Source organism: Saccopteryx bilineata, chromosome 9 (genome assembly GCF_036850765.1).
Source record: "Saccopteryx bilineata isolate mSacBil1 chromosome 9, mSacBil1_pri_phased_curated, whole genome shotgun sequence".
Taxonomy (NCBI): Eukaryota; Metazoa; Chordata; class Mammalia; order Chiroptera; family Emballonuridae; genus Saccopteryx; species Saccopteryx bilineata.
Genome location: NC_089498.1, coordinates 47,018,069 through 47,090,157, shown reverse-complemented (window position 1 = coordinate 47,090,157; position 72,089 = coordinate 47,018,069). Strand labels below are relative to the sequence as shown.

General features: G+C 40.1%; 1 protein-coding gene and 1 pseudogene across 1 annotated transcript; both read right to left on the bottom strand.

The window, feature by feature from the left end:
- Positions 1-20,360: 20,360 nt before the first annotated feature.
- On the bottom strand, positions 20,361-37,918 carry LOC136313622 (ADP-ribosylation factor-like protein 6 pseudogene; annotated as a pseudogene).
- A 5,108-nt stretch (positions 37,919-43,026) lies between these two features.
- LOC136312664 (cytochrome P450 2A13) lies at positions 43,027-49,473 on the bottom strand. The gene is made up of 9 exons (XM_066242370.1): positions 49,260-49,473; positions 48,835-48,997; positions 47,883-48,032; positions 47,545-47,705; positions 46,793-46,969; positions 45,647-45,788; positions 45,001-45,188; positions 44,042-44,183; positions 43,027-43,489 (listed from the first exon to the last, which is right to left on the bottom strand). Exons 1-9 carry the CDS (start codon positions 49,434-49,436, stop codon positions 43,308-43,310), a joined length of 1,482 nt encoding a protein of 493 aa, XP_066098467.1. The 5' UTR covers positions 49,437-49,473; the 3' UTR covers positions 43,027-43,307.
- Positions 49,474-72,089: the final 22,616 nt, after the last annotated feature.

Genomic DNA, 72,089 nt, shown 5'->3' with positions numbered 1-72,089 from the left:
TTTTATCACTCCTTTTGCTGCATCCCATAGATTCTGATATGTCCTATTGTCATTTTCATTAGTCTGTATATATCTTTTGATCTCTGCACTTATTTCTTCTTTGACCCATTCATTTTTTAAAAGTATGTTGTTTAGTTTCCACATTTTTGTGGAATTTTTTTCCTCTTTTTTGCAGTTGAATTCTAGTTTCAAGGCTTTATGATCAGAAAATATGCTTGGTACAACTTCAATTTTTCTGAATTTGCTGATGTTGTTTTTGTGGCCCAACATATGGTCAATTCTTGAGAATGATCCATGTACACTGGAGAAAAATGTATACTCAGTCACTTTGGGATGAAATGTCCTGTAGATGTCTATCATATCCAGGTGCTCTAGTGTTTTGTTTAAGGCCACTATGTCTTTGTTGATTCTCTGTTTGGATGACCGATCTAGAGCCGTCAGCAGTGTATTGAGGTCTCCAAGTATGATTGTATTTTTGTCAGTTTTTGTTTTAAGGTCAATAAGTAGCTGTCTTATATATTTTGGTGCTCCTTGGTTTGGTGCATATATATTAAGAATTGTTATGTCTTCTTGATTCAGTGTCCCCTTAGCCATTATGGAATGGCCATTTTTGTCTCTGAGTACTTTTCCTGTCTTGTAGTCAGCATTATCCGATATGAGTATTGCTACACCTGCTTTTTTTTGGATGTTATTTGCTTGGAGTATTGTTTTCCAGCCTTTCACTTTGAATTTGTTTTTATCCTTGTTACTTAGATGAGTTTCCTGTAGGCAGCGTACAGTTGGATTTTCTTTCTTAATCCATTCTGCTACTCTGTGTCTTTTTATTGGTGAGTTTAATCCGTTTACATTTAGTGTAATTATTGACACTTGTGAGTTCCCTATTGCCATTTTATAGATTGCTTTCTGTTAGTTTTGTGTCTTGTTTGATCCTTCTCTTTCGTTTTTCTATCTTTTGTTTTTATTTGGTTGTATTCCATACATCTTTCCTCTGTTGCTATCTTTTTTATCTCATGTGCTTCTGTGGTGGTTTTTTCAATTCTGGTCACCTTTAAGTAATGAAAAGGGTTCCTACCCTGTTCATTGTAGCGAACTATTTTGTGAGTACTTTTGCACTCCATTGTCCTTTGCTACTGTTAATCTCCATCCTCTCCCCCCTTTCTTTTTGTTGTTGTCACAGTTTAAATTTGGTTTTATTGTGTTCTTCTTGGAGCTTTTACTTGTGGCTTTGTTTTTGTTTTTTTTGTTCTTTGTATCTGATTGGAGAACCCCCTTTAGTAATTCCTGGAGTGGGGGTTTTCTGATGATAAATTCCCTCATCTTTTCTGTATCTGTGAATGTTTTTATTTCTCCTTCATATTTGAAGGATAGCTTTGATGGGTATAGTATTTGTGGCTGACAGTTCCTCTCTTTCAGGAGTTTAAATATTGGGGTCCACTCTCTTCTAGCTTGTAGAGTTTTTGCTGAGAAATCTGATGATAATCTAATGGACCTTCCTTTATATGTGTATTCTTCTTTTCCCTGGCTACCTTGAGAATTATTTCTTTGCCATTGGTTTGTGCCAATTTTATTATGATGTGCCTTGGAGTAGCTTTGTTGGGGTTAAGAAAACTCAGAGTTCTGTTTGCTTCATGAATTTGAGGTTTTAGTTCTTTCCACAGGCTTGGGAAGTTCTCATCTAATATTTGTTTGAGTATGTTCTCCATTCCATTTTCTCTCTCTTCTCCCTCTGATATACCTATTATTCTTATGTTATTCTTTCTGATGGAGTCAGATAATTCTTGTAGGGCTATCTCATTTTTTTTTAATTTTTGAGTCTCTTTCTTCTTCTCTCTGTTTTGCCTCAAATTGCTTGTCTTCTATTTCACTAATCCTCTCTTCTATCTGGCCTGTTCTATTAGCTAAGCTGGTTACCTTGTTTTTCAGCTCGTGAATTGAGTTTTTCATCTTGGTTTGATTTGTTTTTAAAGTTTCAATTTCCTTGGACATATATTCTTTGTGTTCATTGAGTTGTTTTCTGAGCTCCCTAAATTGCCTTTCTGTGTTTTCTTGTATATCTTGGAGTATTTTTAGGATTTCTATCTTGAATTCTCTGTCATTTAGCTCCAAGGTTTCCAATATATTAAATTTTTTCTCCATAGATTTTTCCTCATCTAGCTGTGTTACCTCTCTGTCTTTTGTATCCATGATATTCAATTTTCTCTTCCTTAATGGCATCTGAGGGTGGTTTTGTTGATAGTATTAATGAGATTTAATAAAGAATAAAAAGATCAAAAAATAAAAAATCGAAAAAAGTTTTGTTTTTTTAATTAATAATGAAATAAAGAAAAATAAAATAAAATAAAAATTAAAAAAAAAGAAATTATTCCCCCCCTCCTTTTTTCCTCTCCTCTCCTTTCTTCTTTCTTGAGAAAATCTTGTGGTGAACTGTGAATTATATTGTATTTAATAGAACAAACAATGCCTGTAATGGAGGGCCTGAATTGGGGAAAAGTAATAAAAGGGCAAAAATAAATAAATAAATAAAAATAAATAAAAACAAAAAGGGGGGTATAGACCCACAAAAAGCAAATAATAAAAAAATTTGGATCAAGAATAAAATGATTTGTGTTTAGGTGTTGGTTGACTAAGAGTTATGATGAGAGGAATAAGAGGGAAACAGGAAAATGGGGGGACAAATTAAAAAATTACTATTGTATTTAGTGGAACAAGAGCTTGATAAAATGGAGAGCCAGGGATAGGAGCACTGCTAGTGAGTGAAAAAGGTGAAGTAAAAAACCCCCAAATGCCACAAACATAAGTTTGAGTGCCAGATAAAATAATTTGTTCATTATTGAGGTTTGAATGAGAGGAGACGTAAAGGAGAAAGGAAGAAACTAATATAGAGGGAGAAAAGAAAGAGAGAGAGAGAAAAAAAGAGGGAACCACTAAAAGAAGAAAAAAGAGGGGGGAGAGAGAGAGAGAGTTAAGGGTTTTTGGAGTGCAACCCTCATAGAGAGAAAGGAAGAGGAAAGAAAAGATAATGGGAGATGTAACACTTATGGGTAGTGTAGTTCAAGGAGAGGAGAGAGTAAGACCGGTAGAGAGTTAAATGACCAAATTGGAGGAGGAAAAAAAAAATCAAGGATGAAGATAAGAGAAACAAATGAACAAATATAATAAAATGGGATAGGTTATAAAGTCTGCGGATTATTCTTGATTTTGAGAGGTTATCTTCTTACTTTTTCTTTTCTCTCCCTCTTCCTGGTCGGTGACTCTGTACCCTGGGTTCTGCCCCTTTGGCACGCTCAGGTAGAGGTTTGCAGTTGATAAGTCTCTATGGTGATGTCATGTATTGTGCTTTAGTCACGTTGGCAGTTGAGGCTCATTAGCATTTATAGGCTCCGACAGTGAGAGAGTCTGTGTTCTTGGAGCCTCTCTTCTAGTCTTTCTTTCCTCAGTTAGTAGCCTGATAATCCAGTTATGGGCTTGCTGCTGCCTCTGCCTGGATAGTAAGAGGCTCAAAGAGCTGGCCACTCCCCACTCTATTCCCACTCAGCACAGGGCTCTGGGTAAGGCTCAGTCAGTCAGAGCTGCTAGCATAATCAGCTGGGGCTTCCACCCACTCAAAGACCTCTGGCTCTGCCACTCTGTCTGGTAACACAGGCGGGCACACACTCCCGGGGCGCTTGGAGGTAACTCTCGCTCACTATCTGTGTGCGCAGACCAGGATGTCAGGCCAGAAGTCTCGTCCTCTGAGTGAAACCCCCCACCCGCACTGAAAAGTTCCAGCATTGGAATTGGCTCTTGCTCCATCCCCGTGTGCGGCTTTTTCAAGGTGCTGGGGCAGCCTGAGATTCTGCTTTCAGCCCACACAAAGGCCCTGACTCTGCTCCTCTGTGGGATAACGCGGGCTCCCACTCCTGAGGTGCTGGGAGGAGTCTCTTGCCCACTTTCCGTGCACGCAGACCAGGATGTCAGGCTGGAAGTCTCACCCTCTGAGTGAAACCGCTCCCGCACGGACAAGTTCCAGTGTTAGAATTAGTTCTCACTCCCTTCCCGTGTGCGGCTCCCTCAGGGTGCTGGGGCGGCCCAAGATTCCGCTTTTTGGCCCACACAAAGGCCCCTGACTCTGCCCCTCTGTGGGATAACACGGGCAGGCACTGCCGAGGCACTCAGAGGAATCTCTCGCTCACTATCTGCATGTGCAGACCAGGATATCAGAGCAGCGGCCTCACCCTCTGAGTGAAACCCCCTCCCACACGGAAAAGTTCTAGCGTTGGAATTAGTTCTCGCTCCCTCCCCGTGTGCGGCTCTCCCAGGGCACTGGGGTGGCCCAGAGATTCCACTTTCAGCCCACACAAATGCCTCTGACTCTGCCTCTCTGTGGGACAACACGGGCGCACACTCCCGGGGCTTTGGAAGGAATCTCTTGCCCACTATCTGCGTGCACCAACCAGGTATCGGGTAAAATGGCTGCCCCGCTTGTCTTTCTTTGTCTGGGTTTGGCGCGAGTGTTAGCTGTATTGCCCGGGTTGCCACAGGAACAGTTTTTCCTTGGCTTGGATCTCCGTGCCACAGCCTGGTTCGGCTGTTTGTGCCGTGGCCTGAATCTATTCACCCACTTTGACCGCCTTAGTTTCTATATTCTCAGTTTGCAGTGAAAGCCGCCCTGTTTAGGTTAGTGAGGAAGGCGGAGCATTTCTTACTCCCTATTTCTTTCAGGGTTTGGTTATATACTTAGCAAATTTTTCGCTAGATCATACCTTCGGGTGTATTGCGAAACATTTGGAGGCTTCAAGGATAGGTTTTTCTGTTTCTGGTTGAAGATCTTGTTGAGTTTTGGGGGAGATTTATCGGTATCGCTTCCTACCCTGCCATTACTCTGACATCATCCAGAATATTAATTTATAACATGTAATAGGTATTTAACAGACAGCATTAATAGCAATACAGTTTACTAAAGAAACAAATATTACTGATTAATTTTCTATAAACTGTACAAACCTTTTGTAATTTATATAAAACTAATTGGCTTTTATAACAACTTACTTTTAGTCATAACTCTTAATTTTAAAACCTTTAAACTTTAGTGACAATTAAGCTGGCTTTCATTTTACTATAGTTTCCCTTTTTCCCCAAGTCTGATTGAAAAGGGAGTCCTTAGTAAGTTCCTTCATATATTAGTCATACGTAGACCAACCAGCTTCTGGTTTGTAGTCGGAGTAGGGCATGCTATTCTTCTACCTTAACAACAGTGGGAATAATCAGGATTGGTGTGTGGACACGTCTATGTGAGAGTCAGTTCTTGGGTGATGTACTGGATCTCCTGGTAATGCTGGAAGCACCTCTCAGACAGTCCTTTGAACAGTTTACTGAGTAACTTGCAAATCCTGCAAGTACTTGAGGAAGGGGTGGTTACATTTCCTTTGTGATTGGATTCATGCATTTTATCTGCCCTGAACCTTTTGGTGCCTGTAGGCAAAATGTAACTTCAAATTAGCTTCTAATTAATATCGGGTTCCTTTCCTACCACCTTTAAGACTGTGGATATAAATGCAGGCCCAACACTAGAATGGGCAAGCTAAACCTGGAAAGAATTCTATATAGTAACTTCCTAACAACTGTCACTGTGACCTATTTTAAAAGAAAAAGCTTTTATTTCTTTGTCAATGATTTTATTAAACACTATTTCTAAATGTTTACATGGGAAAGTTTATTTTTTCCCTGGTTCCTTTTACAATTTTCTTATTTTTCTTAGTATTCACTTGGACACAAACTAAACAATCAGATATTATGCCTTTTATAATAGATTCTAAGTCTGGCTTCTTTAATTATTTTTTTCTTGTTGGCAAAATTTTTTGCTAATCGGTTTTGAATAAACCTTTGGTAATACCTCACTGGTTTTGAGTGGTATCTTCCTACTAATTTGAATTCCTAATTCCTATGTTTTGATTTTAGGCAGACTGGAAAAAACATAAATAAACAATCAGATTCAAACAGCTAATATTAACAAATACTCTAACAATTGTCCTAATACAACAAAGTGACTAAAGCCTACTGGATTATTAAACAAAAACAAAGTTCTAACCAATATAACAAAATTTAAAATAAAATTCTTATAATCTCAAATATTCTTAACATGTTAACATAATTTCACTAAGTCTATATTGATGCCATCACTGCTTTATATTATTTGCAAATGTAACCCAATTCCCACTTCAGTCTGAGAATTGTCCCAAAGAAGAGGAGTCACACATATTCAGGAAAAGTCCACAAGGCACTGGAGTTGTGGCCACATTCTACACTCTACAGTTAGAGTCTAAGTCCTAATGACCACTGCTTCTAGTTGGAATTAGAAGCAGGTCCCAGCCTAAAGTAGGCATGCAGGCATTGAGACAAGAGAAATAAAGGAGACACTATACATTAAACAAAGCAACAGAAATAATACTGTTAATACCCACAGTTGATATCTTCAAGGGATAAATAAAACTCAAATATTAGGGAAGGCATAGTAAATAACCTTTGTATTTACAAGAAATGGATTAGTCTGTGGGCTGCGTGTTTGAGACCCCTGCTCTAGGCTGTCCACAATGACATGAGATTAGGTCAATAGCCCTGGGCACCTTTAGCCTTCAGTGACAAGTCCTAGCAGGCTGGGCAAGGTCAGGTCACAGGTAGCTGGAGTAGGGCTGGAAGAGTCTGAACCCTCCCTCCAAAGAGCAAGGGGGCAGCTTACCTCTCATGTCCCTTTTTCCCACAGCAAAGGCATGTCTGCTGGTGGGGCTGAGAAGCCTGGTAGGCTTTAGCTCAATGACCTTTCTTTCCACTCTTGAAGCAGGGCCCTGATAAGATCCTATGAAGCCCCTTCGGGGTTCTGGAGCCTTTAAGGGCATATGCCAAAAGCTGGTATTCTGCTAATCTCTTTGGGGCTTTATTTGCCTTTTCTGTTCCTTTCTTGGTCATTATAGCCCTTAAAAGCCATGCTCAGAAGATCTTGCTGAGGAGCTTTAGGGCCGTTATCTATCTATATAAACTCTTGGAAAAAGACAAAAGCAGCGTTATAAGCTGGATCAAATAAAAGGGGATAGAGGTTTGCAAAAGAAACAGGTTTGGTGTCTCCTTTAGGATTCCAGAGTCTCTCTGCTGCTGAACAACTAAGTACATTAGCATTCAAAAGAAATTTTAAACAAAGAGCATGACAAAAATATATTTGCAGGAGTTCAAGGATATGACTCTTTTTCTTATATTACCTAGCATGGAACAATATTGTTAAAAAATGATAATAAACTAAACATCACATAAAAAGACATTATTAACATTTCCTAATATTTAAACCAAGATTTCAATATCACAGGGCTATAGAACAGTAAATAAAAAGAATTAACAAAAGGCCTTTGAAATAACATATACATTTTAACATGGAAAATACTTTTTTCACAATAAGGGATTCTTGGTACAAAGTACTCAGCTGGCAAAGCGATATTAACTCTCTTTTGACCCACAGTAATTTACACTATTAAGTCAACATGAGGGGCGGAATGCCTAAGGGGAAGCAGACTCCAAGGACTGGGAGTGGAGTCTGCTGCTTTTACCTTTTTTTTTTCTTCAGCCATTTGTCTTCTATAATCTAACCCACTACCTGTAACTACCTGCCTTGCTTTGAGCAGTAAAATACAATTTTCACAAAATTACTTTCCCAATAGTGAGTTGCTTTAGCTTATATGAGGTTTCCAATTTTTCCTGCAATTCCTTGAATATTCTTTTTACAATTTTTATTATTATGTCTAATGCAGCGGGTCTTCCCCTATTTCTGCTGTTACTATAGGCTTCCAGGAGTTCAATGAAAAAGAACCTTAGCCCTTTCAGTTCTCGAGATTTAGAACTTTAAAACTTTCCTTGGCCACTTTTAATGTGGGACATCTACTTTTCCCAATGCCCTTCCTCCTTACAAAAAGCATACTGATTCTTTCCTAGCCGAGTCCTATTCTTCTTTGAATTTCTTCTTTCCCCTTCATCTTCATTTTTCTCTCTTGGGGGCCCATTGTCCTTAAAAGAGTTTGTTTCTTGGAGTGCTGCTACCTCTACTTTATTCTTTTATCCTGTTTTACTTCAATTGTCTCCCTATTATGAAAAATTTTCTGAGCTATTAAAATTAACTGGGACTTACTCATACCCTCAAACCCTTCTAGCTTTTGAAATTTCTTTTTAATATCTGGGGCTGACTGAGTCACAAAAGCCAAATTAATAGCCATGCTGTTTACGGTAGCATTCAGGTATATGGGGGTATATACCTGGTATGCTTCACAAAGGCATTCAAAAAATGCAGCAGGGGAATCATGCAGATCCTGAATAATTCCAGAAACCTTCAAGAGGTTGGTGGGCTTTCAGGCTGCAGCCTTTAGGCCTGCTAAGAGATACCGGTAAAAGACATCCAATGAGGCTTTTCCCTCCTGGGAGTTGTGACCACATTTAGGTCTAGTGGAGGGGAAAGCTGCTTCGATGTAGTCCCTATTTTCCTCTATTGATCTTCTTTCTGGCCCTAGGACTGCCTTTTTACCTTCCTGTCTAATTCTATCCCTCTCTTCCGAAAGTGAAGAGGGTATTTAAAAGTTGCTGGCAGTCTTCCCAGGTAGGTTTATGAGTTTCTAGGACAGATTCTATAACCCTTATCAGAGCTTGAGGCCTCTCTGAGAATAGGGAATTTTGGCTTTTCAAATTATATAGATCACTGGTGGAGAATGAGACATACACACGAAAGGTCCGTTACTCATGGTCAGGATCAGTTCCCAAAGGGGGGACTTTCCTGAGTGGCAAGTGGCTTCCCTTCTCTGACCATACTCAGATCCACTCTGAGTGTGGGAAGGGGATGTGACAGTGGAAGTTATAACCTCCTCTTCTAGCTGCTGTGTAGACTAAGGGGCTCTAGCTTTTGACCTAATGGAGGGTGACAGCTCATTTTCCTCAGGAGGCTCTGAAGGACAGAAAGTCCTGGGGCACTTCTTATATTCCCTTATTTAAACTCTAATCTGCCCTGACTAGGAAGACATGGCACCCTCTCTGTATTGAGCATGGTTTTTAGCCATTGTGGTGGATTTCTTGTTAAAATTAGCCATTGATCAATGTATGGAAACTGATCAGGGTGTCCTGGCCACTCCTCCCATATTTAATAGTTAAGGCTACCAATTACAAAATTAAAACTACTTCAGAAATTCAGAAATTAGTGCACTAATAAAAACAAGAAAGATAAGACAGATAATTAACTAGCACTGGGAATAAAAAGGTGTTTGACTATAGAGGTATTAATTATTACACAAGACAGGGGAAGAAACCAACAGAAGAGAATAATTTCTTCAAGAGAAAAATCAGACTGAGCAACCTGAAGCTAGACTTCAAGAACAAAGAGAATAATGACTCACCACTTAAGATTGTTTTTTAACAAGACTAAGAGACATAGACAAGAGTATGGTGGTTGGGGGGGGGAGGGAATGAGAGAGAGGGGAAGGGGAGGGGGAGGGGCACAAAGAAAACTAGATAGAAGGTGACGGAGGACAATCTGACTTTGGGTGATGGGTATGCAACATAATTGAATGACAAGATAATCTGGACATGTTTCCTTTGAATATATGTACCCTGACTTATTAATGTCACCCCATTAAAATTTTAAAAAATTATTTTTTAAAAAAAAACACAAAAAAAGATTGTTTTTAGTCATAAACTTCGAATTTTGACACAAAAACCCAAGCCAGGCCTTACAATCAGACACATCTAGACATTAAACAAGACTTCACATAAACAAACAAATAATGAGAGTGCTTTATTTCCATTAAAATAATACCAGATATTTTGACAAAGACAAAGCTTCATAGACGAGGGAAGGGTTCCCCCTTGTGGCCTCTCAGGTGCACGCAGTTCGCAGCACCAGAGAATCCTTTAAACCAGGGGTTTCTAGACAGACACATTAAAAACAAAGACTGAAATCTCGACAAACACAGAGAAGTCTCTGGAAGTTCGAAGTGAGATTAATCAATCCAGGCTAGCTCAGTCTTCACTGATTCAGTACGATGCAAGACTGACTAACCCTGAACAAACTCAATCCCCACAAATGCCTTCCTAGATTAGAAAACAACTGTCCCCACTGATGTCTTTTATTAAGAGCACAACTAGACACCTATGGAAGTTCTGGAAAGGATGAAGTCCCACCTAAGGTCTCTCTAGAGAAACTGACATCTCTGAAGGCCCAAGGCAGAACTGGTGGACCTAGTACACTCAGTTCCCACAAATGTCCCTCTAAAGTATGAGCAGATATCCCCAGGAGTCTGAGGCAGGACCCAATCCCCACTAATCATCTATTCAGAGTATAACCAGATGTCTCTCAGCAAAGTCCGAGGCAGGACCTAGAAACTCTCCACTGATGTCTCGGACTTGGAGAGCGTATTATGTGAGTGAGACCATGTCTGATCGCCACATAATACCCCACAACAGAACAGAAAAGCAAGAATTCAGAGTAAAGCCAGCATTCAATAAAGCCAAAGAATTGCTTTACCTACCTCCCTGATTTCTCTGCTGAATTGTCCAAATTGTCAAATTTGAGAACCGGAAGGCATCTACCGGAGAACCGTCCGGACCCAAAAGAAAACCGAGAGCCCTAGAACATATCAGGTGGCGCCTCTCCTCAAGATTCAAGGGGATTGGGCAGCTCCCCAGAGAGTCCATCTGATTAAGGATGTCTTTACCTGGTGATACAAAATACTGCAGCCCCACATTGGGTGCCAAATGTTGTAAAGTACCCATACCTCAATTCTGTGGGTTTGCATAGAGACACCAAGTCCAGATGAATTTTGAAGAGTTTTATTAAAGGAGGAGATTTATTAAATATGCCAGACATATATAGCTGACATGGGGCAGAAGACCCAAATCATGTGCAAGACTCAAAAATATTTCAGGGGCTGTTTATATACCCTTGATCACACACGGGCAGGAAACAGCATGGCACAAGCTGACAGCATTTGTTTAGGGAATACACAGAAACATTAAGACTTTCAAGGTAACACAATCAAAGATGTTTACAAATCTTTTAGGGTTCATTTTCCTTCACTAGCCTAGAGGTATTTTACTCTCAAGATTCCAGGAAGTAGGAGGAACTTCAATCAATGTAAGGTGGTAGGTAAATTCTGTCTCCCATTGAAAAAGAAAAAGTTTCTTGGTTAACCTTTATTTTAGATTTAAAACTAAATGACCCATTGTTCTTGCAAGCCAGAAACTTCTATATTCTTCTCCCTCCCCTCCCCAAAGGAAAGATGGGACAGGAAAGCCTGACCTTTCTTCCTAGAATATCAATATTAATTTTGCAGCTTCTTGATACCTTACAACAACAGAATAAATTTTCTTAAAACCAATGATTGCCCACATATCTTCCAAGAGGGTAAAATGTATTTTAAAATAAATCAAATACTGCACCAATTGGGAAAATAATAATTTTAAAGAAAGTTCCATAAAAAGAAAATAATCTTTAGACTTAAGATTTGTTGCAGGACATTCCAATACAACTTTGGGCCTTTCTCAGTACAGACATTGGCAAAGTTCACCAATATCCTTTAAGATTTGATACATTAGTAGTTAAAATTAAGACCATTATACTGGATTACTTAAAAGGCATCTTGCCCTGGCTGGTTGGCTCAGTGGTAAAGCATCAGCCTGGCGTGCAGAAGTCCCGGGTTTGATTCCCGGCCAGGGCACACAGGAGAAGCACCCATCTGCTTCTCCACCCCTCCCCCTCTCCTTCCTCTCTGTCTCTCCTTCCCCTCCTGTAGCCGAGGCTCCATTGGAGCAAAAGATGGCCTGGGCGCTGGGGATGGCTCCATGGCCTCTGCCCCAGGTGCTAGAGTGGCTCTGGTCACAACAGAGCGACGCCCCAGATGGGCAGAGCATCGCCCCCTGGTGGGCGTGCCAGGTGGATCGCGGTCAGGCGCATGCGGGTGCCTGTCTGACTGCCTCTCCCGTTTCCAGCTTCAGAAAAATAGAAAAAAAAATTAAAAAGGCATCTATAATTCTATGTACAAACCCTTGTAATTTTAGCTTTTCAGTGAAATAGATTTATACAAAATCTCAAAGCTGTAAATAAGATTATTTCCAGACCTTCTGTGGTTTTAAATCTACATCATCTATTGCCAGCTATTCCTGTGAATTGACTATTCTTCAATAAGAATAGTCATGTAATGCCTGTTTGAGCATGTTTGTAAAATAAAAGGACAGGGATAGCTCTTTGCTTTTACTTTAAAAGGTTACAAGTTTAGTGATACAGTAATGCCACAGGGATAGCTGGAAAGTCCCACCTATTGTCTTAGATACTAAAAGCTGATTTGAATAGTGCTGAATTTTTTAAAAATATTACTCTAATCCAATTCATACATAAGACTTGATTGTTTAGAACAAGCTCTGATTCTCTACCTTTAGTGAAATACCTGCGATATCTCACATCTAAAATTTGGCTACTAATTAACCCTGAAAACTCAGAGGAATCTCATCTTTCAAAAACAAAGCACCTTAAAGGATTTGGGGGTTTGATTGGCTATTGTCTTAATTAGGTTCCAAGTTTTTATTACTAAAATCACGTTTACATAAAGAACATAGAGATAATCATAGAGCTATAAAATGTTATAGTCAGCAATTTGATTTCAGTAGGAAAAGGGCTCCCACCCTGTATGAGGTCTATCTCTACTACAGCCATGTAATGTAAACAAGCAGAAGAAATATTTATGGCTTCTTCTTTATTGTATAGAGTCTCATTCAGCCATGATCCATGTTACATCTGCTACCTGGAAAGCAGCACGTCATGCTATTTCTCACCACTTAAGAGTCCATTTTCATTCCTAGATGCCCTAAAGTAATTAAAACAGATCATTTCCCTTACTATATTTCTGAGACATTTCAAATAGCTTTACAAAACTGAAATATTCAATGATATAAGTATCTCTTAAAATCCAACAGCACATGCCTATATTGAATGCGTTCACCTCACCTTAAAAACCTATCTTAACAAACAAAAAAGGGGGAGTCAAGAGGAGAGACTCACCCCACAAGAACAATTGTATAAGGATTATTTTACTCTTAATATTTTTAATGTTTTCTCCTCTAGACTTACTGCAGCCGAGAGGCATGTTATATCAGCCAAGCAACGGCCTACACCTCTCATGTTGTACTGGAATATTAAATGGCCCTGAGCGGCAGGATCCAATCAAATCACTAACTTTAGGGTGAAGGTATGTTCCAATTTTGTCATCAACAGGTCCTCTTTGAATGCCAACGAGAAAGGAGAAACATGAAGCCCCATCATAAATTGACATTAGCCTTTAGAAAACAACCTGGTTCCAGAGATCCAGAAGCTGATAATAAATCCATCTTTGGAAATGAATCCTTAAAAGAAAGACACTTAACTCACTCCAAAGAACCCAGGGAGCACCTAACATCACCTGGGACACTTTGAAACATCTACCCAGGTGTGCTAAAGAACTTTTACAAAATACAGAAATGTCTGTAAACCCCTAAAACCTGTTTCTCTCTTTGCTTGCTCTTTATCTTCCACTGCAACCACCTAACCATCTTCCTCTCTGTTAAACTTCACTAAAACAAAAAGGGAGAGATGTAGGAAATCACCCACCTAACCTTGAACCCTCTATGAATGAATTGGAGAACTTTAGTTAAAAGCTCAAAGTGAATGTCTCTTGGATGTAAACTCCAAGAAGCTGTGTGAATGAGTGATCTTAGTGCAGAAACAAAGAAATGCATGTGACCAAGTTATAGAAAATTAGCCTAGAGTTTCTAGATGACCTCTTCCTTTGGGCTTGTTAAATAGCAAAAAAAAAAAAAATTTGCTGACCCAAATTAGCCCTTTCTCCATGTCAGCAAAACAGTCATTAGTTATTTTTTCCCCTTATCACTTGCTTTCCTTCCTTTGTAATCCTTTTACCTCTGTTCTGCTTCCGATCAATAAAAGCTAAGGGAGAAGGAAATTCAGGAGGTCTTCTTTGTCTCACTTGGTAGGACTCTCCCTCTCTTCCTCCTGACATAAGTTTGTGTCTTGAGAATGTTTCTTCCATGCCACACTGGTAGTTCCCAGTAGGCTGGAGTACTACATGCGTCTACATCAGCAAAAGCAATGTGGTAGGTGCAACTCTGACAGGAATGGTAAACAGTGGAGGGTGTGGCTCAATCATCTCACACTGCACCTGGTCTCATAGGGGCCTGTTGACATGGGTTACCATGATGTGGTATTGTGAGTGACTATGAACAGTGGTGTGGACATGCTGAAATTATGTACAGGACCACTTGTGCATAGTGGCAGGTTCTACATGGGACATGTGGACAGATTAGGTTAGGAGAACTGGTAAATATGTATAGATGTTTATAGCCAAGGTGTGGAGTATGGCACATAAAGTCATGTGTCCATTACGTATGTAAATGTTTACATGGCTAACTGTGTCTGTGTGTGCACAAAAGTTACCTCTATGAGTGTGTACTTGTGCGAAACTGATTTTGTGAATAGCTGTGATGCACCCATAAAAAAGCTATTGCACATAAATATGTGCTGTGGGTCTCTTTGTAAAGGGGGGACACATTAACTCTCTCCCCTATGCTTTCCACAGTGGTTCTCTGAAGTGAAATTGTGGGAAATTGCCACACAGGGCCAAACCTTATATCCAGGAGTAGAGAACAGTGAGATTTACAACTACGTGCACCAGGGAAACTGCCTGAAGCAGCCTATAGACTGGATGGACTGTGAGCACCCTTAGGACTCCCCCTCCCCAGATTTTGCACTAAAACCCTAAGCACCACACATGACCCCAATATATCCTGAACCTTCAAAACCTATATAGAATCCCTCAGACTGTCTTCAAAAGGTGTAACAGGGTGTGAATTAGCAAAAGGTGCCCTTTTCTGCTTTGCTTTGTGAGTTGAGTGCCAGTTAAATCAACTCCCTCAGCCAGTAATGTGCAGTGAATAACTGTACAACCTTACCTGGAGGCCCTGCCTCTGAGACCCACCCCATCCCTACTCTCAAAGAATTCTAGTACGTCCCAGACTCCTGAGCACCCATGCTTTCCCCAGATGCTTTTCAACACCCAAGACCCTCTGCGAAACCCTTCAGGTTGTTATATTGAGCATTGCCAAACTCTCAAGTCCCCTCTCAGATGTTCTCAGGCTCTTTTAGGACAGTGCTTATCAAACTTTGTTGTCTCTTGACACCCAGAAGAATAGAACATTTATCCAGCACTAAGGGGGTAAAGAGATGATATTGCTGTTCCAGAAGGGGATAGTCTGGGGCTGCAGACTCTCCAGGTCCTCCATGGGTGTCCCAGAGCAGAGGGGAGTGGTAATAATAGCTAACATTTCTATAGAACTTGCTAGAAGGCACTGTTTTAGGTACTTTGCTTATATTAACTCATTTGGTCCTTCCAGTGGCCTATGAAGTAGGTTGGTAGCATTATTATTACTATTTGCAGCTGAAGAAACTGAGGTCCACAGAGTAAGGTAAATCACTTGCCAAAGTCTGCATAGGTGGTCTATTACTTATCTATACCCCCAAATCCAGTAGCTTAAAATGGCAAACAAACCTCACAGTTTCTGAAGGTCAGAGTCTGGGAACAGCTTAGCATGGTGATTCTGAATTAAAGTTTCTAATGAAGTTAAAGTAAAGATTTAAGGGTGATTCTGAGTCAGGGTTTCTAATGAGATGACTGTCAAGATGGAGCTGCAGCCATATGAAGATTAGAACTAGACAACTGTTTTTAAGGTAACTCACTTGAATGGCTATGGCAGGAGGTCTCAGTTCCTTGCTATGCAGACTCTGCCATAGTGTTGTTTGAGCTTCCTCACAACATGTTGGCTGACTTCCTCCCAGGAAACATTCTTTTTTTTTTTAAATTCAGTTAGAGGGGAGGATGTAGAGACAGAATCCCACTTGTACCCCTACCGGGATCCACCCAGGAAGCCCACTAGGGGACAATGCTTAGCCCACCTGAGGCCCTTGGTCTGTTGCAACTGAAGCCATTTTTTAACACATGAGGTGGAGGCCATGGACCCATCCTCAGCACCTGGAGCCAACTTGCTCTAATCGAGCCATGGCTGCAGGAGGATAAGAGAAGAGAGAGAAAGAGAGAAAATGAGATGAGGAGGGGTGGAGAAGTAGATGGGTACTTCTCCTCTGTGCCCTAACCAGGATTTGAACCTAAGACATTCACATGCAGCACCAACACTCTACCACTGAGTAAAGTGGCAGGGACCCAGGTAAATATTCTGAAAGAAAGAGCAATGAGAAAACCACAATGCCTTTTATAGGCTAGTCTCAGAAGTCAGATACACTATCACAGCTGCTGAGTCAGAATTGCCTCAAGAAGTTCAGCTCACACTTGAGGGGAGGAAAATTAGGCTCTATATTTTTTTTTAAGAATTTATTATTTATTGAGTTTAGAGGGAGGAGAAAGAGAGAGAAAGCAGGGGGAGAGAAACAGAAAACATCAACTCATATGTTCCGAGAAAACATCTCCAAATTATTTTGACATTTGATTATGCTGCATATCCCTCACCCAAAGTCAAATTGTCTTCCGTCACCTTCTATCTGGTTTTCTTTGTACCCTCCTCTCCCCCCACGCTCTCTCTCTCCTTCCTTGCCTCCTCCCCACCCCAACCCCATCCAACCGTTACCATCACACTCTTGTCCATGACTCTGAGTCTCATTTTTATGTCCCATCTATGTATGGGTTCATGTAGTTCTTAGTTTTTTCTGATTTACTTATTTCACTCTGTATAATGTTATCAAGGTCCATCCATGTTATTGTAAATGATCCAATGTCATCATTTCTTATGGCTGAGTAGTATTCCATAGTATATATGTACCAGAGCTTTTTAATCAACTCATCTACTGATGGACACTTGGGCTGTTTCCAGATCTTTGTTATTGTGAACAATGCTGCCATAAACATGGGGGGTGCATTTCTCCTTCTGGAACCGTTCTATGGTGTCCTTGGGGTATATTCCTAAAAGTGGGATAGCTGGGTCAAAAGGCAGTTTGATTTTCAATTTCTTGAAAAATCTCCATACTGTTTTCCACAGAGGCTGCACCAGTCTGCATTCCCACTAGCAGTGTAGAAGGATTTCCTTTTCTCCACATCCTTGCCAGTACTTATTCTGTGTTGTTTTGTTGATAAGCGCTATTCTGACCGGTATGAGCTGATATCTCATTGTGGCTTTAATTTGCATTTCTCTAATGATTAGTGATGTTGAGCATTTTTTCATATGCCTATTGGCCATCTGTATGTCCTCTTTCAAGAAGTGTCTATTCATTTCTTTTGCCAATTTTTTGATTGGATTGTTTGTCTTTCTGGTGTTGACATTTACAAGTTCTTTATAAATTTTGGTTATTAACCCCTTATCAGACGTACTGTCAAATATGTTCTCCCATTGTGTAGTTTGTCTTTTTATTCTGTTCTTATTGTCTTTGGCTGTGCAAAAGCTTTTTAGTTTGATGTAGTCCCATTTGTTTATCCTGTCTTTTATTTCACTTGCTTGTGGAGATATATCAGCAAATATATTGCTGCGAGAGATGTCAGAGAGCTTACTGCCTATGTTTTCTTCTAAGATGCTTATGGTTTCACGGCTTACATTTAAGTCTTTTATCCACTTTGAGTTTATTTTTGTAAATGGTATAAGTTGGTGGTCTAGTTTCATTTTTTTGCAGGTAGCTGTCCAATTTTCCCAACACCATTTGTTAAAGAGGCTGCCTTTACTCCATTGTATGCCCTTACCTCCTTTGTCAAATATCAGTTGTCCATAGAACTGTGGGTTTATTTCTGGGTTCTCTGTTCTGTTCCATTGATCTATATGCCTGTTCTTATGCAAGTACCAAGATGTTTTGAGTACAATGGCCTTGTAGTATAGCTTGATATCAGGAAGTGTGATACCTCCCCCTTTATTCTTCTTTTTTAAGATTGCTGAGGCTATTTGTGTTCTATTCTGGTTCCATATAAAGTTTTGGAATATGTGATCTATATCTTTAAAGTATGTCATTGGTATTTTAATTGGTATTGCATTGAATTTATAGATTGCTTTGGGTAATATAGACATTTTAATCATGTTTCTTCTTCCTAATCATGAGCATGGTATATGCTTCCACTTGTTTGTATCTTCCTTGATTTTTTTTATCAATGTTTTATAATTTTCTGAGTACAAGTCTTTAGTCCCATGGTTAAATGTACACCTAGGTACTTTATTTTTTTAATTGTAATAGTGAAGGGGATTGTTTCCTTAATTTCTCTTTCTGACTGTTCATTGTTGGTGTATAAAAATGCCTGATTTCTGAGTATTAATTATATATCCTACCACTTTGCTGAATTCATTTATCATGTCCAGTAGTTTTTTGACTGAGACTTTAGAATTTTCTATATACAATATTATATCATCTGCAAATAATGATAGCTTTACTTCTTCTTTTCCAACTTGAATGCCTTTTATTTCTTCTTGTCTGATTGCTATGGCTAGGACTTCCAGGACTATGTTGAATAAGAGTGGTGAAAGGGGGCACCCCTGCCTTGTTCCTGATCTTAAGGGGATTGCTTTAATTTTTGCCCATTGAGTATGATGTTGGCTGTGAGTTTGTCATAGATGGCTTTTATCATGTTGAGGTATGTTCCCTGTATTCTGACTTTGTTGAGAGTTTTGGTCAATGGGTGCTGGATTTTATCAAATGCTTTTTCTGCATCTATTGAAATTATCAAGTGGTTTTTCTCCTTCCTTTTGTTTATGTGATGAATCACATTGATTGATTTGCAAATATTGTACCAGACTTGCCTCCCCAGAACAGATCCCAGTTGATCATGGTGCATGATTTTTTCCATATATTGTTGGATCCCATTTGTTAATATTTTGTTGAGGATTTTAACATCTATATTCATCAAAGATAATGACCTATAATTTTCTATCTTTGTGTTGCCTTTGTCTGGTTTTGAAAGCAGAATTATGCTCACCTCATAAAAGAAGCTTGGAAGTCTTCTTTCCTCTTGAACTTTTTTAAATAGCTTGAGAATCATAGGAATATTTGGTAGAATTCACTTGTGAAGCCATCTGGCCCAGGACTTTTCTTTGTGGGGAGTTTTTTGATAACTGTTTTAATCTCATTTGGTGTAATTGGTCTGTTTAGGTTTTCTGATTCTTCCAGTTTGATTTTTGGAAGATTGTATGTTTCAAGGAATTTGTCCATTTCATCTAGGATGTCTAGTTTTTTGGCATACAGTTCTTCATAGTATTTTCTTACAATATTTTATATTTATGTTGTGTTGGTTGTTATTTCTCCACTCTCATTTCTAATATTATTTATTTGAGTCCTCTCTCTCTTTTTCTTGGTGAGTCTCGTTAAAGGTTCATCGATCTTGTACACCTTTTCAAAGAACCAGCTCCTGGTTTCATTGATCCTCTGTTTTGTTTCTTTAGCCTCTATGTCATTTATTTCTGCTCTGATCTTTATTATTTCCTTCCTTCTACTACATTTGGGCTTTACTTGCTTGCTGTTCTGTTTCTAGTTCTTTTAGATGCAGGGTTAAGTTCTTTATTTGAGCTTTCTCTAGCTTCTTAAAGTGTGCCTGTACTTCCCTCTCAGTACTGCTTTCGCTGTGTCTCATAAATTTTGGGTTGTTGTATGCTCATTATCATTCATTTCTAGAAAATTTTTATTTCTTTTTTATCTCATTCTTAATCCATTCCTTATTTAACAACCTGCTATTCTGTTTTCATGTGTTTGAGAATTTTTGAGCTTTTCTGTTGTGGTTGATTTCTACTTTCATGCCAATGTGATCAAAGAAAGTGCTTCATATGATTTCAATCTTCTTAAATTTGTTGAGACCACTTTTGTGCCTTAACATGTGGTCTATCCTAGAGAATGTACCATGAGCACTTGAAAAGAATGTATATTCTGCTGCTTTAGAGTGAAAGATTCTGAAATATCTATTAAATCGAGTGGATCTAGTGTGTCCAATAAGTCTGCTGTTTCTTTTTTTTTTTTACATGACATTTTGCTTTATTAATGGTGACATACAGTAAAAATCTAATATACAATAATCACCCATGGTCCTTTATAAATATTTAAAGTTCTTTTTCACAAGTGTAACCACACTGCAGTCATACTGTAAACTAAGTTTTTAGAAGACAATTTAAGAAATAAAATGAAGACATAATTCACAATGAGATGGATTTTACTCAGACCTTAAACATTCTCATTACAATTAGTTTGACATTTACTAAGAAATTGATAATTCTGGGAAGTTTTTATGAGGATTTATCTTCACAAAATTAATGGTAACATTCATGTATCTGAAGTCCTATAGTCTTATAAAATTTATTAAGAGTCCATAAATGGAAACAGATTAGAAAGTGTTCTTAGATGCCCAAATGACTTAAAAAAAGTTTAACATATTCAGTTTGCCTTAAGATATGTTGCTTGAATTGGTAACTGTTGTTTCCAAGTACTATCTTTTCATGTCTTCACTGCCTGGATCAGATCTTGAAGCCAGTCTACACCTTCTTGCAATCCTTCTCCTTTTATGGCATCACTAGCACAAATATGCCATGGCTTATCTTAAATGTTCTCTAAACCCAGCAACTGGGACACTTTCACAGATGTCACTGCATCTCTAAGGTCCATTTTGTTTGCGAAGAATAAGATTGGTATGCGTCGGTGCTTAATATCTGGATGATTCAGAAGAGTATCAAGTTCTTCTTTGGCCACAGCCATTCTTAATCTGTCACTGCTATCAATGACAAAAATCATGGCTTGTCCATCTTTATAATAGTGTTCCCAGAGATTTCTGTATCTTCCTTGACCTGACATGTCAAACACTGTAAAAGACAAACTGGATGATTTGAACTTCTCTATGCTGAATCCTATTATTGAAACTATATCTTGAGATTGAGCATTTGCTGGTTTAAGTTTGTTAATGATTGTTGTTTTGCCACTATTCTTTGTTAATTTTCTTTCTTGAGGATCTATCTAGTGATGTTAGTGGGGTATTAAATTCCCCTACTATTATAGTATTGTTGTTGATCTCGCCCTTTATATCCATCAGAGTCTGCTTTATGTATTAAAGTGCTCTTATATTAGGTGCGTAGATATTTATATTAGTTATATCTTCCTGTTGGATTGCTCCCTTTATCATTATGTAGTGGCCTTCATTATTTCTTACTATATTCTTTGTTTTAAAGTCCATTTAGTCTGATATAAGTATTGCTACCCCAGCTTTTTTTCTTTTTTTTTTTTAAATAAATTTTTATTAATGGTAATGGGATGACATTAATAAATCAGGGTACATATATTCAAAGAAAACATGTCTAGGTTATTTTGTCATCAAATTATGTTGCAAACCCCTCGCCCAAAGTCAGATTGTCCTCCATCACCCTCTATCTAGTTCTCTGTGCCCCTCCCCCTCCCCCTAACTCTCTCCCTCCCTCCTTCCCATGTCCTCCCTCCCCCCCACCCTTGGTAACCACCACACTCTTGTCCATGTCTCTTAGTCTCATTTTTATGTTCCACCAATGTATGGAATCATGTAGTTCTTGTTTTTTTCTGATTTACTTATTTCACTCCTTATAATGTTATCAAGATCCCACCATTTTGCTGTAAATGATCTGATGTCATCATTTCTTATGGCTGAGTAGTATTCCATAGTGTATATGTGCCACATCTTCTTTATCCAGTCTTCTATTGAAGGGCTTTTTGGTTGTTTCCATGTCTTGGCCACTGTGAACAGTGCTGCAATGAACATGGGGCTACATGTGTCTTCACGTATCAATGTTTCTGAGGTTTTGGGGTATATACCCAGAAGAGGGATTGCTGGGTCATAAGGTAGTTCTATTTGCAGTTTTTTGAGGAACCACCATACTTTCCTCCATAATGGTTGTACTACTTTACAGTCCCACCAACAGTGAATGAGGGTTCCTTTTTCTCCACAGCCTCTCCAACATTTGCTATTACCCGTCTTGTTGATAATAGCTAATCTAACAGGAGTGAGGTGGTATCTCATTGTAGTTTTGATTTGCATTTCTCTAATAACTAATGAAGCTGAGCATCTTTTCATATATCTGTTGGCCATTTGTATCTCTTCCTGGGAGAAGTGTCTGTTCATGTCCTCTTCCCATTTTTTTATTGGATTGTTTGTTTGTTTGTTGTTGAGTTTTATGAGTTCTTTGTAAATTTTGGATATTAGGCCCTTATCTGAGCTGTCGTTTGAAAATATCAGTTCCCATACAGTTGGCTGTCTGTTTATTTTGATATCAGTTTCTCTTGCTGAGCAAAAACTTTTAATTCTGATGTAGTCCCATTCATTTATCTTTGCCTTCACTTCTCTTGCCATTGGAGTCAAGTTCATAAAATGTTCTTTAAAACCCAGGTCCATGATTTTAGTACCTATATCTTCTTCTATGTACTTTATTGTTTCAGGTCTTATATTTAGGTCTTTGATCCATTTTGAATTAATTTTAGTACACGGGGACAGGCTGTAGTCGAGTTTCATTCTTTTGCATGTGGCTTTCCAGTTTTCCCAACACCATTTGTTGAAGAGGCTTTCTTTTCTCCATTGTGTGTTGTTGGCCCCTTTATCAAAGATTATTTGACCATATATATGTGGTTTTATTTCTGGGCTTTCTATTCTGTTCCATTGGTCTGAGTGTCTATTTTTCTGCCAATACCATGCTGTTTTGATTATCGTGGCCCTATAATATAGTTTAAAGTCAGGTATTGTAATGCCCCCAGCTTCATTCTTTTTCCTTAGGATTGTTTTGGCTATTCGGGGTTTTTTATAGTTCCATATAAATCTGATGATTTTTTGTTCCAGTTCTTTAAAAAATCTCATAGGGATTTTGATGGGAATTGCATTAAATTTGTATATTGCTTTGGGTAATATGGCCATTTTGATTATATTTATTCTTCCTATCCAAGAACAAGGAATATTTTTCCATCTCATTGTATCTTTTTTGATTTCCCTTAACAATGCTTTGTAATTTTCATTATATAGGTCCTTTACGTTCTTTGTTATGTTTATTCCTAGGTATTTTATTTTTTTTGTTGCAATCATGAAGGGGATTATTTTTTTGAGTTCGTTTTCTAATATTTCATTGTTGGCATATAGAAAGGCTATGGACTTGTGTATGTTAATTTTGTATCCTGCGACCTTACTGTATTGGTTTATTGTTTCTAATAATCTTTTCGTGGAGTCCTTCGGGTTTTCGATGTATAGGATCATATCATCAGCAAAAAGTGATACCTTTACTTCTTCTTTTCCAATATGGATGCCTTTTATTTCTTTGTCTTGTCTGATTGCTCTGGCCAGAACTTCTAGCACCACGTTGAATAAGAGTGGAGAGAATGGACAACCCTGTCTTGTTCCTGATTTAAGGTAGAAAGTCCTCAGTTTTATGCCGTTTAATAGGATGTTGGCTGATGGTTTATCATATATGGCCTTTATCATGTTGAGATATTTTCCTTCTATACCCATTTTGTTGAGAGTCTTAAACATAAAATTGTGTTGTATTTTATCAAAAGCCTTTTCTGCATCTATTGATAAGATCATGTGGTTTTTGTTCTTTGTTTTGTTGATATGGTGTATTACGTTAACCGTTTTGCGTATGTTGAACCATCCTTGAGATTCTGGGATGAATCCCACTTGATCATGATGTATTATTTTTTTAATATGTTGTTGTATTCGGTTTGCCAGTATTTTGTTTAGTATTTTAGCATCTGTATTCATTAGAGATATTGGTCTGTAGTTTTCTTTCTTTGTGCCATCCTTGCCTGGTTTTGGTATGAGGGTTATGTTGGCCTCATAAAATGTGTTTGGAAGTATTGCTTCTTCTTCAATTTTTTGGAAGACTTTGAGTAGAATAGGAACCAAGTCTTCTTTGAATGTTTGATACAATTCACTAGTATAACCGTCTGGGCCTGGACTTTTATTTTTGGGGAGATTTTTAATAGTTTTTTCTATTTCCTCCCTGCTGATTAGTCTGTTTAGGCTTTCTGCTTCTTCATGACTCAGTCTAGGAAGGTTGTATTGTTCTAGGAATTTATCCATTTCTTCTAGATTGTTGTATTTGGTGGCATATAATTTTTCATAGTATTCTACAATAATTCTTTGTATATCTATGATGTCAGTGGTGATCTCTCCTCTTTCATTTTGGATTTTATTTATTTGAGTCCTGTGTCTTTTTTCCTTGGTGAGTCTTGCCAAGGGTTTGTCAATTTTGTTGATCTTTTCAAAGAACCAGCTCCTTGTTTTATTGATTTTTTCTATAGTTTTTCTGTTCTCTATTTCATTTATTTCTGCTCTGATTTTTATTATCTCCTTTCTTCGGCTGGTTTTGGGTTGTCTTTGTTCTTCTTTTTCTAGTTCCTTAAGGTGTGAAGTTAAGTGGTTTACTTCGGCTCTCTCTTGTTTGTTCATATAGGCCTGAAGTGATATGAACTTTCCTCTTATTACTGCTTTTGCTGCATCCCAGAGATTCTGATATGTCGTATTTTCATTTTCATTTGTCTGTATATATCTTTTGATTTCTGCGCTTATTTCTTTTTTGACCCATTCATTTTTTAGAAGTATGTTGTTTAGTTTCCACATTTTTGTGGGTTTTTCCCCCTCTTTTTTGCAGTTGAATTCTAGTTTCAAGGCTTTATGATCAGAAAATATGCTTGGTACAATTTCAATTTTTCTAAATTTGCTGATATTGTCTTTGTGGCCCAACATATGGTCAATTCTTGAGAATGTTCCATGTACACTAGAGAAAAATGTATACTCTGTCGCTTTGGGATGAAGTGTCCTGTAGATGTCTATCATATCCAGGTGTTCTAGTATTTCGTTTAAGGCCACTATATCTTTATTGATTCTCTGTTTGGATGACCGATCTAGAGCTGTCAGCGGTGTATTGAGGTCTCCAAGTATGATTGTATTTTTGTTAGTTTTTGTTTTAAGGTCAATAAGTAGCTGTCTTATATATTTTGGTGCTCCTTGGTTTGGTGCATATATATTAAGGATTGTTATGTCTTCTTGATTCAACTTCCCCTTAATCATTATGAAATGACCATTTTTGTCTCTGAGTACTTTTTCTGTCTTGTAGTCAGCATTATTAGATATGAGTATTGCTACGCCTGCTTTTTTTTTGGGTGTTGTTTGCTTGGAGTATTGTTTTCCAGCCTTTCACTTTGAATTTGTTTTTATCCTTGTTGCTTAGATGTGTTTCTTGTAGGCAGCATATAGTTGGATTTTCTTTTTTAATCCATTCTGCTACTCTGTGTCTTTTTATTGGTAAGTTTAATCCATTTACATTTAGTGTAATTATTGACACTTTTGGGTTCCCTACTGCCATTTTATAAATTGCTTTCTGTTAGTTTTGTATCTAGTTTGATTCTTCTCTTTTGTTTTTCTATCATTTGTTTTTGTTTGTTTGTGTTCCATACTTCTTTCCTCTGTTGCTACCTTTTTTAAGTCAAGTGTTTTTGGGGTGGTTTTTTTAAGGGTGGTTACCATTAAGTAATGAAAAGGGTACCTACCATATTCATTGTAGTACCCTATCTTATAAGTATTTCTGCACTTCATCATCCTTTGCTACTGTTAATCTCCATCCTCTCCCCCCTTTTTTTCCTTTGTTGTCACAGTTTAAGTTTGGTTTTATTGTGTTCTTGGTGGAGCTGTTACTTGTGGTGTTGTTTTCTTTTGTTCTTTGAATCTGGTTGGAAAACCCCCCTTAGTATTTCCTGGAGTGGGGGCTTTCTGTTGATAAATTCTCTCATCTTTTCTGTATTTGTGAATGTTTTTATATCTCCTTCATACTTGAAGGATAGCTTTGATGGGTATAGTATTCTTGGCTGAAAGTTCTTCTCTTTCAGGGCTTTAAATATTGGGGTCCACTCTCTTCTAGCTTGTAGAGTTTCTGCTGAGAAATCTGATGATAATCTAATAGGCCTTCCTTTATATGTTGTACTCTTCTTTTCCCTGGCTGCCTTGAGAATTTTTTCTTTGTCATTGGTTTGTGTCATCTTTATTATGATGTGCCTTGGAGTGGGTTTGTTGGGGTTAAGAAAACTTGGTGTTCTGTTTGCTTCTTGAATTTGAGGCTTTAGTTCCTTCCACAGGCTTGGGAAGTCCTCGTCTATTATTTGTTTGAGTATATTCTCCATTCCATTTTCTTTCTCTTCTCCCTCTGATATACCTATTATTCTTATGTTATTCTTTCTGATGGAGTCAGACAATTCCTGTAGGGCTTTCTCGTTTTTTATTATTTTTGAGTCTCTTTCTTCTTCTCTCTGTTGTGCCTCAAGTTGTTTGTCTTCTATTTCACTAATCCTATCTTCAATCTGGGCTGTTCTGTTGGCTAAGCTTGTTACCTCGTTTTTCAGCTCGTGAATTGAGTTTTTCATTTCTGTTTGATTTGTTTTTATAGTTTCAATTTCCTTGGTAATATATTCTTTGTGTTCATTGAGTTGTTTTCTGATCTCCCTATATTGCCTTTCTGTGTTTTCTTGTATATCTCTGAGTATTTTTAAGATTTCTAGTTTAAATTCTCTGTCATTTAGCTCCAAGGCTTCCAATATGTTAAGTCTTTTCTCCATAGATTTTTCCACATCTATTTGTGTTACCTCTCTTTCTTTTGTATCCATAATATTCGATTTCCTCTTTCTTATCGGCATCTGAGGGTGGTCTTATTGATAGCACTAATTAGAATTAATAAAGAGGAAAAAGTAGAAAAAAAAAAAAGGGTATAACACCCCCACAAAAAAAAAAACAGTAATAATTTATTATTTCCCCCTTTTTTTCTCTCTTCTCTTTCCCTCCTCTCCCCTCCTCAGGGAAATATCGTGCCTATAATGGAGGGCCTGATTTGGGGTGAAGAATTCAAGGGGCAAAAAAAAAGGGAGTAGGGACCTACTAAATGCAAAAAAAAAAAAAAAAAAAAAAAAGGAAGAAAATCTTAGACAAGCATAAGATGATTTGCTTGTAAGTGATGGTCAACTAAGAGATATAATGGGAGGGATAAGAGGGAACCAGAAAAAAGGACCAAAAAAGAATAATAAAGAAGAAAAAATAAAAATAATATGTAAAAATCTGTTGTATTAAGTGGAGCAAAGACTAAATACAATGGAGACCTTGGGTTGGGAGGACCCAAAATGCCACAAAATTAAACAAACAAGAAAAAAAAATAAAAACAAAAGCAAAAAAGAGAAATAAAGCCAAAAAAAAGCCTTGAGTCCCAAATTAACTAATTTGTTCGTGATTGAGGATTATATGGGAGGAAAGTAAAATGAGAAAAGAAAAAACGAATAGAAAGGAAAAAAATAAGAAAAAGATAAAAACGAAGGAAGAAATAAAATAGGAAGAGAAAAAAACAAAATAAAGCAAGACAAAAAAATAAAAAAGAGGAGAGAGTGAGAGTTAAGTGTTTTGGAGTATAACCCTAAAGGAGGGTGAGGATGAAGAAAAAAAATAAAATGCAACACTCATGGGTAGTGTAGTTCAAGAAAGGGGAAGCATAAGATGGGCAGAGAATAGAAGGACCGAGGTGGAGGAAATAAAGGTAATAAGATAGAAGAAACAAACAACAACAACAAAAAAATTAGTGGATCAAGTTGTAAAGTCTGTGGGTTTTTCTTGATTTTGAGAGGTTAACTTCTTCCTTTTTCTTTTCTCTCCCTCTTCCTAGTCGGTGACTCTGTACCCCAGGCTCTGCCCCTGTGTCACTCTTAGGTAGGGATTTGCAGTTGATGGGATTCTATGGCAATGTCATATAATTGGCTTTAGTCTTGCTGGAGGTAAAGGCTTGTTGGCGTTTGCAGGGTCCAACGATGAGAGAGTTTGCTTTCCTGGATTCTCTCTCCTAGTCCCCCCTTTCTGAATTAGCAGCCTGGTGATCCAGCTATAAGGCTGCAACTGCTTCTGCCTGGGGAGTAAGAGGCTCAAAGAGCTGGGAAATCCCCACTCTATCCCCACTCAGTGCAAGGCTTTGGGAAAGGCTCTGAGAGTCAGGGCCTCCAGTGTAATCAGGCGGGGGTGGGAGTCAATTGTTGTCAAGGTGACTGTTCAGCGCCTATCATTCAGTTGGACCTCTCAACCCAGGCTTTCCACACTTTGTAGCCTGTTTTTGCAGGGAAGAAGAGGCACTAGTCTCTGCTTACGACTAGTGTAGTATAGACCTTATTATCTGCCAAGTCCTTCTTGTTAGCGTTTATCCCTGAATATGGAGGCTCTATCAATCAGAAGTTGCCCCCGCCCCTTTAGCGAGAGGCACTAAAAAATACCACGCCTCTTGTCTTGGATCGCTGAACTGAGAGAGATCTTATCAATTAGAACCGAGGGTGCGCAGATTTCATGGGTTAAGCTAATTTCAGTTATTGGGTCGCAGCTGTGCTTCCGAAGGTATTTTAGGCTGCCTGCGCGTGCCCCTCCCCCAACGCTTGATTGTTAGCTTGAATGGCTGGGTGAGGTGCCCCGCCCACGGAGAGAATCTCCCAAGCCTCTCCCGCTAGCCCCGCCGCTGGCGGCTGGACCGCACCAGGCGCAGGATAATGGAGCCCCCTGGTTGTGCGGGCCAGCAGGGCGCCCTGGGCGCGTGGAATGCCCAAGGCACGTGCGCGAATAGGGCGCTCCGGGCACCGGTGGCCGGCGACCCCCACTCGCTGTGTGCGGGCTGCTGGGAACATCAGCGGTGCTCAACCGGACCGGGCGCGCGCGCGGCTGCTCGCGGCGGCTCGCGGTGGCGGCTTGTGGCGGCCGCTCGCGGTGGCGGCTCGCGGGGGCTCGCGGCGGCTCGTGGGGGCTCGCGGCGGCTCGTGGTTCCCAAGTATATGGGCTGACTCACCACAGGCGCACTTCCTTGAGGTTTGAAAGAACGTCCCTGTGGTAGATTCCTCCACACCCTCGTCTCTCAGATTCAAGTGATAACAGTCCATTCGCTTTCAGTTTGTGTGGAACTCCGGAATGCTCCGAGGATAAATTTTTCTGTTTCTAGTTGATAAATTTGTTGTGATTTAGGGGAGAGCTGTCGGATGCGCTGCTCACGGCGCCATTTCCATGACGTCACTCCAGGTCCTGTTTTCTTATCCATGTAGCTACCCTATGTCTTTTGAATGGACCATTTAATATATTTACATTTAAGGTTATTATTGATATGTAGTTGTTTATTGCCATTTTATTCTTTAAAGCTGTATTTCTCTTTTGTTATATTCTCTTCCCACTTTGATCTGTTTACACCATGCCCCTTAACATTTCCTGCAGCATTGGTTTGGTTTTAATGAATTCCTTGAGGTTTTTTTTCTGTCTGGGAAGCTTTCTATTTCTTCTTCAATTTTAATTGATAGCCTTGCTGGATAAAGTAGTCTTGGTTGTAGGTTCTTGTTCTGCATTACTTTAAATATTTCTTGCCATTCCCTTCTGGCCTCAAGTATTTCTGTTGAGAAGTCTGATGTCATCCTTATAGGGGCTTTTTTGGAGGTGATGGCCTTTTTTTCTCTAGCAGCTTTTAATATTTTCTCTTTATCACTTAGTTTTGGTAATTTAATTATGATGAGTCTTGGTGTAGGTTTCTTTGAGTTTCTCTTTAATGGAGTTCTCTATGCTTCTTGAACTTGTGAGAGTTTTTCTCCTGCATTAATTTAGGGAAGTTTTCAGCTATAATATGATTGAACAAAGTCTCTATCCCTTGTTCTTGCTCTTCTTCTTCAGGAACCCGTATAATGCAGATGTTATTTCTCTTTATGTTGTCACAGAGCTCTCTAAGAGTTTACTCAGACTTTCTGAGTCTCTTTTCTTTTTTCTTCTCTGCTTTCATGCCTTCATTCCAGTTGTCCTCCAACTCACTGATTCGATCCTCAGCTTCATTCATCCTGTTTTTAATTCCTTCCATTGTGGTCTTCATTTCTGATATTGTATTTGTCATCTCCGACTGATTCTTTTTTAATATTTCAATATCATTTTTTATACTTGCTATTTCTTTATTTAGGTGATCGTAATGACCATCCATTTTTTTTTAAGATCCCTAAGCATCCTTACAATTATTATTTTGAACTCCACATCTGGAAGTTTGGTTATTTTTATATCACTCAGTTCATTTCCTGGATGTTTCTCCTGTGATTTCATTTGGATTGCACTTCTCTGTCTCCTCATTATATCTGTGTATTTGGGTGTTTTGTTTGTAGAGCAGGTTGAGTCTAGGCTTGGTGTTCTTTGCCTCCAGTTTTAAATTGTGTTATTTCTAGGTCTTCTTGGGTTGGCCTCAGCTATTATTTGTAATCCACTTTTAGATTTGAGATGCTTTGAAGTCTTGATTTGTTTGTTTTCTTAACATGTGATTGTCTTGTTTGTTTATCTCAGCAGAGGACTTATTTGAAACTGTATCCAGGAATGTGGTGGGTGTAACCTGAGGCTCTGAAGTCCTCTTCTGCCAGTTAATCTCTCTGGGGGCAGGTTGATTTCTCAGCTTCAGTAAGAGGAGGTGTATCTCAAATCTCCATGGAGACCTGAGTTACTGCCCCTCCCCCACACTTCTTGTTTACAGCTGTGTCTTGTTGTGCTGATTGAAGCTGGAGAGATTTCTGGAGATCTGTGAACTGGAAGCATTTTGTATTTCACTTTGTGGAAAGATCAGCCCCTCCTCCAGCTATGGCTGCCTTTACCACTGAGTGAGTCAGCTTTTCAGGTCCCCTGCATTCCTCTACCCCTCACCATCTGTCTCTCTTTCTCCCCTTTCTTTTTGGAAAACAAGCTGGCCTTTTCAACACACCTCGTTCCCTGGTCGCCAGACAAGTGGCTGTGAGCAGTAATTATTGCTCTTTTCCTTGGAGTGTGATTTCTTATGGGCTCTCAGCCTCACCCCTCACCCTGTTCCTGTAAGCAGGGGTGATTCAGGCGCTCCCTACCAGGTTTGTTGTGGCTTCTTCTTTGTTCCTTGGTTTTTGAGAGCTAATCTTGTAGTCCAGATTTGGTTTTTCATGCTGATTCTTTATAAATTAATTTATAAACCAGTTTGGTGGTGTTAGCTGGGAGTCTGTGCATCTGCCTACTCCACTGCCACCTTCCCGTCTCTCAACCCAATCTTTTAAAGTACTGGAAGGGAGAAATTACCAGCCAAGAATACTATATCAATCAATGTAGTCCATCAAATATGAAGGAGAAATAAAAACTTTTGCAGACATACAGAAGCTGAAGGAATTATCACCAGAAAACTTTTACTATACGAAATACTCCAGAGGGCTATTCTACCAAATACAAAGAACAAAACTGAAAGTGATTCATCAAGTTTACAATATAAACAAGTATAATCTGTGATAACAATAACATAAAAGGGGAGAAGATAAAGGTCTAAAGTAACAAGGGAGGATGAAGTGCAGAACCACCCATAAGACAAAGGACTCATACATATGAAACTTTTTTACTCAATAACTTAATTGTAAACACCTATGAAAAATACAAAATTGAAATACATAACTTTAAAAAAGATAAAATAAAAAAAAGAAACATTGCACACAACAACAAAAACACACTGACAGAAACACAGAGGAAAAGAACCAAAGAAACACAGAGCTATCAGAAAACAAAACATAAAGTGGCTGTAGAAAATCCTCATATTTCAATAATTACCATAAATTTGAATGTACTAAATTCACAAATAAAGAGGCACAGAGTAGCAGATTGTGTCAAACAGCAAAACCCAAACATATGCTGCCTTCAGGAGACACATCTAAGCTTCAAGAACAAAAACAGAGGCAGATTAAGGTCAGTTGAGGCCCCAGGTGCAGAAGAAAATGTTGGGCCTCTTACATTAGAAAAATAATGTAAACTTAGGGTCTTGCAGAACCCTATAGAAGTCAGGGCCCTGGGCACATGCCCAGTGTGCCCATCGTTAAATGAGCCTCTGGATAAAAGTAAGCTCGAAGTGAAAGGTTGGAAAATGATTCCCCAAAAAAATAATACCCAAAGAAAAGAACATATAGCCATACTCATATCTGACAATGCTGACTTAAAACAACAAAAATAACAAGAGACAAAGATAGACATTTTATAATAATAAAAGGGACATTGCATCAAGAAGATATAACACTTCTTAATATATATGCACCAAATCAGAGAGCGCCAATATATAAGACAGCTACCAACTCATCTAAAAATAAAAACAGACAGGCCTGACCTGTGATGGCGCAGTGGATAAAGCGTAAACCTGGAAATGTTGAGGTTGCCGGTTTAAAACCTTGGGCTTGCCTGGTCAAGGCACATATGGGAGTTGATGCTTCCTGCTCCTCCCCCCTTCTCTCTCTCTTTCTCTCCTCTCTATAATGAATAAATAAAATATAAAAAATAAATAAAAACAGACAAAATCAAAATCATGCTTGTTGATCTTAACACACCATTGACAGCTCTAGATAGATCGTCCAAACAGAAAATCAATAAACAAATATCAGCCTTGAATGACACACCAGACCAAATGGACATAATAGACATTAAAGAACATTTCATCCTGGAACATTAGATTATACATTCTTTTCCACAGTTCATGGAAAATTCTCAAGGATAGACCATATGTTGGGCCACAAAACTAACATTAACAAATTCAGGAAGACTGAAATTATACTGAGTATATTTTCTGACCATAAGGCTTTAAAATTAAAACTCAATAGCAAAAGGTAAGAAAAGAAACCCAGAAAAATATGGAGATTAAAAAACATACTTTTAAAAAGTCACTGGGTTAAAGATATAAAAGCAGAAATCAAAAGGTATATACAGACAAATAAGAATGACAACATGACAGCCTGACCTGTGGTGGCACAGCAGATAAAGCATCAACCTGTAACACTGAGGTCTCTGGTTTGAAACCCTGAGCTTCCTGGTCAAGGCACATATCAGAAGCAGCTAATACTGCTTCCTGCTCTTCCCCAACCTTTTCTTCTCTCTCTCTCTTTTCTCTTTAAAATCAATAAATAAAATCATTTAAAAAAAAAAGAATGACAACATGACATATCAAAATTTCTGGGATGCAACAAAAGTTGCAATAAGAGGGAAGTTTATATCATTACAGGCTTATATCAAGAAACAGGAGAGAAAGCAATCAATGAAAAACAAAAGCACTGCAACAGAAAATTGATGTTTTCCATCTTTCTCCTTTCCTGTCTATCTGTCCCTGGTTGTCCTTCTCTCTCTCTTTCTCTGTCTCTGTCAGAAAAAAAATAAGAGAGATCCCAAGTAAACAACCTAACATCACATCTTAAAGAACTAAAAAAATAAGAACAAAGGCAACCCAAAGTCAGCAGAAGAAAGGAAATAGTAAACATTAGAGCAGAATTAAATGAAACAAAGAGCAAATAAACTATAGAAAAAATTAATACAACAAACAGGTAGTTCTTTGAAAATATCAATAAAATGACAAACTCCTGCTTAAGGTCACAAAAAAATACCTTATATAAATAAAATTTTAAATAAAAGAGAATACATTATCGTAGACATCATAGATATACAAAGAACTATACAGGAATACTCTGAAAGATTATATGCCACCAAATTTAATGATCTAGAAGAAATAGATAAGTTCCTAAAACCATACAATTATCCCAGACTGAGTCACAAAGAAGTAGAAAACTGAAATAGACCCATAACCAAGAAGGAAATAAAAACAACTATCGGCCTGACCAGGTGGTGGTGCAGTAAATAAAGCGTCCAATTGGGATGCAGAGGACCCAGGTTCAAGACCCTGTGGTCTCCAGCTTGAGCACGGGCTCATCAGGTTTGAACAAAGCTCACCAGCTTGGACCCAAGGTCGCTGGCTTGAGCAAGGGGTTACTCAGTTTGCTGTAGTGCCATGGTCAGGGCACATATAAAAAAGCAATCAATGAACAACTAAGGTGTCGCAACAAAAAACTAATGATTTATGCCTCTTATCTCTCTCCATTCCTGTCTGTCTGTCCCTACCTATCCCTCTCTTATTCTCTCTCTCTCTCTGAAAAAAAAAATTTCTTTTTAACTATCAAACACTTCCCCCAAAAAAATCCAGAACCAGATAGCTACACTAGTGAATTCTATTAAACATTCAAAAAAAAGTTGGTACTTATCCTTCTCAAATTTTTTCAAAAAATAAAAAAAGAAGCAATATTCCCTAACACATTTATAAGGCCAACATAACCCTGATACCAAACCGAGGAAACGCCAACACACACAAAAAAACTACAGACCAGTATCTCCAGAAAACACAGATGCAAAACTACTAAACAAAATACTAGCAAATCAAATATAATAACACATTAAAAATATAATATATCATGGTCAACTAGGATTTATTACAAGAGCACAAAGATGGTTCAACATATATAAATCAACCAATATAATACACCACATCAACAAATCAAAGAACAAAAATCATACAATCTTATCAATAGATGCAGAAAAGGCATTCAATAAGATACAACATCAATTTGTTTAAAACATTTAATTTAAAGGGTATAGCAGGAAAGTAACTTAACATAATAAAGGCCATATATGACAAGCCATCAGCTAGTATTATTAAATGTTGAAAAAAATAAAGATTTTTCCTCTAAAATCAGAAATAAGACAAGGCTGCCCATGCTTTTGACTCTTATTTAACATAGTTTTAGCCAGAGCAATCAGGCAAAAGAAAGAAATAAAAAGCCATCCATATTGAGAAAGAAGAAGTAAAGATATAACTTTTTGAAGGAGACAGGAACCTGTATATAAAAAACCCCAACAACTCCACCAAAAACCTATTACAAACAATAAACCAATACAGTCAAGTTACAGAATACAAAATCTATTTACAAAAGTATACTGCTTTCCTATACACCAACAATGAAACTTCAGAAAATGAACTCCAAAAAACAAATCCTTTACAATTGCAATAACAAAAATTAAATGGCTAGAAATAATCTTAACAAAGGATGTAAATGACCTATATAATGAAAAGTATAAAACATTATTTGAAAGAATTGAAAAAGACACAATGAAATGGAAAAATATTCCATGTTCATGGATTGGAAGAATCAACATAGTTAAAATGGCCACATTACCCAAAACTATATACCAATTTAGTGCAATCCTCATGAAAATTTCAATACTGTTTTTTAAAGAAACAGCACAAAATATCACCAGCTATGTGCAAAACCATAAAAGCTCCACATTGCCAAAACAATCCTGAGAAAAAAGAATGAAGCTGGAAGTATCTCAATACCTGACTTCAAATTATACTACAGAGCCACAATCATTAAAACAGCATGGAATTGGCAAAAAATACACAGTCTAATGGGACAGAATAAAGAGCCCAGAAATATAACCACATACATATGGACAAATAATATTTGACACAAGAGCCAAAAATACGCAATGGAATAAAGTAAACCTCTTCAATAAATGGTGCTAGAAAAATTGGAAAGCCACATGCAATAGAATGAAATTTCACTAGTTTGTCCCTCCACACAAGAATTAATTCAAAATGGACCAAAGACCTAAATATGAGATCTGAAATAATAAATTACATAGAAGAAAACATAGGTACTAAACTCATAGACTTTGGTTGTAGAAAACAATTTATAAATTTGACCCCAAAGGCAAGGGAAGTAAAGGCAAAAGTAAATTTATGGGATTATATCAAGCTAAAAAGTTTCTCCACAGGAAAAGAAATTGATAACATAAAGGCAGTCAACCAAATGGGAAATAATACTTGCAAACAACAGCTCTGATAAGGAGTTAATATACAAAATATATAAGAACTCAAGGCCCTGGCTGGTTGGCTCAGTGGTAGAGCATCAGCCCAGCATGTGGGAGTCCCAAATTCAATTCCATCAAGCACACAGGGGAAGCGACCATCTACTTCTCCCCACCACCACCTCTCCCTTTCCTCCTCCCTCTTCTCCTCCCACAGCCATGTCTCGAATAAGCAAGTTGACCCTGGGCAGTGAGTATGGCACCATGGCCTCACCTCAGCTGCTAAAATAGCTCAGTTGCTGAACAACAGAGCAGTGGCCCCAAATGGGTAGAACATTAGGCCGAGACAGGGGTTGCCGAGTGGATCCCAATCGGGATGCATGCGGGAGTCTGTCTCTCTGATTCCCTGCCTCTCAATTAATTGCAAGGAAAAAAAAACTCACAAAGCTCAGCAACAAACAAGCAAACAATCCAATTAAAAAATGGGGAGAGGGCCTGACCAGGTGGTAGTGCAGTAGACAAAGCATCAGACTGGGATGCAGAGGACCCAGATTTGAAACCCCAAGGTTGCTGGCTTAAGCATGGGCTCATCTGGTTGGAGCAAGGCTCACCTAAGGTCGCTGGCTTGAGCAAAAGGTCACTCAGTTTGCTGTAGCCCCCCACTCAAGGCACATATGAGAAAGCAATCAATGAACAACTAAGATGCCACAAAAAAGAATTGATACTTCTCATCTCTCTCCCTTTCTCTCTGTCTGTTCCTCTTTCTGTCTCTCTCTGTCTCTGTCACAAAATATAAAAATGAAGAGAGGACCTGAACAAACACTTCTCCCAAGAAAACATACAAATGCCCAACAGATATGTGAAAAGATGCTCATCTACGCTAGCTACTTGAGAAATGCAAATCAAAACTACAATGAGATTATACCTCATACCTTTTAGATTGGCTGTTATCAACAAGACAGGTAGTAACAAGTGTTGGAGAGGCTGTGGAGAAAAGGGAACCCTTATTCACTGCTGGTGGGAATGTAAACTGGTACAGCCATTATGAAAAATAATATGGTGGTTCCTCAAAAATTTAAGAATAAAACTACCATATGACTCAGCATTCTCTCTTACATGTATCTACCTTTAAAATTGAAAACATTGGTACATAAAGACATATGTACCCCCATATTTATCTCAACATTACTCACAGTGGCCAAGACATGGATACAACCAAAGTGTCCCTTAATAGAGGATTGAATAAAAAAGAGGTGGTACATATATTCAATGGAATACTACTCAGCCATAAGAAATGATGACATATTGCCATTTACAACAACATACATGGACCTTGAGAACATTGTACTGGGTGAAATAAGTAAATCAGAAAAAGCCAAGAACTATGTGATTTTACAAATAGGTGGGATATAAAACTAATATTCATGGACATAGATAAAAGTGAAGTGGTTACCAGGGGGAGATGGTTTTGGGAGAAAGGATTGGGAAGGGGAGTATAGAGGGACAAGTATATGGTAACAAAGAGTGATCTGACATGAGTGGTGAGTACACAACACAATTAACAGATCAAATGCTATAGAGTTGTTTACCTGAAACCTATGTATTTTCATTGATCAATGTCACCTCATTAAATTTAATTTTCTAAATTAAAAAATGTAAAAATTTTAAAAATAATGACAAGTAAAAATTAAAAACCAGAAAAATCAAATATCAAAACAAAACTATACTCAAAAGAAAACAAAAACCCACAAGAAATAAGAAAAGGATAAAAATTTAAGAAAATGAAATTCAAAAGAGAAAAAAAAGGAAAAAAATTATTGTGAGGTTGTTCTATTTTACTCCATTAGGTGGCACTGTATTACAAGTTTTAGCTCTGTGAAATTCCTGGACTGGCCTCCACTGAGATGTTGCTGTGGCAATGGTGTAGGTGGGGCTACAGTTTATCGGTGGGTGAGGCTTGTTGTGAGGGCTTTATGGCTTTAGTAATGGTGATCTTAGATTTCTGGGCACTTTTCCCATGTCTCAATAGACCAGGGAACCAGACACAGAGCACCTCTGTTCTTCAGGGAAGAGATTGGATCTGGAGAGTTGACTGTGCGGTTTGTCTCTGCTCCTCTTTGTACCCCGTAAGGTGAGGGAGATGGGATCTTGAAGGCAGGGAGGCTGCACTTGGATTTCTCTCTGTGTGCTGAGAGCTGGTTGCCAGCAGACTGCAGAAACATTGTCTGTGACTCCTCCTTCTGCCACCATTTTGGTTTAGTGTCTTCCTCTCTGCTCCTCAATCTTACCATTCCTCCTGGAGGAAGGAGACCCAGTCATCTGGGTTTTTCCCTTCTTTGGAACCCCTGCAGACAACAACCAAGACAACAGGGCTTCCTTACTCTCAGTAGCTTCAGCAGACAAATACCCAGACAGTCCAAGCCTTCTTCCTTTTAGGAGCCCGAGCAGACAAAAATCTGGAAAATCTGGGCTTCCCTCCTTTCCAGAGCCCCAGTGAACAAAAATCCAGAGAGTCTAGGCCTCTCTCCTCTCCAGAGTGACCATGAGTACATTTTATCTTATCTTGCATCCCTGTTCTCAACGGTTCCCACCTTTAGTCTATTCAATGTGCAGATCGTTCAGGCAAAACTGCAAGCTCAGCTAGGGTTCTTATGCTGCGTTTTAGCTGTTCATTTTTTTTTAATTTCAAGAGGAGAGGTCAAAGATATTTCTCACGCAGCCATTACTCTGATGTCATCAAAGTGTCTTTTCTTTAGACAAATAAGAATTCATCTATCATTGCTTTTTTCCTGGGAATAAAGCCCATTTGGTGTATTACCTTTTTTTATATATCTTGCAGGATTCAATTGATAATGTTTGTATTCGCATTTATGAGAGATATTGGTCTGTAGCTTTGTTTTTTGTGCTATCATTGTTTTATTTTGGCATTAGGAAAATACTGGCCTTTTAAAGTAAGATAAAAAGTGTTTTCTTATTTTCTATTTCCTGGAAGAGATTCTGAAGAGGATGCTAAGTAGCCAGTATACACTGTGTTAGGTATTAAGCTTTGAAGCCAACTTTCTGTTAGTTTGCTTTGCAATACTTTCAGAGGAACCCTGCAAACCATTGTCCTTTATTTCTTGCTGGATCTTGCTGGATTATTAAAGGGATAATGAAACCTTGATAAAGGGACAATAAACTTTTCTTTTTGTTTGCTTGTTATTTTTGTCAGTATTGCCATCACAAAAGTCCTTCATATCAGGAAAAAGGGCAGGAAAGACATTCTAGACCAGTGGTCCCCAAGCTTTTTTGGGCCACAGACCGGTTTAATGTCAGAAAATATTTTCACAGACCAGCCTTTTGGGTGGGACGGATAAATGTATCATGTGACTGAGATAAGCGTCAAGAGTGAGTCTTAGATGGATATAACAGAGGGAATCTGGTCATTTTTTAAAAATAAAACATCATTAAAACTTAAATATAAATAAAATGGAAATAATGTAAACTATTTATTTTTTCTCTGCTGACTGGTACCAAATGGCCACGGACCAGTACCGGTCCACGGCCCGGGGGTTGGGGACCACTGTTCTAGACAATGTTAACAACACTTTTATAAATCATGGTGCAACTCAGAGGGTCACAACTAGCTTTTTTTTTAAGGAATAAAAAAGAAGAGAATAAAAAAATATCAGAGTGCCTCTAATGTATACAAAAAGCACTGCTTCACCATACATGTACAGTATTTGTGTGTATCTGTGCATGCACAAATTTGCACAAGTCCTGGAAGCAACCAAACTTGGAACATTATGTGTTTGATTCAGTGGTGTTGGGGCATCTGAATTTCCATCCTTCTACCGCCTTTCTCCAAAATGCTGCTTCTGAAAATCACCACCTCATTCAGAGTTCTTCTGGAGGCAGAGGCTCCTACTGATTTAGCTCTGAAACATCAAGAGAGGCACAACTGTTCTGCATCCAAATATGTCCTTTGTCATGTCCTAGCTGTGTGACTTTGGGCAGCTTCTTTAACCTTACTCTAAATCTGTGTGCTCATTTTAACATGAAGTCCTTATAGGCTCACCTCACAAGGTGCTTTGTAGAGCTAATTACGTTAATGCATAAGGGGTTTAATGGGTTGAACTGTGTCCCCTCCAAGAAGATATGCTGAAATCCTAAACCACTGTTCCTCAGAATGTGATCTTATTTGGAAACAGTCCTTGTAGACATAATCAGTTAATATGAAGTCATCCTGGAATATGACTGATATCCCTATAGGAAGATGGCTGTCTAAGTGGTGACACAAACACGGAGAATGTCATGTGATGACAAAGGCAGAGTTTGAAATTATACAGCTGCCAGTCCAAGAACTCCAAAGATTGTTAGTAAATCACCAGAAGGCAACAGGAGTCAAGGAAAGATTGATTCCCTTACAGGTTGCAGAGGGAGTGCAACCTTGCTCACACCTTGATTTTGGATGTAGTTTCCAGAACTGTGAGACATAATATTTCTGTTATTTTAAGACATGCAATTCATAGAATTTTGTGTGTGAGCAGTGCAGGCCTGACCCCTAGTCAGGGTATGTGCAAGAACAGATCGATGTTGCTGTCTCTCTCTCTCTCTCTTTCTCTCTCCCTCTCTCTCTAAAATCAATAAATTTAAAATATAGATATATAGATGTCCCAAGGAGTTAGCAGCAGAGCCTAGACCAGAACCCAAGCCTCCTGTTCTCACCTAAGCCCCAGCTCTCTTTGTTGTGTAGTTGGTCCTTTCAGAGTACCAAAGCTGAGTGTCCCGTCTAAACAAAGGTGATCCAGGCATTGCTGGCTAGATTGTGACTTGTCTTGGCATCTTTAGTAATGTCTTAATGGACTCCTGCTCCTTTCCAGTTGTATGTTTGAGTATTGTGAGGATTAATACATGTTCTCTCTTCCTTCTCCACCCCTTTTCTACAGGGCAAAGACTTGTTAGTCATTCTCTCTTCTGCTGGAGAAGCGTTTCATTGGCAGAATCCAAGTAGCTCCAGCTCCGACCTACACTATTCTCTTGACTCTTTCTTAGAAGGAATATTGAGCCTAGAGCACTGATATCTGCCCACAGAGGGAATAGGAATGTGGTTCACAAAGATGTGGCTGGAGAACTTCTGATACTAAGATTCTGAGCATCAAGAATTCCAAGAATGCCTGACCTGTGGTGGCGCAGTGGATAAAGCGTCGACCTGGAACGCTGAGGTCGCCGGTTCAAAACCCTGGGCTTGCCTGGTCAAGGCACATATGGGAGTTGGTGCTTCCTGCTCCTCCCTCCCTCTTCTCTCTCTCTCTCTCTCTCTCTCTTTCTCTCTCCCTCTCTCTCTCTCTCTCTCCTCTCTAAAAATTAATAAAAGAAAATTAAAAAAAATTAAAGAATTTAAAAAAATCTTTAAAAAATAAAAAAATAAAAATAAATAAAAAAAAGAATTCCAAGAATCACTGTTTCAAAATACTATGTATGTCTGTATGTATATATAAATTGAATTTTACTGGGGTGTGTACAGGGATTTGTTGTAGAATTGGACACTTGAAACCAGTGTCAAATACTCTTGAGTCTCACATTCTGGGTATATGATATTCTAAGATTGTGAATTGTGGACTCTGTAGTTCTAAAATTCAACAGTTTGTTATGCCACAATTCTAAGATTTCTCTAGTCGAGGTTTCTAGAAGCCTCTTAAAGTGACATGCACGTGGAAGGATAAAGTTCGGTTTTGACACTGGATTGTTAAAAAGTGTGTTTATAATAATACAGGGTGTGACCCTATAGATCTATTCCAATCCTTTTCAGATAAGCAAGAAACAGCCAGTTCATAAAACCTAAGTTCTTAAACTTAGGACAATGGAAATTGAGAAACAAGAATCATAGCCTGTTACAAAAGCTGCAGGATACAGAGGACCAGATTTTTTCCCTCACTTGATCTCAATCACTGGTCCTCCAAGTGTAGCAATCTTTTTGGTAGGTGGGAGAGGTCTATGTAGCATCAGAAACACAAATCTAAGACTGATGTGTCTGAATGGTCAGTTGTGCACTGCTTGAGGATGCCCATCTAAATGGAACATATACTGACTTACCTGAGAGTAAGCAGGCGATTGAGACTCTCAGCTGGGTCTTACAGCAAACCCCTGATTCACCAGATAGAGACAAACCTTTAGAAATTCATAGTAAGTGATTTCATGAATTCAGTCAAAAGAACATACAGCCTGACCTGTAGTTGCTCAGTGGTTAAAGCATCAACCTGGAATGCTGAGGTCGCTGGTTCAAAACCCTGGGCTTGCCTGGTCAAGGCACATATGGGAGTTGATGCTTCCTGCTCCTCCCCCTGTTCTCTCTCTATCTCTCCTTCTCTCTCTCCCCTCTCTCTCTCTAAAAAAATGAATAAATAAAATCTTAAAAAGTAAATAAATAATTAAATAAAATTAAAAGGACATACAATCACAATCATGTACTTGCATGTGCACACACACACTTGTACGTAGCTGTGACACGACCAAAGTTCTCCCAGCATTCACTGAAGTGTTTCCCACTCCCAGTTCACTAAAATGTCTGACTACTCTTCTCCATCTCATTCTGATCAGATCCCATTTTATTTGGTGGGGACATGATGGATGCCCTGGCATTTGAAGTGTGAATAAATGGGCAAGTGTATGTAGTGAAGCCAGCTCAGCTGCCTGCCATGACTCTAGAAAAATCCTTGGACTGCACTGTTCATATTGTATAATAATATAATAAGTTTTTCCTCGAGAAATGGATGCCTTCTATGAATCTACTCAAAAGACAATGGGCTAAGTACAGCCATCCCTGTGTTCAGTATTTGATGAGCTTTTTTTTTTTCTTTTTAAGTGAGCAGAGGGAAGATAGTGAGACAAACCCCTCATACACCCAGACTGGGGTCAACCAGGTAATCCCTGTCTGGGGCCATGCTCAGTGGAGCCATTTTTAGTGTCTGAGGCTGACACTCAGACCAACCCAGCTATCCTCAGAGCCCGGGCCACTCTTGAACAAATACAGCCACTGGCTACGGAAAGAGAAGAGGGAGAGAAGGAGAAGAGAAAGTAGGAGAGAAGCGATGGTTGTCTCTCTTGCGTGCCCTGACTGGGAATCCAACACAGGACGTCCATAGGCTGAGCTGACGCTCTATCCACTGAGCAAACCAGCCATGGTGGTGGTGTTACTGTGTTCTGTGGAATCCCAGTGAGAGAATTAAACTTTCTAATCCTCAGCTGTGTAACCAGTAAAATGCTTATGAACACCATTCTGGTCGCATAGGTTGTAAGCATTACGGGAGGTGAAAGTGCAACGCTTTTAGCAAAAAGCTGACACAGAGTATTTTCTCAATAAAAAATGACTTCTATTATTATTATTATTCACAGTATAGTGTAAGGTTTCTCTTCCCCTCCTCCCAACTATGAAGGATTTATCTCTCTAATAAGGTGAACACACAGCCCACTGTTTCTCCTTCCTTTTCTATTCACCTTGCACTTTTCTTTCCTCCAACCCAGCCCTATCCTTAGCTCCACTGCTCCTCCGAGCCTCTCCCTCCTGCCCCGCTAAGGCTCCTCCCTCCCCATTTGCTCCTCCCACTAGCTCTGCGCTGTGGCAGCTCTGGTTCAGCGGGGCAGGAAGCTCATGGTGTAGGTTGGTGGGATGGTGCCAAAGCCCACGTGTTTGGGAGACACATCGATGTCCTGGGGTGATTGAGGGGACTTGAAGCGGAAGTTCTGCATGATGACAGTGAGGAAGAGAAAGAGTTCCATTCTAGCCAGTCCTTCTCCCAAGCAGTATCGCTTTCCTGAAAAGACAGGGCAAGAAAGACAGGGTGAGGCTTGCTCTCACCGCCACCTGTCTCCTCTCCTGATGCCCAGCTGTATTCTCCCAGGGAGGAGGGGGTGGAATATGGTGGCTTGAGAGACTTTCAGAGAAGTTTCTAATTCTCTCTGAGCCTCAGTTTCCCTTGTACATGGGATGGAGGGGAATACCATACCAGGCTGTAGCAATGGGAATGTTAGATGACCCTTTCTCCCAAACACCCAATATGGCCACTGTGCTATCATCTCCTTCTCAGGAATCTGAAGAATTTGAGTGACCTTTGACAAGTCTCTGACTCACAATGTGCCTTGATTTTTACCATCCCTGAAATGAGTACAGTAACTCCTCTTCTTTTTTTCTAGGATTAAAACCTTAGTAGTTGTGGGAATTGCAGTTGGTTGGCTGCAGGGTGGATTGTTAGAGGGACTTTCAAGTTGGAGAAAGATATTACGCTAAACCTCAGAGAGAGGAGCTGGGATGATGGAGGTCCTTGTTGGTGTAACTGGTGACTTGGCAACAGACAGTGGTCTCTTACCAATGGAGAAGGGCACAGAAGCATCATTCTTCTTAAACTGCCCCTTCTCGTCTAGGAAATGCTGGGGGTTGAAATCTCTAGGATTGGAGAAGAACTTGGAGTCTTTTAGCACAGAGCCCAGCATAGGAAACACTTCAATGCCCTGTTGGGGAGAAGAAAGGGCATTTGATACAGTGGAGGGAGAAAGGGTATGCTGCAAGTGCACAGGTTTATGTTTTTTTGTTGTTGTTTTGGGGTTTTTTTTGTATTTTTCTGAAGCTGGAAACGGGGAGAGACAGTCAGACAGACTCCCGCATGCGCCCGACCGGGATCCACCCGGCATGCCCTCCAGGGGCGACGCTCTGCCCACTAGGGGGCGATGCTCTGCCCCTCCGGGGTGTCGCTTGGCGGCGACCAGAGCCACTCTAGTGCCTGGGGCAGAGGCCGAGGAGCCATCCCCAGCGCCCGGGCCAACCTTGCTCCAATGGAGCCTTGGCTGCGGGAAGGGAAGAGAGAGACAGAGAGGAAGGAGGGGGGGGGTGGAGAAGCAAATGGGCGCTTCTCCTATGTTCCCTGTCTGGAAATCGAACCCGGGTCCCCCGCACGCCAGGCCAATGCTCTACCGCTGAGCCAACCGGCCAGGGCCCAAGTGCACAGGTTTAAAGGGAGGATTTGGATGCTCTAAGTGAAGAGAAATGGGAGACAGGAGAGGCAGGGTCCTCTCTAAGGGAAGAACTTACGGAGACATGACATTTACATTCCTGAGACAGGAAGTTTGGGGAACATGGGATTCATATTCCCTGAGGCAAGAGGCCTTGGGAAGGTATGAGTTTTGAGTGTCTCTCAAAATTGAAGGGACACATAATGGAGTAAGTCTTTGGTTGGGGTAGTGGGACGGGCTGGGAAGATTCTCAGGAAGATGGGGTGCTGGGTAACAGGGAGCAGGTTAGAGGTCCAGCTAAGTTGAGCAAAAGCAGGACCTTGGGGAGGACGAAATCCCGAAACTTGGTGTCCTTGGTGACTCTGCGGGCCACTCCCATGGGGATCATGTCTACGAATCTTTGGATCTCGTGGATCACTGCCTCTGTGTAGGGCATCTTGGTGCGGTCTTCAAACTTGGGCTGACGGTTCTTGCCAATCACCCGGTCAATCTCCTCATGGACCTTGGCTGAGGAATAAAAGGGCATATTTTTAGAAATGTAGGGGTCTTGGTGCAAGAATAATATTCCAAATATGTATAACTGGATGTATTACATGCATGACATCCATGTGTGACATATTGTAGGTCATTCAAAACAGTTTGGTCCTAAGCATTGTTGGTGCAGGGTCCTGTTAACCTGGTTGCACCAGATTTGGGGGGAAGTTCTGAGGGAGGAGTGGAGGGGCAGGTAATAGGCACTCAGTGGGCTCAATGCAACCATCATTTACCAGTCAGTTCAGATATCTTCAATATTTTAACAGCTGATGAAACTTGGCTGGTGCCTATTAGCTGAATATCATCACTAAACTCTGGTTAGCAGTGTGTGTCTGAGGGTCCAGGGATTTGAGAGAAGTGCGAACATTGCACTGGCTCAGGGGAAATTTGAGGGTCTGTGGCCCTCACTTCTTTGCTCCCTCTAGCCTTACCCTCCACATCTGGGTGCTTCATGAGCAGCAGGAAGCCATAACGCAGGGTTGTGCTGACTGTCTCGGTACCCGCAAAGAAAAGGTTAAGTGCTGTCATCACCAGGTTCTTCACATTGAACTCTGTGTTGGGATTCTTCTGTTCCTGCAAGGAGAGACTGCTTCAGGCCAAGCCCACTCCCCCTTGCTCTCGGGGTCTTTCTGGGGTTTTCCCTTTGGACCCATCTCTTTTGACCAGACCAAAAGTAGGAAGAGATACCTAATTCTGTCAGGCCTTTGCCCAGGCTAATGGCTCTGCACCAAATGGACTTTTCATATTCTTTACCCAACAGATTATCTATCCTTTCATTATCAGCTTAGTTTCACTTTTTAATTATGGAAATACTTAGAAGCAGAGGAACAGAGAGAGATACAGTGAGTGCAAAGGACAGAGAGAACATGATAGAATATGTCAGAGAGCTGAAGAGAGACATATTTTCTGACACACAGAGAAAATTTTAAGTAACAGCATCCAATTTTTCAGTAAAAATCTTGTTGAAGCTAATTCATGATCCTTTTACCTTGAACTTCATATTTTGTAAAGCTCCATCTCCTTTCTTCACGGAAAGGAGTTCCACATCCAGATTTGGACAGGGACCCTCCAAGATTATATAGTAAAGACAGGTCACCTGTTCACACCGGCATTTCTGATATGAAAGGTAAGAGCATGGTGGCTGAATGTACTGGCCTTAGAGTCTGAGAGACCTGTGTCTGAGCTAGGTTCAACTGCTTTCTCACTGTGTGACCTCAGGCATAGCTGTTATACACTCTTGGCCTCAGTTTCCTCATTGTTAAAATTGGGAGTCATAGCAGAGCCTCCTCCAAGAGCTGGTGTGAGTGTTAAACAGGTGAATACAGTAAAGTTCTTAAAATAGTGCCTGGTCCCCAGTAGTGTTATAGATGTGCTTGTTATTATGATTTGTACACACAAGTCCTGCCCCATGGGTAAGGGCTTAGTAGAGACAACACTGATGGTCAATTATAATTTAGGTTGTGATGATTAATATGACGGAAGGGAGTAATCTGAATGAGCATCTGTTCTTCTCTACTTCCATCAGGATTTCCCTCTTCTTGGCCTGAGACCTCTCTGCACTGGCTGCTGATGTGTACCTCCTGCATATGGATGAGGAAGGAGTCAATGAAGTTCCGAGGGGAGTTGGGATCCAGTGTACGTTGATTCTGCTCCACCTTCTTGGTTATAAAATCCTCCAGTGCCTTCAGCTCCTTAAATGCCTGTTGCTGTGGTCCTGGCAAGTGTTTCATCACATAGTAGAACATCTCATAGAGCTGAGGGTGGGAGAGAAGAAGGGAAGAGGACAGCTGGTGGTGGACATCACCTGATGGGAGTGGGACCTGTCTCAGGCAAGGGAAGCACTGGTTAAAGGCATCTGTCCAGGTGTTTAGGTATTTATATGGGTCTGTATGGAAATAGATGTCTTAGTTTTCATGAGTTAAGTATGAGGGCCCCAGTCCAATTAGATGAGATGAATTGGGACACCTATCCAGATTTATATATTTCCTTTCTTTCCTTTCCTTTCCCTTCTTTTTCCTTTATTTCTCTTCTCTTCCCTGCCTTTCTTTTTCTTTTCCTTTCCATTCCCTTCCTTTTCTTTACCTCCCTTTCCTTTCCCTTCCTTCCCTTTATATTTCTGTAGTGGGACTTTTAGTTGAGATATTTAGGCATTGGAGCCTGGATATTGGGCACCTGTCTTGGGTTCCTGCACAACTGCTGAGTTGCCCAAATGAGACATCTGGTTTTGAGGAGACTCTGTATGGAGGAAGATAGGAGTTTGGGGCACCTGTGTCTGTGCAGGGGAGCAGTTGTGGCAGGGTCACAGTGGAGCCATGTTGGGACCGGTTACCTGTCCTGTGGGTGTAGCTGTGAACTGGAAGCTTCCCAGCATCATGCTCAGCATTGACAGGAACTCTTTGTCCTCATAGTCAAAGCGATCTCCAAACACAATGGAGCTGATGACATTGGAGACGGTTCGGCTCAAGAAGAAGGTGGGATCGATGTAGTCACCTGGGATGTGGGTGGGTGGAGGAGAGAAGGGATTTGAGGGAGATTCCACTTGGCGGTCTGATGGCAGTTTGAGAATTCTATGAACGCCTTCCCACAGCCTAGTTTCTTTCCCACACCAGAATGCACATTTGAATACCTGGTGTTTCCCTGCTCTCTACTCTGGAGTCCCCAGCTCACCACGTGTTCCCTGAAGGGCCTCGATGAGGAAGCCTGCTTCCTCCTGGATGCGCTCCTGGATGCCTCGCTTGCCCATGCCAAAGTCCCGCAGCGTGGTGATAGAGAACCGACGAAGCTGCTTAGAGCGTTCTCCACTGCTGAACACCACACCTGGGGAAGGAGTGTAGGAGTTGAGAATGAGCAGAGATGGGCAGGTCAAGAGGGAGTAGATGTGAAGAGAGAGAGAGAGAAACAAAGAGATAGAGAAGACACTCAGAGTCAGAGAAATACAGAAAGAAATAGAGAACAGTTGGAAGAAAATCAGAAGGTAAGGATCAAGACAGATGCACAGAGAAACAGAGGTGCAGAAACACTCACATGAAGAGAGAGAGAAAGAGATAGAGGAGGGAAGGAGGGGAGAGAGATTTGTAGAGATCTAGGAGATAGAAGTAAAAATGGAGGATTTTTAAACAGAGCAGGAGAAAAGAGAAAAATACATACAGAGACACAAAGAGGGTCTGTAGAGAGGAGCACTGTTACCAGGAAATGGTGGCATAGGGATTTTGAAGCAGAAATAATGTGAGATTCAAAAACAGAGGAAAAAGAAAGGCACGAAAAGGGATAGAGAAACATGGGAAGTACAGAAGCTGAGAAAGAGAAAAAGACAAAAAGACACATGGAGATAGAGAAAAGGGGTACCAAAGCAAAAATCCCAAGAGCTTCTAAGAGATGCAGAAAAAGAAGAGATGTCTAGCAAGAGAGAACTGAGAGATGGGCAGAGTGAAGCAGGGAGATGCAGAAACACTAAGACAAGCTAAAGAGGACAAAGGTTAAACAGGGATGGGGACAGAGAGACTAGAGGAAGGACCCCTCCACAACCTTGAGTGATTGGGTGAGTTGGGAGATGAATGCTGGGGAAACTGAGGCCATCAAGTATGCTTGACAACATTCTCCTACCCAGGGTCCTCCTCACCATGCTCTTTGAAGAGCCAGTCAAAGGTGGCCTGCATGCCTCGCCCACTGAATTCCTCTGCCTGGTCCAACAGAGCCTCCTTCACAGCCTCATATCCACACAGCACCACAACTGGCCGTCGGCCCAGGTAGACCGTGAACACTGGACCATAGCATTCACTGATCTGATGGAAGAGGTGGGGTGGTTAGAGAGAGCAGCCCCAACTCTGAACTGGCTCTGTACTCAGACCTCATGGGCTGGGATTCATTTTTCCCAGACTGTGACAATCGATGGACTGAACATCCTAAGATCTGATTTCTCTTGGCTAAGAGCCTGAGGCTAAAACTTCAACTCTCTCCCTACCTAAAATTTCCATCCAACCTTGCCAACACCTTGCCACAATGATCTAGAGCCACCTTACCACCCATCTCTATGCTTTGTATTACCTTCATGAGGGAGTTGTACATCTGCTCTGTGTTCAGCTGCAGGTAGTTCCCAATGAAGGGCAATGCAGGTGGACCAGGAGGCAGCTTTCCCCAGGATGTCTTTTGCCGCCAGACAGACATTAAGACCATAATAGTCAGGCAGGCCAGCAAAGCCACCAGAAGCAGCCCTGAGACCATCACGATGGTACTAACAGTGATGGTCAGATGGTGATTGCTGGAATGGTTTGCCTTTATACTACTTGGAAGCAAGAGCAGATTTTGTAACTGTCTCGTTTCACCTGATTATGTAACAGTCATGATTATATAAGTGTCTATTTCACCTACCAATTATACCCTCAGCCTTGCTCACACCCACCTTGGGATATAGCCAGCAACAGAGGAAGAAGAGACTCCAGGGCAGATGAGTAGAAAGTGGGCCCAAGACTGAATTTCTGGCCTCTCCCGAGGAGCTAGTTCAGGGCTGTGGACTTGGAAGAACAGTAGACAAATTTCAGAACTGAAGATTCTGGAATATTTATAGAAGTGAGCCCTGAGCTTGGGATTTGGTGTTTAAAAAGAGATCCGGCCTGATCTATGGTGGCGCAGTGGGATAAAGCGTGGACCTGGAACACTGAAGTTGCCGGTTCGAAACCTTGGGTTTGCCTGTTGAAGGCACATATGGAAGTTGCTGCTTCCTGCTCCTCCCCTTCTCTCTCTCTCTCTCTCTCTCTCTCTCTCTTTCTCTCTCAATCTCTCTCTCACTCCTCTCTCTCTAAAAATCAATAATATATATATTCTTTATATATAATATATATAAAGAAGAGATCCGAAAGTTGTGGATTTTGGGATTTCAGTAAAGAAGAATCAATGATTTAAGGGCATTGAAATGAGATAGGTTGTGAAGATGTGGATTTGGAGGTCTTTTACTTAAGAGAGACATAGGTTTCAAGGGCTCAGAATGGAAGATTCCAGGGAATGGATTTGAAGGGCTTGAAGTGAAAAGCACCCCAGCAGTGGATGTAGGCTTCCAGGGAGGAGAAATATATGAAAAGTCCAGCTGGATTGTAGAATCAGCTCATGACCCCAGCTCTTCACTTGCTTTTGTTTTGGACTCAGTACTGCTTCTTGATTCCCAGAATTTCCATTGGAATGTCAAAGCAAGGTTGGATTGGGAACTCATCAACTGCCCGTCTATGGTAGAGAATGGAATAGAAGACCAGAGTTGCATTTCAGTGCAACCTGCCACAGAATTGGAGAAGAGTAACTCATGGTCTAGACGACAGGAGGATGGACCTGGACTTGGAAAATCGTAATGACAACCAACATACAGTACAAACATATATCCCAATGCTCTGAGGAAATATAATTTACAGTAAGCCACACTGGTTTTCTACCCAGATCCTTAGAAAATCCCATTCAATTGGGACTGTATCATTTCTATTGTTATTGTGATAAGGTTTCTCATTTTATATATAGGTAAAGTGAGGACAGAAAACAGAGCTTGTAAGGGCTGCTATTAGCAGGCAGAGGGAACTATAACAGGAGAGATTTGGGTAAACTCCAGTGTCAGAATGGAAGTGGGTCTTGAGGTGCTATGGGAGGAAGTAGAGAAAGGATGCATGAGTCTGCTGTCCTTCCCTCACTGACATTCTTAATAATGAAGACAGCTACCCGTGGTGAATACTATTTGTGGAGACTGAGTCTGGATGCAAGATTTTACTGATCTGTTTAAGAATGAGACTGGATAATAATTCTGTTAAGAATTATCATCCTTACTTTGAAGTTAAGAAGACTAAGACTCCATAAAGCCACTTGCTGGAGACCACAGGTAATAGGTGATAGAGCTGGGCTTTGAATCCTCTCTCCTTCTTTCTCCATTGACTAGGCTAGCCCACCATGGCCACCAAGTGGAGACCAAGTTTAGCAGCAGGTGGGTGCTGAGATTGTCATCAGCATCGGCAGATTTTGCTATTGGCATCGGGTAGCCCTAGGGAGAGAGGTGTGTTACATGGGCATTAAGCTTGTCTCCAGGTAGACACTACGATTGAAAATCAGTTGACAGTGAGCTTGATACCATGATAACAATAATAGAGCCACATCTTGTATCAATAGGTCTCTGAGAGTATTTCCAGGTACCCCTTGAGCCTGGCTTCCAGAAGGCATAAGGCAGGCACCATGTAGGCTCTGAGGTTGGTCCTAGCAGGCTCTAGCATGAGCACCAGGTGAGTGTTGAGATTGACCGTATATGGGCCTGAGAGGGGCCCCAGCTAGGCACTGGGCAGGCTCTGACATTTGGGTCACCCTGCTCAGGTGCCACCTCTAAACTCTGGTGAGTGCATTTGGGTGAGGTTGGCACTCCCAGGACTGGCATCTTGCTCAGAGCACTCCCCTGAGCTCTGAGACTTGTAGGGAGAGAGCAAAGGATAGAAAATAAAGCAGAGAGAAAAAAAGCTGTTTGTTGGTTTTGGAGGGAAAGAGGAGGGAAGGAGGATTAGCACAGGCTTGGCCGGTAGCAATCCGGTAATCTCTCTCTTTTTTTTAATGAGGTAACCCTAGCTAACAACATTATATAACTTTCATGTGTACAACATTATAATTAAATATTGTATACCCCATTGCATATTTACCATCATAAGTCTAGTTTTCATCCCTACATCTGGGCTGCCTGCAAGCCCTTTCTTTTTCCATTTGTTTATTGAAAAGAAGGCAGGTAGGACTTTGGTAATTTGTTTCTCAGTGAAGTTGGCATCAGGATGGTCCGTGCAGGTTTATACAACCTGACATGAGGGGGTGGGGAGGGTAGAGGGGCTAAGACTGGGAGAATTACTTGAGGTCAATTTTGGCCTGGTCTCTGATCCAGGAATATGGAATGAGAGATCACATACCTTACCTCCCTGAGGCAGGACACACACCAGTGTGCAGTGGCCCAGATAGGCTTCAGGAAAGAGCTAGTGCTGAATTCAGACAAATCTCTTCCCCTCGCTGGCTCTCAGTTTCCCTGTCTGAGGATGGTTCAAGGTAAGAGCAAGATTAACACATGGATTGGAATTCTAGCCTCTTATCTTTTCTTTGTTGTGTGACCTTGAACAGGTAACCTAATCTCTCTGAGTTTATGGGGTCAATGACAGTACCACCACCTCTCTGGCGATTTTGGTGAGGAGTCAATGGGTTAATGCATGTAATATACGTAGCAGTAAATACTCAGTAAATATTAGTTGTTCTTGTTATTAATCCGTGAGATGAAGAAGATAGGGGAGAGCTTTGCTAACCACCCTTCCGGCTTTTACATTATCTGGTCTAAATTTTCCCCAGCTTTTCCTTTGGCTAAGGAGGCAGAGAGAGAAAGATGTGTGGGAACCTCTTTCCCATTTTTATCTCAATGCAGCTGAGTCTGAATAAGAAACTGATCTTCTGGGTGGCCTCCTGGAGGGATTATAAATTAGGCAGTTTCTGAAGAAGTGTGGGTCATGGGTAGGGCCTCGGAGTGTCCTGGATGGGCACAGAGCCCTGCACAAAACATTGTCCCTCTATCCTTCTCTATCTCAATCTCATTGTTTATTTCTCTTTCTCCTCTCTGCAAGTCAGCCTGCCCTTCTACTGTATTGTGTGCTCTTAGTTCTCTTTTTTCTTTTTTTCTATCTTTTTTTTAGTGAAAGAGACAGAGACAGAGAGGGAAAGAAAGACAGGAAGGGAAAGAGATGAGAAGCATCAATTCTTTGTTGCAGCACCTTAGTTCTTCATTGATTGCTTTCTCACATGTGCCTTGATCAGGGAGTTACAGCCCAGCCAACAACCCTTTGCTCAAGCCAACAAGCAACCTTGGGCTTCAAGTCAGCAACTGTGGGGTCCTGTCTATGATCCCACACTCAAACCAGTGCTCAAGTTGATGAGCCAGATGAGCACGCACTCAAGCCAACAAACGTGGGGCTTCAAACCTGGATCCTTAGCATCTCAGGTCGATGCTCTATCCACTGTGTCACCCTTGGTCAGCCTGTTCCTGGTTCTTGTTATGCCTTTGTCATTGTATCCAGTGGCTCTCCTAGATAACCCTGTCATGTTTATTTTATTTATACATCTTTATACATGTGTCATTCTGGGTACATGCTTGGGATGTTTGTGCATGTCCGTGGCATGTATGTGTTAGTGCATCCACATTGCTATATGAATTCATGCCTGCACTTGTCTTTGTGGAGTGTGACTTAGTGCATAAGTGGGTATCCATACCTGTTTTTGCTCCTCCATACATATCTGTGTGAGTTCACAACAAGGTCTGTGTGTGTCTTTGCTAGTGTGCCTAAGTGCACACCAATCTCTGTGTATGTCTGTAGGTGACCAGAATACATGCTTTGGGATATGTCTGTTTGGCTCCACCTACATATATCCAACCTGATGTGTGATGGTGTATTCAGATATGTGTGTATATATGTACAATGGGTGACTATGTATGAGTGCATGGATGTTTTTGTGTGCATCTGCTGTAGTCTGGAAAAAATGGGCCACATTATATACACATGAGCATCTGAGATCTGCTTGAGCTGTCTATGTTTGGATTCAATCACAGTCCTGATGCAACTCTTCTCCTTCTTACAAAAACAAGTAGTTCCCTTATTTTTTAGAATATTTATTTCCCTCAGTTTGAAGGTTTACACTAACTACAAAAAGCCTTCATAAGACATTTTGAGGTAAGTCACTCCCATTAGATCAATATAAACATCCTCTCAGAATGTTCTCTTTGCCATAGTATTACCCCCACCCACTTCAGTCTCTTAAGCCACTCAACAAATTTAACAGTCATTAAACTAGTGTTCACAGAACCCACTAATTTGCCAGCTGCGTGATACTGAGGACAGAGAGGTCATCAAGACAGCTCTGGGCCCTGATCTCATGGAGCTTTCACTCCAGAAGGGAGACAGAATTATTACAAAACAGTGACAGCTCAGAATGGACACTGCTGGGGTGAGAAGAAACAGATAAAGGGTCAGAGTGGGATGTAGGACACCAGCAGAGGGGTCATGGTGGAATAGGGAGACACAAGAAGATGGATGAGGGGCCAGAAAGGGGCCTAGGAAGCTATAGTAGCCCAGACATGGCACCTGGTCAACCCTGTAAGTTCAGGGTAAGCCCCAATTGGGCAAAGAAGGATTTTCCATGGAAAAACAGGGAGCGCCATAAGGGAGAGTTTTTAGCAGAAGAATGGCTTGTATAAATATGACAGCCCAAAATAGCTCATAGAGTATAGAGATCTGGGGACATGTTAACCCATGAACTGGAGCCATCAGCAGGAGTCAGATCATATGAAACCTTCTTTATGTGAATTGGTGGGGTGTTTGGATTTTGTCTGGAGCAATAGAAAGCTACAGAAGGATTTTAAGCAGAGTGAAAAATTAGTCAGATTTGTGTTTCAGGAATATTTATCAGATTTTTGGAGAAGATGAGACTATAAACTAAGATATGAGGCAGTGGCTGCTCTAGGCATCCAGGTAAGAGAGGAGACGAGGCCATGAGGATGGGGAGGAGTAGGTGAGGTGGAGAGTGATGTGGAGGGAAGAATGAACTCTTACTTGGTTATATGTTGGCTGTGTGGAGGTAAGGGTGAAGGAGCAGTCCAGTATGGAGGATAGATGATAGTGTCATTTCCTAGTTTGAAGACACAAATCAGGAGCAGGCTTAAGGGAAAAAATAAGGAGTTCAGCTTTGGTCATGGGGAAAAAGGCACAGTTCTTGCTCCTAGGGATTTCCTGGTGGGAGAGTCCTCAACAGTACTATTAGTATTTATTAGTAATAATTAGCAATAATATACTACTACGTTTGAGGATTGGGAAGGCTTTGTAGAGAAGGTGTCATTTGAACTGGGTCTCATGGGATGAGTACACCAGGTAGGGAAAGAGAGAAGGGCAGTCCAGCAGAGGGAAACACATAAGCCAAGTCCTAGACATGAGAGATGTATAAAACAGACCCAATGGATTCGACAACTACATTTTGTACCCTCCACCAACTTCATCAATCACCATTCGATCTTCTAGTGCCCAGCCTGACTCAAATATCTCAGGATAAACATGGCTCATGTCCACAAGTGTGCTGGAAATTTATGACTCCACTCCAAATGAGAACCTTTCTAATTGTTGAAAGTCATGTAACATAAAATCAAGCACTTTAGAGCAAACAGTTCAGTTACATTTAGTATATTCACAGTGTTGTGAAACTACCAGCCCTAACTATACTGCTCACAAAATTAGCGGATATTTCAAATGAATATGAAGTGATAAAATATCCCCTAACTTTGTGAGCAGTATAGTTTCAAACATTTCCAAATAAGGATCTTAAGTGAGCTTCCCTGTTTTAAACTTAAGTATATAAAAATCTTATCAGTACTACTAGTGATGTTATTCATTTAACTTATTATCTTATGAGAAGCTTTTAATGAACATGAACTCATCACAGCAAGGCTATGAGGCTCGTTTTATCATTTCTGTTTTCCAAATACGTTACATAAGGCCCAAGGAATGGGAAATGAGTTGCTTTGGGATCCACAGCTAAAGCTAGAGCCTGAAAATGTCCTTGTGTGACTGAATTTCATGCTTTTCACACCCTGCACTCGCAATACTCACTTTTCTTCTTCATGAAACATCAGAAAACTGTCCCTGACATGCTGTTGTTCTTGCAAAGCTTCCCGTAAGTCTGAAGCAAAAGATTACAAAATGATTTTTCTTTAAGTTTTAAGCAGTCTTGACCTTCTATCATTTCTGCGTTTCTTAGAACATTCATTAAGGACTTGGTTAAACAGTGCTAATACCCAGGCTGCTGGCAGTGAAGTGATGAGTAATCCGGGAGAATGAGAGATTGAGAGATCTTGATCATAGTGAAAAGTTTGTCTTTCAGATTTCAGGGTGAATAAATTAGGGTTGGGCTGTAGGAGTGGTGGCTGAAATGCAGTGAAGGAGAAAGCCAAAGAAGAGAAGAAAGTCAGGGTACTTTCTAATTGTTTGGACAGCTCGTGTCCATGGCTGCTGAAGTGCCTCTTTAACAGAAAAAGGGTGGGACTTAGGTAAAATTTTGGTAGATAACAGGGATGAAGGAGACAGCCTCAAAGAAGATAGGACTTTTGTATAATAGTGAAGGGGTCATACTCTACAAAGTGGTTGAAGAGTTTCTGATTCTGATAATGGTTGAGTAACTCCTATTGAATCAAGTATCCTGCAAATAACAAACATAAATTCAGAATAAAATATTTTTAAAACTGCAATTCCCTGAAATCACTGGAAAATGAACAAAATCAAGCAGATACTAAAGGAGGTTAGGAGAAAGGAATTTTTTCCTTATTATAGTTTTTGGCCTGAAGTTGGCCCTGTACAGGGCCTAAGGGGTGGCTAAAACTACCAGATGAAAACTGTGTAGTTTTCTGACTTGAAGAACCAGAGGACAGAGTTTAGGGTGACTGTAACACCTAGTGGTAGTAGTGGTAGAATCTCAAAAATAAAGAAGCCATAGAGCGAGAGCCCAAAATTCGATGTATAAACTCTGTCCAAATTTCTTACTGATAATTAAACTACCTATGTGCTAGTAGTAGACTCCAATGTGCTTGCTAAGGCCAAAAGAACTAAAATGAGATTTCAGAGTTGATCATTTAATCTTAACCAAGTTAACTGTTCCTTGAAATCAAACAAATATCAACTTTCTTCAACAGAACATAACAATTCAGAATCTCTACAAAGTATTGCTTGTAATATCTTGGATAGAATTCACAATTTCTAGGCATATGAAGATACAGAAAATATGATCACACTAAAAAAATGTATTGAGATAACCGTGGCATGGCCCTGATGGTGGAATTTAGCTGACAAGGTTTAAAAAGCACCTACTATATCTACACAGAAGAATGTTGAAATAATATTGAGAAGCAAGAGGTACTGACCCTAATTTCTGATCCTGAGGTTCATTGGTAATTACTGAATGAGTAACCTTTTCTGGAGAGAGGGTTAGGGAATGCTGTGATCTTGAGAAGAGAGGCTATTATTCTGAGGGGGACTGGAAAATGGAGAGGAAGTCTGGACAAGGGGTTTATTTATTAGGCAAATATTAATAGAACACTACTGTTCTATTATGTCATAGTTATAAGCACTGAGGACATAGCAGTCTATAAGATGGTCCAGTCTCTGACCCTATGGAGTTTACATTCTGAATTTAAGTCACAGATCTTTTGCCCAGGGACCTACCTGCTCTTTGGGAAGGGTAAACAGAAGCAGGAAGAAAATAAATGTCCATCTGATAATAATGATTTTACTTATTATAGTTAATGATCTATTGAATGCCATGTGCCAAAAAATATGCTGAGTGATCTACATGCATTATCTTGTTTATTTTACCAATAGCCTGACCAGGCAGTGGTGCTGTGAATAGAGTGTTAGACTGGGATGTAGACAACTGAAGTTTGAAACCCCAAGGTCACTGGCTTGAGCACGGGCTCATCAGGCTTGAGTGCGGGGTCGCTAGCTTGAACGTGAAATGATAAACATGACCCCAAGGTCCCTGGCTTGAGCCCAAGGTCACTGGCTTAAATAAGGGGTCAGTCAATCTGCTGTAGGCCCCCCACCCTCTTCAAGACACATATGAGATAGCAACTGATGAATAACTAAGGTGCCACAATAAAGAATTGATGCTTCTCATCTATCCCTTCCTGTCTATCTGTCCCTATCTGTCCCTCTCTCTGACTCCCTCTCTGTCTTTGTCAAAAAAAAAAAGTGTTTTCTTTACAGTTCTGTGACATGTTATTTATAACTTACAAATGAGCTTACCAACTAGGAAGCTGCAGAAATAAAACTGAAATCTAAGTCTGTCTGTTTACAAAGCTATATCTCTTAATCACTGTACAATATTGTGGTCTACTAGCAAGGTGTTAGAAACATTAAGAGAAACAAAAACAGGCTGGTTTGAGTAAAATTAGCTTACATAAAGCTCATTCTTGTCATGACACATTCACTCAACTGTAATCCAGAAACAAATTGCATAACTCATTTCTGAGGACAGCATGGCTTTAAACTCTCTTAAGGAGTTTGGCTTACATTTGGTGTCTTTTGTACTTTACATCTGCTTGAGAATTTTAACAAACTCTGGCCATAGTTCAACTCTGAGTCTACTTTAGTTTTAAAGAAACTCAGAGAGTGGGGACCTTGATTCTTGGGAAAAAGGATACAATATACTCCCTGTAATTGTAAATCTTTATCTTTGTCTTTCTTTTTTTAATTTTTTTATTTATTGAGAGGAGGGGAGCAGAGACAGACTCCCACATGTGCCCTGACTGGGACCTATCCCGCAAGCCAACCAGGGGGTGATGCTCTGCCCATCTGGGGTCCTTGCACCTTTGCAACTGGAGCCATTCTTTTTAATGCGTGAGGTGGAGGCCATGGAGCCTGCCTCACTGCCTGGGGCCAACTCACTCTATTGAGCCATGGCTGCAGGAGGGGAGTAGAAGAGAGAGATAGAGAGAGAGAGAGAAGTGAGAGAGGGGGTGGGGTGAAGAAGCAGATGGGCTCTTCTGTAATCCCTGGCCAGGAACTAAACCCAGGACTTCCACACACCGTGCTGACTCTCTACCACTGAGGAAACTAGCCAGGGATTCTGTCTTTATGCCTTTTCTGCTGATCCCAAGTAGATGAACAGAAAGATATCAGGAGTTGAGAGAGAAACACTGGAAGTATGAAGAAACTTCCACCTTTGAACTGCTGTTAGTAGGTGAATATTACACTATGCCATTGGCTCTAAGACATCTGGGTGGCTTAAAGTTAAATATTAAATGATGTAATCATAGGACTGACAAAGAATCAGTACTTTATAAATAAATAACTTAAGAGAGAGACACAAAGATGGCAACGCAGTAAGCGAACATTCCAACTGCCACCTTCCAGGACCAAATTTGAGTTATAACTAAATTTAAGACCAATCTTCTTGAAAAACAACCTTGGAATAAATAACCAAGGAGTCACAGAAGCCACACTGAGACTTGTAGGGAAAGTGGAAACATGAAAACAGCTGCCTCTACTCCTAAGAGCAAGCTTTGGCTGAGGGTCTAGAGGTACTTTCAGCTGAGGGACGTCTGCCTTGAGAAATGTGGGCCCTAAGCTCCAGGCCAGGCACCGCTGCCTAGACCACCACCCACCTTTGTGACATTTGGTAGTAAAAAAGTTGAGAACCACTGAGGTCAGGGGTTCTGTCTGCGAGAATGAGATGGGAGTTCTCAGAGACCAGGCACCGTATTAAAGGGCCAATGCAGAAAATCTAGTTCACAGCCACTTTCCCAGGGCTCCAGCAGAAGGAGGGCTTAGAGGACTACAATTGTATGAGGAGAGTGTAAAATTGGTAGTCCAGGGAGAGACACTGTGGGTGATGGTCACCAGAAACTCTGTGCTGAGTCATTCTCCAATACTGCAGTTGCATATTTCTTGGGTGAAGCAGTCCCCTCTGTGTGGCATCAGTCTGGGGGAAAGCACTGCTTCACCCTCGGGAATCTCTCTTGCCCCACTCAGTAGGGATTAGCCCCTGATGAGAAGCTAGTAGCCTTGACCATGGAATCAGGGAGTATGTCAGTGACTCCATTTTGTAGCATTAAGCCTGGAGTTTTTCCCCACAGTCTCCTGACAATATGACTGGTGCTTCCACATCATGGCAGATTTAGTAGAAAATGTCTGCACTGTGAGCAGACTGAATCTCTGGCTTTCAGAGGCCACAGAAACTGAACCCCAAGTGGTTATATGCTACTGAGGCCTGTGAAAAAAGCCAGAACAGACACCTGGGACCATGAGAGGGGAGCCACACTCACCACCTTCTCTAATCCCTGAGTTGCCCTAGGCTCTAGACCACAAGTCAGGAACCTTTTTGGCTGAGAGCCATGAATGTCACATATTTTAAAATATAATTTTATGAGGGCTATACAATATGTTTAACACTAAATACAAATAAATGTGTACATTTTATGTAAGACCAATACTTTTAAAGTACAATAAGTCTTTGAATTTTTTTAATAATGTTGTTATGCTGTTGCTAACCAATGATGAATAAAATACTTCTTATCATTAATGTAACTTCTGGTGCTGCATGGTTTTGCTGATGGCTTTGTAGTCTGGTTGATATGTGGTGAGGTTAAGCTTCATGCAGGCGTTGAGACTTCCATCCATTAAACGTGATTGTAAGTTGGCCTTAATGTACTTTAGATATGAGAAAGACTGCTCACATGCATACATAGAGCCAAACATTGTCAGTACAGCAATACTCACATGCTGCAATGTGTGGGATGTGATGGGAAGTGCGTTCCAAGTTTTGACAATCAGCTGGTCCAGGGGTTGAAGTGTTTTCATTTCTCCCCACTTGTGTTTGCTCGCCAACTCTGCTTGCTGTCGTGCAAGTCTTTCCAAATCTCCATTCAGTGACGTGAACTTATTCACCCACATGTCTGAGGCCTTCAGGTCAGCAGCTTATAGCTCAAAATCTCTGACGGAGACACCTGTGATGTAACTCAGGTTGGCTCTGTCCACTGCACACTCATGTGGATAGTTGGATGGTTGAGGAACTTAAAAATATGAATGCACTCACAAAATTCTCCAAAGCGCACTCTGAATGACCACAGGAGATTAGATGTGAAATCAGTTAGCTACTGGAGATCAAGATGTTGAGCAGGGTCACTTACTGTGCATACATTTTTAAACTCTCCCAGTATTTCAAAGTGTAGTAAATGACCTTTGAATGCCATTTCAATGTCAACAATAAAGAGTTCCAGCTTGTTTTCAAATGCAAACACTGCTTGTTAAGGGATAAGACTCTATTTCCAATGCCTTGCATTTTCACATTGAGCTGGTTCAGATGTTCAGTCATGTCCCTGAGATAGTAGAACTTCAGGAGCCATTCACTGTTAGATAACTCAGGATGCTCGACATTTTTCATTTCAAGAAAAGTCCGGATTTCACTCAGACAAGCTGCAAAACGGCTGAGCACCTTCCCTCTTGACAACGAATGCACATTGCTGTGCAGAAATAGACCAGGATAACTATTCCCAACTTCATCCAGCAGTGTTTTAAACTGGTGATCATTTAAAGCTCGGGCAACAGTAAAGTTGACCACCAAAATGACCAGCAAAATCACCTCACCAAGCTGCTTGCCACACATCTGAGCAAAAAGCGCCTCCTGATGTAGGATGCAGTGAAAACTTAGGATGGGTCTCTTTTCATGTTCACAAAGAAGGGCTACAAATCTTCTATTTTTCCCCACCATGCACGAAGAGCCATCAGTATACACCAAAATAAGTTTATCCATTGGTAGATTTTTTTCTTTAGCGAACTCAGTGAAAGACTTGAATAAATCCTCCCTTCTTGTTGTCTCTTTCATAGACAAAATAGCAAGACTTTCCTACGTAGTATGTAACCGACAGCATACCTTGCAATCACGCTGAACTGAGATAAATGGCTTACATCTGTTGACTCATCGAAAGCGAGAGAAAAGAATGGTGCTACATTTATGTCTTTCACTTGTGTTGCCTCAATTTGATTTGCCATCATGGTGGTACGATCATGAACAGTTCTTGCTGACAGAGGCATGTCTTTTCTTCATTTGATTATCTTGTCTTTATTTGAAAAGTCATCAAAAAGTTCATTGGCAACATTAAGCATGAATGTTTTGGCATACTCCCCATCTGCAAATGGCTTTCCATTTCTTACAATTGGTAAAGCACCAGCAAAGCTAGCTGAATTCCAGTCACCTTGTTGGGTCCAAAGACAGAGTTGCTGCTGACTAGCTTGCACTCTGCACAGTAGCTCTTTTTTTTTTTTTTTTTAAATTTAATGCAGTGACATTGATAAATCAGGGTACATATGTTGGGAGAAAATATCTCTAGATTATTTTGAAATTTGATTGTGCTGTATACCCCTCCCGCAAAGTTAAATTGTCTTCTGTCACCTTCTATCTGGTTTTCTTTGTGCCCCTCCCCTCCCCTAACCCCTCTCTCCTTCTTCACCCCCTCCCCCCTCCCCCAACCCCCTCGCCCCTGTTGCCATCACATTCTTGTTCATGTCTCTGAGTCTCATTTTTATGTCCCTTCTATGTATGGATTCATCTCAGTTTTTTTTCTGATTTACTTATTTCACTCCGTATAATGTTATCAAGGTCCATCCATGTTATTGTAAATGATCCGATGTCATCATTTCTTATGGCTGAGTAGTATTCCATAGTATATATGTACCAAAGTTTTTTAATCCACTCGTCCTCTGACGGACTCTTGGGCTGTTTCCAGATCTTCGCTATTGTGAACAATGCTGCCACAAACATGCGGGTGCATTTCTCCTTTTCGAGCCGTTCTATGGTGTCCTTGGGGTATATTCCTAAAAGTGGGATAGCTGGGTCAAAAGGCGGTTCGATTTTCAGTTTTTTGAGGAATCTCCATACTGTTTTCCACAGTGGCTGCACCAGTCTGCATTCCCACCAGCAGTGTGGAGAAAAGGGTTCCCTTTTCTCCACATCCTCGCCAGCACTTATTCTGTGTTGTTTTGTTGATAAGCGCCATTCTGACTGGTGTAAGGTGATATCTCATTGTGGTTTTAATTTGCATTTCTCTAATGATTAGTGATGTTGAGCATTTTCTCATATGCCTATTGGCCGTCTGTATGTCCTCTTTGGAGAAGTGTCTATTTATCTCTTTTGCCCATTTTTGGATTGGGTTGTTTGTCTTCCTGGTGTTGAGTTTTACAAGTTCTTTATAAATTTTGGTTATTAACCCCTTATCAGACGTATTGTCAAATATGTTCTCCCATTGTGTAGTTTGTCTTTTTATTCTGTTCTTGTTGTCTTTAGCTGTGCAAAAGCTTTTTAGTTTGATATAGTCCCATTTGTTTATCCTGTCTTTTATTTCACTTCCCCATGGAGATAAATCAGCAAATATATTGCTCCGAGAGATGTCGGAGAGCTTACTGCCTATGTTTTCTTCTAAGATGCTTGTGGTTTCACGGCCTACATTCAAGTGTTTTATCCATTTTGAGTTTATTTTTGTGAGTGGTGTAAGCTGGTGATCTAGTTTCATTTTTTTGCAGGTAGCTGTCCAATTTTCCCAACACCATTTGTTAAAGAGGCTGTCTTTACTCCATTGTATTTCCTTACCTCCTTTGTCAAATATCAGTTGTCCATAGAACTGTGGGTTTATTTCTGGGTTCTCTGTTCTGTTCCATTGATCTATATGCCTGTTCTTATGCCAGTACCAGGCTGTTTTGAGTACAATGGCCTTGTAGTATAACTTGATATCAGGAAGTGTGACACCTCCCACTTTATTCTTCTTTTTTAAGATTGCTGAGGCTATTCGTGTCCTTTTTTGATTCCATATAAATTTTTGGAATATGTGTTCTATATCTTTGAAGTATGTCATTGTTATTTTAATTGGTATTGCATTGAATTTATAAATTGCTTTGGGTAATATAGACATTTTAATGATGTTTATTCTTCCTAACCATGAGCACGGTATATGCTTCCACTTGTTTGTATCTTCCTTGATTTCTTTTATCAATGTTTTGTAATTTTCCGAGTACAAGTCTTTAGTCTCCTTGGTTAAGTTTACTCCTAGGTACTTTATTTTTTTGGTTGTAATTGTGAAGGGGATTGTTTCCTTAATTTCTCTTTCTGACTGTTCATTGTTGGTGTATAAAAATGCTTCTGATTTCTGAGTATTGATTTTATATCCTGCCACTTTGCTGAATTTATTTATCAGGTCCAGTAGTTTTTTGACTGAGACTTTAGGGTTTTCTATATACAATATCATATTATCTGCAAATAATGATAGTTTTACTTCTTCTTTTCCAACTTGAATGCCTTTTATTTCTTCTTCTTGTCTGATTGCTGTGGCTAGGACTTCCAGGACTATGTTAAATAAGAGTGGTGAAAGGGGGCACCCCTGCCTTGTTCCTGATCTTAAGGGTATTGCTTTTAATTTTTGCCCATTGAGTATGATGTTGGCTGTGGGTTTCTGATAGATGGCTTTTATCATGTTGAGGTATGTTCTCTGTATTCCCACTTTGCTGAGAGTTTTGATCATGAATGGGTGCTGGATTTTATCAAATGCTTTTTCTGCATCTATTGAAATTATCATATGGTTTTTCTCCTTCTTTTTGTTTATGTGATGAATCACATTGATTGATTTACGAATATTGTACCAGCCTTGCCTCCCCAGAATAAATCCCACTTGATCATGGTGTATGATTTTTTCCATATATTGTTGGATCCGGTTTGCTAATATTTTGTTGAGGATTTTAGCATCTATATTCATCAGAGATATTGGCCTATAATTTTCTTTCTTTGTGTTGTCTTTGCCTGGTTTTGGAATCAGAATTATGCTCGCCTCATAAAAGGAGTTTGGAAGTCTTCCTTCCTCTTGAATTTTTTGAAATAGTTTGAGAAGGATAGGAGTTAGTTCTTCTTTGAATATTTGGTAGAATTCCGTTGTGAAGCCATTGGGCCCCGGACTTTTCTTTGTTGGGAGTTTTTTGATAACTGTTTCGATCTCCTTTGGTGTAATCGGTCTGTTTAAGTTTTCTGATTCTTCCAGATTGATTTTTGGAAGATTGTATGTTTCAAGGAATTTGTCCATTTCATCTAGGTTGTCTAGTTTTTTGGCATACAGTTCTTCATAGTATTTTCTTACAATATTTTGTATTTCTGTTGTGTCAGTTGTTATTTCTCCTCTCTCATTTCTAATTTTATATATTTGAGTCCTCTCTCTCTTTTTCTTGGTGAGTCTACTTAAAGGTTCATCAATCTTGTTTACCTTTTCGAAGAACCAGCTCCTAGTTTCATTGATCCTCTGTATTGTTTCTTTAGCCTCTATGTCATTTATTTCTGCTCTGATCTTTATTATTTCCTTCCTTCTACTACATTTGGGCTTTACTTGCTGTTCTTTTTCTAATTCTTTTAGATGCAGGGTTAAGTTGTTTATTTGAGCTTTTTCTAGCTTCTGAAAGTGTGCCTGTAGTGCTATGAACTTCCCTCTCAGCACTGCTTTCGCTGTGTCCCATAAATTTTGAGTTGTTGTATGCTTATTGTCATTCGTTTCTAGGAATTTCTTTATTTCTTCTTTGATCTCATTCTTAATCCATTCATTATTTAACACCCTGCTATTTAGTTTCCATGTGTTTGAGAATTTTTGAGCTTTTCTGCTGTGATTCATTTCTAGTTTCATGCCGTTGTGATCGGAGAAAGTGCTTGATATGATTTCAGTCTTCTTAAATTTGTTGAGAGCACTTTTGTGCCCTAACATGTGGTCTATCCTAGAGAATGTACCATGAGCACTTGAAAAGAATGTATATTCTGCTGCTTTAGGGTGAAATGTTCTGAAGATATCTATTAAATCGAGTTGATCTAGTGTTTCCAATAAGTCTGCCGTTTCTTTGTTAATTTTCTTTCTTTAGGATCTATCTAGTGATGTTAGTGGGGTATTGAAATCCCCTACTATTATAGTATTGCTGTTGATCTCGCCCTTTAAATCCATCAAAGTCTGTTTTATATATTTGGGTGCTCCTATATTAGGTGCATAGATATTTATAATAGTTATATCTTCCTGTTGGATTACTCCCTTTATCATTATGTAGTGGCCTTCTTTATCTTTTACTATATCCTTTGTTTTAAAGTCCAATTTGTCTGATATAAGTATTGCTACCCCAGCTTTTTTTTCATTTCCGTTTGCATGAAACGTTTTTTTCCATCCTTTTACCTTCAATCTGTGTGTGTCTTTTGTTCTAAGGTGTGTCTCTTGCAGACAACATATGTATGGGTCCTGTTTTCTTATCCACGCAGCTACCCTATGTCTTTTGATTGGATCATTTAATCCATTTACATTTAAGGTTATTATTGATATGTAGTTGTTTATTGCCATTTTCTTCTTTAAAGGTGTATTCCTTTTTTTTTTTTTTCTGTATTCTTTTCCCACTTTATCTGTTTACACCAGGCCCCTTAATATTTCCTGCAGCATTGGTTTGGTTGTAATGAATTCCTTGAGTTGTTTTTTGTCTGGGAAGCTTTTTATTTCTCCTTCAATTTTAAACGATAGCCTTTCTGGATAAAGTAGTCTTGGTTGTAGGTTCTTGTTCTGCATTACTTTGAATATTTCTTGCCATTCCCTTCTGGCCTCAAGTGTTTCTGTTGAGAAGTCAGATGTCATCCTTATGGGGGCTCCTTTGTAGGTGATAACTTTTTTTTCTCTTGCAGCTTTTAATATTTTCTCTTTATCGCTTAGCTTTGGTATTTTAATTATGATGTGTCTTGGTGTAGGTTTCTTTGGGTTTCTCTTTAATGGAGTCCTCTGTGCTTCTTGGATTTGTGAGAGTTTCTCTTGCATTAATTTAGGGAAGTTTTCAGCTATGATATGATTGAACAAAGTCTCTATCCCTTGTTCTTTTTCTTCTTCTTCAGGAACCCCTATGATGCGGATGTTATTTCTCTTCATGTTGTCACAGAGCTCTCTAAGAGTTTCCTCTGACTTTTTGAGTCTTTTTTCTCTTTTCTTCTCTGCTTTCATGCCTTCATTCCAGTTGTCTTCTAACTCGCTGATTCGATCCTCTGCTCTATCTATCCTGTTTTTAATTCCTTCCATTGTGGTCTTTAATTCTGATATTGTATTTGTGGTCTCCAACTGATTCTTTTTTATACTTGCTATTTCTTTATTTAGGTTTTCAAACTGCCCCTCCATTGTTGTTCTAAGATCCCTAAGCATCCTTACAATCATTATTTTGAACTCCGCATCTGGGAGTTTGATTATTTCCATATCACTCAGTTCATCTCTCGAAGGTGTCTCTTGTGGTTTCATTTGGATTGCACTCCTTTGTCTTCTCATCTTCTTTTTTTTTAATTTTTTTATTTGTAGAGGTGGTTGAGTCTAGGCTTGGTGTTGTCTGCCTCCAGTTTTCAGTTGTGTTATTTTTAGGTCTTCGTGGGTTGGTATCAGCTATTATTTGTAATCCACTTTCGGATTCGGGCAGCTTTGAAGTCTTGATTTGTTTGTTTTCTTAACAGGTGATAGTCTTGTTAACTGATCTCAGCAGGGGGCTTCCTTGAAACTGTAACCAGGTATGCTGTGGGTGTAACCTGAGACGCTGAAGGTCTCTTCCACCAACTAATCTCACTGGGGGCAGGGTTTTTTCTCAGCTTCAGTAGGGGGAAGTGTATCTCAGATCTCCATGGAGACCTGAGTTACTGCCCCTCCTCCCCACTTCTTGTTTTCAGCTGTGTCTTGTTGTGCTGATTGGAGCTGGGTAGATGTCCGGAGATCTCTGATCCGGAAGCACTTCAGCTCTGTTTTGTGAAAGGTTCAGTCCCTCCCCCAGCTATGGCCGCCTCCAGCATGAATGAGTCAGCTTTTTTATTTTGTTTCTTGCATACCTTAGCCCCTCACAGTCTGTCCCTCTCCCTGTCTTTTCCACTTGGGAGATAAGCTGGTCTTTTCAACCCACCTTGCTCCCTGGTCACCAGGTAAGTGGCTGTGAGCAGTAGTTTCTGCTCTTTTTCCTCTGTGAAATCCTCTCTGGGCTCTCAGCCTCACCCCCCTCCTTCCGTTCCTGTAAGCACAGGAGATTCAGGCACTCCTTACCAGGATTATTGTGGCTTCCTCTTTGCTCCTTGGTTTTTGAGAGCTGTTCTTGCATTTCAGTGTTGGTTTTTCATGCTGATTTTTTCTAAATTGATTAGTATTCCAGTTTGGTGTTCAGAGCTGGGCGTCTGTGCATCTGCCTACTCCGCTGCCATCTTCTGAATCCTGCACAGTAGCTCTTGACATACTTTCTTCCTGCCATACCCCGCTGGATATTTTGATGCAAATGTAGTATGGCATGTGTCGAAGTGCCACTTTATATTTGACCGTTTCATCGATACAATTTTATCATTGCATGTTAGACACATTGCAGAACCTGCTCTCTCCACAAAGGCGAATTCCTCTGTCCATTCCTGCTGAAAAATACCATACTCCTCATCTTTTTTTCTTTTAGCCATCTTCTTCGTCAAAAGGGTTTCTGCAATTAGCTAGCTGACTACTTGATTAAAAGGATGGAAGTTTAATTGCTGACCTCACAACGACCCATGTATGTTATGCATTATCCAATAAAAATTTGGTGTTGTCCTAGAGAACAGCTGTGATTGGCTCCAGCCACCCACAACCATGAACATGAGCGGTAGGAAATGAACTGTAATACAGGAGAATATTTTATATTTTAATGTTATTGTTTTTTTATTAAAGATTTGTCTGCAAGCCAGATGCAGCCACCAAAAGAGCCACATCTGGCCCACGAGCCATAGGTTCCCGACCACTGCTCTAGAATCTACCAGAGTTTTTTTTCAGTGACTGAGCCAAATAAGCAGCCAACAGAGAGAGGCAGAAGTATATGGATCTCAGAGAACCTTGGGCCTTTTGTTGACATTTCTATAGGCCCAGTGTGTGTAAAAGCCATCCTAGGTATGTGACTTGGTATTTCCATATGCACCTGGGCCCAACAGAGGAAGCCACAGATTCTGGTTTGCTTGTAGCTCCAGGAAGGTTTCTGAGGGCCAACAACACACCTAGGTATAGAAAATGTCCTGCACTGGTATGCACCAGATTCCTCCTGGGAGGCCCAGGGCCAGCACATCCAGTGGTCAACTATGGATAGCATCAGAGCAGGACCCAACTAACCTTGCTGGTGGCATGTTTGAAGGGAGGACTCATCAGACACTGGGTTTAGTTGAGGTGAGCTCCACTCTCTGTGGTTAGCACCTGCACCATCACTCGTGCATGCATTAACCAAGATGGAATTTCACAGTTGGCTGGCCCAGGTTCCAGATATTCTACACTGCTGGGCTAGGTTTCACAGGAGGGAAAGGAGAGAGGCTTGGAACATGAACATTCAAGGTATGGGTTCCCTGGAGCCTATTGTTGGGACTAGTCAAGGGGTTAGCCATTTTCTTGGGGGGCTCAGTCAGCTCCAGTGGAGGACTCACTTGGTCTTCCTCTCTGAGAGCAGGGGCTGTCCAGCTGGGAGAACTTCTGTAGATGGGACTGTTGGCCTTTCCCAATCTGAATCTGCTGCTTATCTTGTTTGGGAGAAATGGAATTGGAGTATCCAGCAATGTCTGAGATATTAGGCTCTGGATTAGGGACCACTTTCCTCATAGGGAGCTCTTGACCAAGATAACCCTAAAGGTGGGGTTCTCATTAATGTCATCCGAAAATTAGCTTTCTTATCCCACCAAGCTTGCAAACTGTAGAGGGTCTGGTGGAATGAAGCCTGTCTAAGCTCACACTACAGTCTTTCTCCAGAAGACTCTGCAGGAAGACCAGGCAGCTGCAAGATGAGGTGGAGCAGCTATATAGTGGATGCAAATCTTACAGAATTAAGGCCCCTTTATGGAGCTGCTGTCAGCTCTAAGCAGGAGAAAGGTGATCCTAATACATAGGTTGACCCCTCCACCACACACCCAGGTATAGAAAATGTAGACACAAACAGCAAACAGAACAGTAGTTCCAAACAGGTAGTCTACAAATAACAAGTTACTAATAACAGCTGAACCTTGCCCAATACCTGGACCCTGCCCAAGAGGACCCAAGACCAACACAATCAGTACTGGGTGACAGACCACATCAGCACTAGAATCAGCTAGCTACACAAGAGGCATGGTCAATGGAAGAGTCTAGTGAGCACTGGATACTGAGGAGAATGAATACACCCCATAGGACAGGCACAGCACAGTGTCTAATGAACATGATCAAGGGGGAACTTTAGGGCCTGCCAGCCTAAAGTGATAACTCCACCCATGAAAAGTCCAACTCCATTCAAGACTCACATACAACAGGAGGGTAAATACAACTCTTAAGAAGCATTCTTAAAACAAGAAATGCAGGTGGCCTGGACATTAGTAGCAGTGATCCCATCTTCCTTATAAAGATGCCTCAACAATTTGAAAGTCAGAGAAGAGTGAAATAACACACAGACAAAATGGGTACACAAGCCCCAAATGAATGAACAAGTGAAATCCTCAGAAAAAGAACTAAATGAAATGGAAGTAATCAAACTCCCAGATGTAGATTTTAAAATAATGGTTATTAGGATGCTCAAGGATCTAAGAGTAAGAATGAATGATCAGAATGAGAACTTAGAAAGCATTAAAAGGACATTAAAGCTATAGAAAAAAACCAATTGGAAATGACAAATACAATAACAGAAATGAAGACTGTACTAGAAGGAATGAACTGTAGGTTAAATGAAGTGGAGGATTGGTTCAACAATTTACAGGACGAGATAAATATAAGCACAGAAGCAGAGCATCAGAAAGGAAAGAGGCTTAAAAAGACTGAGGAAACTCTAAGAGAGCTCTATGACAAAATGAAGAAAAACAACTTCTGTATCATAGCAGTTCCTGAAGAAGAAGAAAATGAACAAGGGATAGAAAACCTGTTTGAAGAAATCATAGCTGAAAACTTCCCTAAATTAATGAAGGAAAAAGTCACACAAGTTAAAGAAGCACAAAGAGAGTTTCATTAAAGATGAACCCAAAGAAGCCCCGATAAAGTCACATCATAATTAAAATGCCAAAGTTAAGAGACAAAGAAAGAATACTAAAAGCTGCAAAAGAAAAGCAATTATTTACAAAGGAGCCCCCATAAGGCTGACATTGTATTTTCAACAGGAATATTTCAAACAGAAGCCTTTGGCAAGAAATATTTAAAGTGATGGAAAACAAGAACCCACAATCAAGACTACTTTATCCAGCAAAGCTAGCATTTAAAATTGAAGGAGAAATAAAGAGCTTTCAGACAAAAATTTGCTCAAGGAATTCATTACCATTTTTAAAGCTGTAAAGTCACAAAATCTCTTACAATACACTCCACCCATCAAAGCAACAGCAGACCTGCCTATGCATCAGTGTGACAGCAACATCTCAGAGGAAGTTATACAAGAATTTCACAGACCTAAAACTTGTAATATAGATACACCTACTGGAAGAAAGCATTAACCTCTCAAAATTGAATTTGTCTTTTTTTCTTGAAAAATTTTTTTCTCCTTTGAATTTTATTTTCTTTAATTTTTATATGTTTATTAATATTACTTTGTAGTTCTTTTGGATTTTTTTTGGTTTTTCACTATTTGTTTTCTGTGGGGTTTTTTTTTAATTTTTTAATAATTTTATTTTTTTTAATGGAGTGACATCAATAATCAGGATACATATATTCAAAGACAACAAGTCCAGGTTATCTTGTCGTTCAATTATGTTGCATACCCATCACCCAAAGTCATATTGTCCTCTGTCACCTTCTATCTTGTTTTCTTTGTGCCCCTCCCCCTACCCCTTTCCCTCTCCCATTCCCCCCTCCCCCCCATAACCACCACACTCTTATCAATGTCTCTTAGTTTCACTTTTATGTCCCACCTACGTATGGAATAATGCAGTTCCTGGTTTTTTCTGATTTACTTATTTTGCTTCGTATCATGTTATCAAGATCCCACCATTTTGCTGTAAATGTTCCGATGTCATCATTTCTTATGGCTGAGTAGTATTCCATAGTGTATATGTGCCACATCTTCTTTATCCAGTCATCTATTGACGGGCTTTTTGGTTGTTTCCATGTCCTGGCCACTGTGAACAATGCTGCAATAAACATGGGGCTGCATGTGTCTTTACGTATCAATGTTTCTGAGTTTTGGGGTATATACCCAGTAGAGGGATTGCTGGGTCATAAGGTAGTTCTATTTTTATTTTTGGAGGAACCACCATACTTTCTTCCATAATGGTTGTACTACTTTACATTCCCACCAACAGTGGATGAGGGTTCCATTTTCTCCACAGCCTCTCCAACATTTGTTATTACCTGTC

Excerpts from the sequence above, each read along its gene's own strand:
- LOC136312664 (XM_066242370.1), bottom strand. The coding sequence starts at position 49,436 with ATGGTCTCAGGGCTGCTTCTGGTGGCTTTGCTGGCCTGCCTGACTATT. Across the intron at positions 48,033-48,834 it reads CTGGCTCTTCAAAGAGCATG|GTGTGGTGTTCAGCAGTGGA; the intron begins GTGAGGAGGACC and ends CTCCTTCCCCAG. Across the intron at positions 45,189-45,646 it reads GAAGCACCCAGATGTGGAGG|CCAAGGTCCATGAGGAGATT; the intron begins GTAAGGCTAGAG and ends TTTATTCCTCAG.